The sequence below is a fragment of the Carassius carassius genome, chromosome 27, assembly GCF_963082965.1.
Source record: "Carassius carassius chromosome 27, fCarCar2.1, whole genome shotgun sequence".
Classification (NCBI taxonomy): domain Eukaryota; kingdom Metazoa; phylum Chordata; class Actinopteri; order Cypriniformes; family Cyprinidae; genus Carassius; species Carassius carassius.
In genome coordinates, this window is record NC_081781.1 from 30,845,148 (window position 1) to 30,917,236 (window position 72,089).

A 72,089-nucleotide genomic window follows, 5' to 3' on the forward strand; every position below is an offset into this window, starting at 1 on the left:
AGCATATAATCTGTTTATTAGTACTTATAAAGCACATATCAATGACTTATTCTGCATGTTTTGAATCCCTTATACCTAAACTTAACTATTAAGCAGCTAACTGGGAGTTCACTGAGGCAAAAGTCCTAGTTAGTAGTGAATATGTGTTCTTTAATCTAAAGTGTCACACATATCAACAAGAAACATCTGAAAAACAGCAGCCAATCAAAGGCTCAGTGAAAACACAAGATCCTAGCATGTGCGATGAACAGATCACATTTCAGTCTGTTCTTCATCTGGCCTGTATTTGTTTTACTCTGAGAAATGAGAAAAGCAGAGCAGAAAGAGATTTCTTTGCATGCAAGTTTGAGCAGCTCTCTCCCGTGTTTCATTTTCACCCGTCCAGCTCGTGAATCTAGAGATGTGTTGTCTCTGATAGATGCACCTTCACTCTTTTAGTGTAACTGGTTGTTTCAGGAAACACTGGACCAGTTTCCACAAGAAGGGTTATTTTCTACAAATGGTGCAATAATTATGAAATCATTTGACTGATATTTAATACATTATAGAAAAAAAAATATATACATTTTTAATTAACAGTGCATTTGCCAGAAATGTGTTGTGTAGTTGAGTGCTAAACTGATCATGACAACATAATGTCCCTCCTGTTGAAGAAATAGAGTGTTCCATAGAATTGTGACACACAGAAATTGAAATGGTTTGGAGTGATTCTGCATTCATAAAAGCCTACAATTGTTTGCTCATGTTAGTTCATAGTTACTCATGTTAACAGTTACACAGTCATTTACTTCACTACAACTTTTAAAAATGCTTTAGTAAATAATCATTAAGTCTAAGAAATGCTGTAGAAGTGTTGTTCATTGTTCATCTTAACTGATGAAACTTCATTGTACTGTAGAGTAACACATTTATTTAAGGGATTTACTTTTTTACTAATAGTAAAATTCAAAGAAATGTAGGGTTAAAGTGATTTGTAAATGTATTTGTATTCATTTAATTACATTTGTCAAAAATTGTGTTAAAAAAAATTGCTAACCAGGTAAATGTTAAATAAAAGATAATCCTTAATCTACTTTTTGTAGAATTCCAGCTCTATTTTGTACCCTATTTTTGGGAAGTCCCTATAGACCTCAGTCAGGGTAACGCTGATTTTAATTTTTGACAGGAATGAAAATGAGGCTTTGATGGACTGAAGTACAGTACCTTCAATGGATTGTACTATTGTTTAATGAAATACTGATGAAACTGCTGCCTGACAAAAGCTCTTTAAAACATTTGTTTTGAATTAAGCATCTTTCAGAATCTAGCATCCTTAATGTTCCTGGATCAACATCCCAATCAACCAATCAGAACTGAGGGATAAACTTACAGAAAAGGTCTGTTTTATGCTTACAACAATGGTTAGGTGCTTCTGCACCCTCTGAATTTTGGGATAAAGGTTTAGGTTTAGGGGTAGGGATAGGGTTAGGTCTATGTTTTTGGACACTTGATAAAAACCTCCTTATGCAGTTTCTTGTTTTCTTCCACATTAAATTCAATGTGTCCATAACCTGGCTAAAGGAGTGATGCTTGTAATGCTCTCATAAGCTGTGTGACGCTGCAGCTCACACAGTTTCTCAAGAGCTGAGGTTTCCAAGCAGATAATGTTGATGTATCTCCTCTAAATCTGAACATGCTTCCTCGTGTCTGCGCTCATCTGCTTCACAATATGTGCTGCTATTAAGAATGATGAAGACTCGTAAAGACTTATAATGTAGAAGTAGGTGCATGATGTGTTTGTTCTTTGGTGAAGTCACATGGTCAAACAAAGAGAGGCTGAGTGAGTCTGAACACTAGAGGGCAGTATCACAGCTGCAGCGCTTTCCTTCTGTTCAAATCTGCTGCCATAATTGATAGATAGATAGATAGATAGATAGATAGATAGATAGATAGATAGATAGATAGATAGATGCCTACTGGGTCTTTATCAAAACATTGCTCTGTGTTTGAGTCGCCCAAGATGCCAACTTCTGGCCTAAACAATGCCAGTGTATACAATTTTAAGGATCACATCAAACGCAGCACCTACTCTGACTGTATGTGATTTTAGACAAAAAGTGAAAGACACTCAGGATTCCCATTGCAACACCCTTCAAACCAGCCTAGCACCACAGCTTCAGCACTCTTTAACTGCTCTTTCAACTGATGCTTAAATATTTGCATCAGTATGACTGTCTTCATACTCTTTAAGACCATTATTTATGTTTCAAAAATAGCTATTAACTTTGAAACACACAACACGATGAAACCTATATGAGACAATACGTCCATGTTTGTGTTTTTGTGCACTTTTCCTTCATTGTGTGCTGTGGAGCGTATTCCTCACACTCGAGAACAGCTGGCAGGCGCTCACAGAGACAGATGCTGAACTAATATCTGTGATGGAGCAGGCGTGTTCTGAAGAGTGCTGAGGAACTAAGTAAATAAATAATGGTTTCCAGTCAGTGTACCTCGGCTGAACCTCATATTCCCTTCCCTTCACTCTCAGCTTGGCCTCACTTTTTCAAAGAAGAGGAGGTCATTTAATCTGGACCGTAGAGCACACTGTTGACACACAAGAGGCAAATGGAGCGAACCTCATACCTGCTACACAATGCTGACATCTTAAAGTTTCAGCTTTAGGTTTTCAGTGTTGGGTCACGTTATGCATGCATGCTAATGAACCAAATCTTCCGATACACTTGCATCAGTGCTTTTGTTGAGTGCTGCTGCCTCTCTACTGTTCTGTAGCTGTATAATCACATTAGCAGAAGAATATTTTGGACTGGAAAATCTCTAAACAGGTGTGTCTGAGAACCATTTACGCAACCATTTGATCTCTTACGCCAGGCAGAGATAGAGCGTGCATTATTTTCTGTTTGATCTCATTTATAATTATGAAACAACTGCACTGGAATTCAGCCTCTCAGTATTTTGCTTTATTTCAAAGTAATTTTTCACATCAGCTTGACTGTTAGACGTGAGGTGCCATAATGAATTAACGTTAGGTTGTTAAATTAGTACACATCAGTAAGTCTGAGGTACAAGCTGAGGTTCAGCACTTAGGGGGTTAATGGGTGCTCTGTGCAACAGTCTCAAAATATAACATCATCTCTGAAGGTCTGACTGAAGTTTACTAAATCACATTTCAAAACGTTAAAGTAATTTTTTTTTAAGGAACCCCAACCGGTTAAAGTTTACTTGAAAAAAAATTATAAGTCTCCGTCCCGCGTCATTCTCTATTTCGCTAAAGACATATCTAATGTATATTAATTACGTTACTTATGTTGCCTAGTAACATTTCCGGTGCGTCGGGTTGCGTAATGTTATTAATATTCATGACTCAAGCGTGCTTATTTAACAGCGTCTGCATTTCAGCCAATTAGCAAAGCTTGTTGGGTCAGCGTGACATAACGTCATTAATATTCATAAGCCGACTCTTCCCCGCGCTAGGATTGGTCATTATGACGCCGCGGGGGCGGAGATGTATCGCTCTGGTTATTCTTGTTGTTAGGAGAGTCGAGTGGTAGTTCGTCCGAAGTTACGCTGAGACTTATAATGTCACAATAATGCTGCGCTAAAGATGAGTCGGCAGCAGGACGAGCAGGGCGTCGTGTTAACCGCTTACACCAGCAACAGCGAAGCCTTATCGGCTGTCAGCTGCAGAGAGCAGACGGAGTTCCCCGGAGCGAGGTGAGGATCGCATTAGCGCGTTTCTTTATTACTAAGCGCAGTGTGCACTATTTATTATGGCAACTGAATCCTAGGGCTGTGTTTCGAAACCTATTAAGCTCCCTCACTAGACTGCTTGGCAGTGTTCTTCTCACAGTCTTTCATCATGGACAGATCTTGTCCTTCTGGAGATGCTGTTTATCAGTTTGTGAAGATGATAACCTAATAATGTTGTTTTTTGGGCTGTTTTAGATGTAGTGATGGTTGGATTAGGCTTAATATGTGGTTGGCCAGATGTAGTTACTAGTTCGTCTTTTGGTGATCTTGTAGTATATTCAAGATCGTTTGTTTTAAGTAGGACAGACCGATATATCGGCTAGTACTTGGCTTTATTCCTGCTGCATTTAAACCTTCAACCCTTCAGAAGACTTTAAACATCACTAAACCACCAGATTTGTGTACAGCAGAACATGGGTTTGATGATAGATAACATGGGTCTGATGATGCCGGTATGATACAGTACAACTGAATTATGATAATGTGATGTACAATACAATGATGGCAGATTTTTTATGTTTTTCTAAAGAAGTCTCTTCTGCTCACTAAGGCTGCATTTATTTGATCCAAAGTACAGCAAAAACAATAATATTGTGAACTATTTTTACTATTTAAAATTACTATTTTCTATTTGAATATATTTTAAAATGTAATTTATTTAGTAATTTCAAAGCTGTATTTTCAGCATCATTCCTCCAGTCTTCACGAAATCATTCTAATATGACGATTTACTGCTCGAGAAACATTTATTATTATGCCAGACAGCAGAAAAAAAAAAAAAAAAAAATGTTTTACAGCCTGATACAAAAAGTGGTTTTAGTCTACATAGGTAAATCTGCACTTCATGACAACTGTGAGGGGGTGATTATTTATATATTTTTTATAACACATCTGTTTTAATTATATTTAGCCTTAAAGTTCTGCATAATTAAGGGCGTGGCTACTTTAGTGACAGGTGGATTGCCGCTCTGCTCCAGAGTGTGTAGCGGCTTTAAAAATGGCTTTACAGATTTTTATTTGTCCAGAAAAAAAAATTAATTGTAGGTAGGATGCTGGAAATCTGGCAATTAGATGTTTCAATGAAAATGATTTCAAACTTGATTTTTACTGCTAATTTGAAGTTATTGTACTCTGCCTTTGAACTGACTGCAAAAAGTGAGATGTCACGCAAGGAGCAAAAGGCAAAATCTAGTGATCACTAGCTAGGCCAGGGATCCTCAAATCTTGACCATGAGTTTAGCTCCAACCCTGATCAAACACACCTGAGCATGCGAATCAGTGTCTTCAGGATCATTAGAAAATCACAAGTAGGTGAGTTTGTGATTACAGTATGTGATTGTTTTTTTTGTTTTTTTTTCTTGAGTAACAACCAGACAAAAAGTTAAACGTGAGTGGATACCGTTTGGCAACCAATTTATTTGCAGTGTTCACAAACATTAAAGGATTCAAGACAAACTTATTGTTTTTGCATGAACTGAATACAATAGCCTAACCTATAGGAACGACTTGTGGATTGATGTGAACGCCAGCAGGAATAATGCTGAGAATGATTGAGAATTAAACATCTGCGATGGCGTTCATTGCCATGGATTTTATTGAATTACAAGAAAAGGCAGAAAAATTAAAATCAAATCAATTAAATCAAATAAAAAAAATGTAAATTTAACTGTTAACTGTCAATGATCATATGCTGTCACGTCATTTGAGTCCACACATGTGGAGAAGTGTGCAGCTCTAGACTCATTGCTGGCACTGAGTGATTCATCTGCATTATTAAAAAAAACCCATTAAAGATTATTTACAATTAATTATTGTTGCCAAGTTATCTAGCTGTTGCTTGTTTACAGTGCTTTGTTATGGAGCAGTTTGTTAGATTGCGATCTCTGTAATTTGTTTGTCTAATAAAGTGCTGACAAATATATGAAAGTCATACCGTAATTTAAACACGGCAGACTGTAATGGACAGTAAAATAAAGGCAGAATACTGTTTAAGTCCAGGCTGGCCCAGACGAAGGGCTAAACAGATGCAGAGCACCGTAACGTAATTTGAGCGTTCCAAAACAAAGTCAAAGAGCAGTAACTGATGTTATAGACTACTGTGTTCTGCCTTGGTTTCTCCGGGCTTTTCTTCAAGATGCTTAAACACATGGAGAAGGAGGTCATGAATGTCCCAAAATTATCAGTAACTAGTTTTCAACAAAAACAAAGTTATGGTGTTTTTATACTAACGTTTCAGCTATTAAAATAGTTCAGTTTTGTATGTAATGGCAAAGTGATTATTTTTCGGTTCTTTTTTTTATTTAGTTAATTTAGAAAAATGTTTGGAGCATTTTTTGTTCGTTAAATATAAGTTTTTGTTTTTAAAGTAACGACCAGTAGGTCAGCGGCAGACAGTGAGCCTATGTTTGATCAATTTAGACTTCTCAAATCATCACGACATGCCTAAAATAAAATCTATACATAGAGGCATGTTTAAACATTAAATCTAGATAAATGTGCACTGTATCCAATAGTTTGTGTGGAAAGTGCAAGCCAAAGCATGCTTTGCAGGTCATGGAGGTGCCAGCGCAATCACTTGCATGTTTTTCAGTTGATACATTGTAATTTTTGCTCATAAAGGTAAGAGTAATACATAATTCGTAACTGTGAAGGGTCTACTTTTATTTGTGTGCACTCACAATATCAACAAAACGTTGTGCTTTTATAAAATAAAGAAAACAAACATGATGCGCTTTCTGCCGTCTCGTCTTGAACAGGAGCGCTTCACAAAAATTAACCAAAACTCAGCAAAAACATGCCTCAAAGACATGATTAATATATGTATAGAAAACTTTAAACTACTGCTTAATGAAATAAAACAAAAACTCTTCATTATAATCATAATCCGTAAAGATGCACTTCTCAGTAAAGTGAATATCTCTCTCTCTCTCTCTCTCTCTCTCTCGTCATCCTAACAACAAACCGCTTTACTCATTCTTATACACAGAGTCTTATACTGTCTATCAGCTATGACTATTTTAGTCTTTCAAAGAACAAAAAACAACATTAAATGCAGGCCCTCTAGAGGCGCGAAGCCCTGTGCGGTCGCACTCTTGGCACAGCCCTTACGACAGTACTGATAATAATGATAATACAAGTGTTTTTGAACAGTAGATCAGCATATTAGAATGATTTCTGAAGGATCATGTGACACTGAAGACTGGAGGAATGAAGCAGTCAACTACATTTTACAATATATTCCAATAGAAAGCAGCTATTTTAAATAGTAAAAATATTTCACAATATTACTGCTTTTGCTGTATTGTGGATCAAATAAGTTCAGGCTGGGTGAGCAGAAGAGACTTCTTTAAAAATAAAACCATTAAATCTTAAAGCCAAAGGTTTTTCATTTAAATAATTATGTTCCTCCTAGAGCTGCACGGTTCAATTGAGAATCACAAATTTTTTTTTTTTTGGTCTCAAATAGAGATCACTATTCTTCCATGATTCTGAACTAACAAAATAATATGGGACAAAATATTACTGCTGCAGTCTATTTAAAATAGTTTAATACATTTAAATGAATTATTAAACATTTCAGAATAAATGTATTTAAAATATAAAATATTTAGTACACCATTTTATTTTTATATTAAAATGATGAAAAAGTGGTTTGAAGGAATGATTCAATGACTCAATGATTCAGTGTTTAATTTCTGGATGAATCAGTGTGTTTGAACGAATCTCTTGAATGAATTATTCAATGACTCAATGATTCAGTGTTTCATTTCTGGATGAATCAGTGTGTTTGAACGAATCTCTTGAATGAATGATTCAATGACTCAATGATTCAGTGTTTCATTTCTGGATGAATCAGTGTGTTTGAACGAATCTCTTGAATGAATTATTCAATGACTCAATGATTCAGTGTTTCATTTCTGGATGAATCAGTGTGTTTGAACGAATCTCTTGAATGAATGATTCAATGACAGATACATTTTTAACACTTGACCCATGTCTCCACCTAGTGGCGAAACAATGCAATCGACACAAACATTATTTGAAGCGCCAGTTGCTTTCAAAAGGTGATCTGCTTTATTTTGATTGCTACCATAGACATCATAGACAGCATGTCACTCGTGAAGACGGAGGCTGGCTGTTATTCGTGTCCTCAGATGGAGCGCAGCCGTCTTCCTCGTACAGCTGCTGTGAGCAGAAGTCCCTCATGGATTCTGTCAGCCGGAGCTCAGCGGCTCACGCTGCCTGAGGACAAGCTCTCTGAGTGTGTGTGTGTGTGTCTTTGTTTAAGTGTTTGTGGGTCTGCTCTGCCAACTGGCCTGCTTGCTCAAGCATCTGTGTTTTGTTGGTTGTTTGCAGACAGAACGGTTGTTTAGATTCAGCATGGAAGAAGCATGTTTAAGCGAGACACTTCTATATTTGGATCGAACACTGGACCTTTTGGGTGAATCCCACAAAACAATTGTCTATAGCTATGTCTCCATCACCCTGTTTTTATGCACATTAAAAAAAATGGCATCAGTAACGAGTGATGGAAACACCAAAAAAAACAAAAAAAAAACAATAATGAGAACAAAAAGGGAATTGTGATTTCGTAGGGCCTTAGAACAAAATACTCTTTCATGCCTGCAATACGCTGTGTTTTCTGCCAACTTGGCAACACAGGGTGTCGAAATACTATTGGTTAAACTGGCAGTGGGTGGAGTAAAACAGACCAGAACAAAAACAGACATTCTGACACAAAACACACATTTCTAAGCAGAATAGCTGACTGTAGCATTAATAAATGCACTGTATCATGTTTCTTAAATGTCTGCAAACATATTATAGTGTTTATATGCTTTAACACAGTCAAACAAATTACATACAGCACCTGCAACTGAAAACTAATGCAAAAAACCTGGACAGAATCGCAGAATCCAGGTATAAATATGGAATTTACTGTATAACGTGGCATATCATGACAGAATTTAAAAATGTAGAATAATTTAATCAAAACTAGGTCTTTACACTTAAATCAAATCCCAAAATGGACTAGCATCTGAATACAAAAATAATATTTAAATATGACTTCATGTTCTCTGCACCTCTGTGTAGATTGTTCAAGGAATAAACACGCATTTCTTCCATGTTATAATTTCAATAGTAAATCTCCGAAAAAAAAAAAGTTTTAGTTTTCAATAATTAAAAAATAAATGAAATTAATGTTTTATGCCATTATTTAATAACTAGGAACAATTTTAATACACAACGCAGAAGTTATTTTTATGCATTCAAATATTTAGATATGCTAAAATACAGAATTTGGTAACAATAAAACATATGCTGAGATAGAGTACTAAACATGTCATTTTTGTTAAACCTTTAATACATTGATGTGAAATTGTATACTTTTATGATTTGAATTAATTAGCCATGCTTTTTGATTGATAAAATTAATTTTAAGCATTGAAAGTTAGTCAATAAAAATGAAAACAAAGAAAACAAAAACATGGAATCCAGAAAAATTAAAACAGGAAAAAAAGAAAATGGAAAAAAAACAAAACTTATTTCATAGGGCCCTAACTATGTGAGTGGAGCTGTGTTGCATAGCCAGTGTATACTCATAGAAAACAGCATGTTTTAATTTTAGGACACTGTGTGTTGCTTTGGTGGTGTTGTGTTGATGCTTTAGCATGTGCTTCCCTGGTAAACATCATGAGACTTTCCATCCTGTGTGGCTGTACAGTTGCATAATGAATATTTCATTCAGTGTGCGCTACATGCTTTGTGCTCATTGTGAGATGATGATGTCTCTGATGGGTGCTGGACATACAGCAAGGTCAGACCAATCAAAACCTGACTGTGAAGACATCTCGTGTACACAAGCGTATAACTGTACAAAATCAACAAGTGTTATCAGAGCCTGGCCTTTATCTCTTTTCCATTGTTCACAGCACACAGCTCTTGTGCACCTCCATGTCTGTTTTAGAAAGTTCACCTGAATGTAATAAAAGCTGAGATTACGTGTGATATGTGGACGCTCGTATGAAGTGTTTCATGTAAATTAGAATATATCATAAAAGTGCTGCATGTAGATATCAATTCCGTCATTGAGAATCAGCTTCAAATTCTTCCTGCAGGAAACAACGGTAGGCAGGAAATAGTTTCCACTCACGCCACTGAGCGTGCTGAGACCTGTAAACTCTCAGAAAGATATGAGCTCGTCAACCCAACCGGGTTTGGGCATTTGACGAGAAGATGTGTTTTACTAAGCTAAGCATCAAATAAAAGTTCACACTCAGTATCAGCATGAGACCGCTGTGCTCCTCAGCTCAGATCACGGTCTGACTCAAGCCAAGCCAAAAACAGACTGGCTTCCTGTAGAGGAGTGTGAACTCTAAAATCATCTGTGTCTCCGAGAGACCAGCTGCTGAGTCAGCCAGTGCTAAACTGCTATTAAACTCTAAAAGATGCTGGGTTAAATACAACCTAGCGCTGGGGGAAATATGGACAAACCCAGCAATTGAGTTTGTCCATATTTTACCCAGTGTTGGGTTGTAGAGCCCGACTGATATGTTTGAGTGTCGATACCGATATCGAGTAAAAAAAAAAAAGGCAGCTATCGATATTCTTTGTGTATATTATTCTTGTTCAACGGATCACAAATCTCACGGTTCGGATCATGAGGGTAAGTGATTGAGAAAATGTTAATTTTGGATTGGAGTATCCCTTTAACACAAAATTACATAACAGATGGGAAATTAAAAATGTACCACCAATGTCGTACCAGTTTCATTGCTTTGAATACCAATGTTAAACAGTAATAGTGCATTTTTCACCCACATAATGCATTCAACGATATAAATTCCCTTATAATTTGGGGGGAAAATAAGATACAAATAACACAAATAAGAACATAAAATGAGAAGAAAAAACAAACACATCACTGGGGGAATTCCTGCAATGTCAGATCAAAAGAGCATCTCATGAAAAAAGGGAGCAAAGATCAATTATAACCTCCTTAAGCAATACAGGTTTAAAGTGAAAATAAATTCCATCCTGTACCATCTTCCATCATATTGTGATGAATGTTCAGTTTGACTTTGAAATGCATTGCATTATGCACATTGAATGTGATTCAAAAGCTCACTTTTTAGTCAGATGTTATCAGTTGAACGTGAATGCACTCGTCCTCTCTGTCTGAAACACTACATGGCCTCTCACCGTCTCCACGCAACCACATTCCACAGGTATGCTTTTGGTTGTCATAGCAACAGCCCATACTCCCGCATTGCTTTTGCCCCTCAACTGGACTCCATTGAGTCTAACTGCAGAGCTTCAGTCCGTGCCTGCTGTAGAACACACATTGTGTTAGTGTTTTGTCTGCTGCTCTGCCTCTTTTGTTTGTGTATGTAAAATGAGAAATACGGTGGTGCTTGACCCTTTTGTCCTATTTCTCTTTCTTTATCTGTGGCCGAGGGCACGGGTTTCACTTCTCTTGTAATTTACATTTACATTTACATTCAGTCATTTTGAAGAGACTTTTATGCAAAGCAACTTACAATGGTGAATACATAAAGCGATTCTTCTTATAGAGGCAAACAGACACAGGAAGTGCTTGATATACTAAGTTTCAGGCATTGTCCAAATAAGTACAAGCTAGGGTGAGGGAAGAAATAAATAAAAAGACAAAGTTTTTTTTTTCTTTCTCTTTAATTTAGGATGAAGTCAAGTAGCATCGAAAGAGATGTTTTCAGCTGTCGCTTGAAAATTGTCAGGGATTCAACATTCGGGATCGGGGTGGGAAGATCCTTCCACCAGCCAGGAATGGTGAAGGAGAATGTTCTGGAAAGTGATTTTGAGCCTCTCTGTGATGGTACCACGAGGCGTCGCTCACTAGCAGATCTCAGACTTCTGGAGGGGATGTAGATTCGTAATAGTGAGTGGAAGTAGGTGGCCGCTGAGTCTGTGGCTGTTCTATATGCAAGCATCAGTGTCTTGAACTTGATGCGTGCCGCAACCAGTAGCAAGGAGATATGCAATGCAAACCTGCAAGATCGAGCAGTCTGTGCAATGTGGTCTTTGAAGGTCAGCTGGTCATCAAAGATTACACCAAGATTTCTGACCGAAGTTGATGGGGTACTTGTAGAAGAGCCTAGCTGGATGGAAAAATCATGCTGTAGAGTTGGAGTGCCAGGGAAGACAAGAAGCTCAGTCTTTGCCAGGTTGAGCTGTAAGTGATATTCTTTCATCCATGTCCAGATGTCCACCAGGCAGCCTGAGATCTGTACAGCTACCGTTGGATCATCTGGTTGAAATGAGAGATAGAGCTGTGTGTCATCAGCATAGCAATGGTAGGAGAAGCCATGTGACTGTATGAAGAGTCTCAGTGATGTAGTGTATATGGAGAAGATGAGGGGACCAAGAACTGATCCTTGAGGAACCCCAGTGACCAGCTGATGTGCTTTGGATACCTCCCCTCCCCAAGCCACACTGAAAGACCTGGTTTTCAGAGCCTGTCCTCCAACAAAAAACGACCATATAGGTCGTTTGTGCAAGCACCTTATTATGACCTATATTTGCGTTTTAAAGTTAAGCGCCATCTAGCGGGCGTAAAAATAATGACAGTATCGCGTTGCGTCTGTCGTCATGAAATGAAGTATCACGTCATTACCAATCAAAACGCACGTTTATTTAAATGCAATGTGTGCGCTTTTTACACCGATCTCACAGTATTTCCTACGTATTTTACTAGGTGGCTTATTCGTTCGAATGACCACACCCAACCCCACCCCTAAACCTAACCCTCACAGAAATCATGCTAAATTATGATTTATTGAGCATATACATTTTCGTGCACATCCGTTCCCTGGGATCGAAACCATGATAGCATGATTACCTATCAATGTATAGCGCAATAATCTACCAACTGAGCTACACGAAACGCAAATCAGAGTGCAAATAGAAGAGTACAAAACATTAATATGAAAACGACCTTTTGCCAATAGGGGCGCAATTGTAGTATACGCTCTGATGGGTCGTATTTCAGGGATTTGGACAAACGACCTATACGAGCGTATTGGTTGGAGGACAGGTTGGGTTTTCACTCACTCCAAGAGTGCTCCACCACCACTCCATCACGAGTACAATTCATGCCAATGGCCTGTAATATAACTGCACATTAACAAATAAAATTGAGTAGAAATAATTGAACATTTAAACATTTAAAAACAATATTTATGAGTAATATTAACTGTTTTTATTAATGAGTAAAATTAACTTTTTATTGTCTCTTAACCTTTGTAAAATAGTACTCCACACAACCACCAGTATACATGACATTGGCCTTTATTGTCAATGAGTACAGCAATACAGCACATTTTACACTGTATACAATATTGCCTACATTTAAACTCATTTAACAAACATTTTATAAGTAAAAATTAAATATTTAAAAATTCAGGTAGCCTAATTCAAGTGTAATCAAATCAACCCAATATCCACCGGATCAGCGCTGGTCCTCGTGCCGGAGACGGACTCCCCTCTGCGGGTGAACTTTAAACTTCATACCGCCGTCCTGCGTTTCACTCACAGCCGATAGATACTGCGAGTGACTGACATAACCTGCCAATAAACAAACAGTCACAGTTCTGAGGACATTTTATCATCCAAATGATAATAATTATATTTATCGTATAATGTGTCGAATTACGCCTCTGTATGTTGTTTTGCATTAAATATGATTTAAAGCACAGTAAAGATTTTATATATAAAATAAAACATACACAAACCTGAATTTCACAGAGGAAATGCACCAAATCTGACGCTGAGAAGAGAGCTGTTGTCTGGAGACTGGAGAGTTCAAACTGACTCAGCCAACCGTCGAGTTGTCTTCACGTCAGAGGGTGGGGGAGGGGTGCATTGTTTTAATTGAGTAAACTTACTCAAATTTTAAGAGTGTGTTAAATATATTAATAATATTGATTTGAATTAAGTAATATTTTTGTTTCTTGAAACAGATCAGTTTAATTCAACATTCTCAAATATTTTGATAGAAATTTCACAAATATATTAAGTATATTATAAATAAATAATTTTATTGAAAACAACTTAAATATATCTGTAAATTTTAGATAAAATGAACTGTTGGATTTTACTCAATTATTTTGGTATGTTTAACTCAAACAATCAAGTACACGATATTCAGAGATTTTATTAAGTTAATAAAGTTAAAAATTTCTGTAATATTTACTAAGCCACAGAATTATTTTTTACAGTGTGCTCAATAATCCAAAATATAATCAAAACATATAGGCGTGATACCAGCTAAATTTAATTATTGTACTTAATCGCAGAAAAGTTATTCCCTGCTCTGTAAAGTAAAGTGTGGGAGGAAACTAGTTGACGTTAGCTAGTTAATTAACCTGTTATCTGCCTTGGAAGCAAGCCACATATTATTTGTCTCAAGTGACGGGTGGGTCTGTGTCTTGAACCATGGTTTGTGGTTTTGAAACCATGACTTTTCCAGACCGCGGTATACCTTCAAGCCGGTTATCGTCCCATGTCTAGTTGATGATATGTGAGAGTGTAGGAGAGATGTGTTGGAGGAGGTATGAGGGGATTGGGTCTAGAGGACATGTTGTAGGACGGCTGGAGAGGAGAAGTTTTGATACTTCTGCCTCAGTGAGGGGACAGAAGGAGAAGATGGGAGTTTTAGCAGCCGGTGTGGTTGACTTGAGGTCCTGTGTGTGCGTGGCTGAGAATTGACTACTGATTTTTCTGGTTTTGTCTGTGAAGAATGTGGTGAAATCACCAGCTGTTATAGAAGTGCTGGAGATGGACAGAGGAGAGAATTGTATGTTTTGAAGAGATTACGTGTGTCTGGAGCGCTGTTGATCTTGTTGTGGGAGTATGAACGATTTGGCGGTATGGACTCTGCTGCCCTGAGTTTGGTCTGATGCTCACAGAGATCAACGGATAACCAGGGGTTAGAAGGGAGAAGAGAGAGGACATATATCGTCTAGACAAGAGGTTAAACTAGAGGCTAAAGTGTCAGTTGCTGCATTAACGTCCAGAGATGAGGATACTACAGAGGAAAGATGGGAGGGGGAAAGGGAGCGTAGGTTTGGTCTAAAAGTAACTGGTGGTGGCACACAGGGAGTAACATGTAGTTTAAGTAATGCACTGTGTGCTGTCTGACCTTTAGCATGTCGAGTCCGCTGCGTTCCCCGCGGTTAATAGCTAAACCATCAACCAAGCGTCGTCCACATTTATGACAGAGGAAGGGTTGTTGAAGAAACGCAAGGGGAAAGAGCAGTCCTCTTGTTTCATTTGAGATCATGTGTTTACGGTGACTGTTTTCACATTCAATATTAGCTACTTTTATTTGACCGGCTGCAAATGCAAATTCAACTCAACCAATGTGAAGAAGTCTGATTTGTTAAAGAGCAAATGTTTGACTTGTTCTGGCTGGATGGCGTCTTCTTCTATTTAAAGACTCAATGAAGTTACATTTGGTATTTTGTATATGCTAGTGTACTCCTAAAGGGCACATATTATGACTCTTTTTGAAGATGTGATATAAGTCTCAGATGTCCCCTGTAGGGCTGCAACTAATGATTACTTTAATGATCAGTTAGTTTGCTGATTACTTTTCAGATTAATTGATTAATCAGATTAAAGCCCCTATTTTCTTTATTTTAATTTTACTTGACAAAAACACACTATTCCACATTCTGCCCAATGTCCTTAAAACAAATGTGCCAACTGAATGCTATGAAAACATACAGTGCTTCATTTATTAGACCACCATAAAACAAAACACAAATATTTTAGCAATCGGTCAACAGAAAATAATTCTAAAAATGTTATTGTAATTTTTGGACAAATAACAAACTGAAACAACTAAATAGTATTTATTCACATAATAACAAAATTTTTTATTACAGCTTGCGTGCTTGCTGGCATTGTTTATGTACTTTTTGACTTATTGAGTATCTGAATACAAAAAACACTATAAAGCACTTGACGGGTTTGTTCTGCCTTTCAGAGAAAACAGCAATAAGTTTATTTTAGCATTAAAAATAGCTTACTACTGTTACTAAAAAGCTTACGCATATTGGAGGTCTAACCAATACAGAAAGCTAAAAAAGGATTTTGGTAATTACCAATACTGTTAGTTAAGAGCAGCAGTGGCACAAACCTTACAAAACTGGTTAAAAACCTTTAATGCATTGGAAATAATTTTGTTTTAATACATTTGTTCATCACTGTAGGATCTACAGTGAATATAGTTTAAATCTCTAGATCAAAAACGAAAACAATTACTGTAATGTCTTTATCCTGTAAAAGCGTCTGATATTTATATTCAGACAATCACACGCTGCTGTCCCTGCACAGTTCCTCCTCTCATAAATTACTCACACTGCATGTTGACTTTTAGACCTAAATATAAATATTAAACAACAGATATCCAGCACAGTAAATGCTGAATATCGTCTCCCTCGCCTCTCTGTGTTTCGTCTGGTTAATGCACATGCCGGCGCTCTTTCAGGAAAGATTTCAACTTAACACAGACTGTCAGGATGGGCCTTTATGCAAAAATAGAAAGGCTTGCATGAATTTGTGACATTTACATATAAAGATGTGACCGTTAACTCAAAGTTTGTTGTGCCGGGGATGCACACACGTATCTGTAAAAGCCCTTCACAGCCAAGCCATTACGCGAATGCATCAGCTTAAAATAAAGATTCCTCATGTTTTGGACAACTTGGATCGCGCACTTTTCCTGCAGGAGCTCATTCTGTCTCCTCCAGTATTTGTAGATGCATTTTGTCCATAGAAATGTGTTATTCAGTGCGGTAATTTAATGCGACCGGCTGCAGCTGTATGTGCTCTGTGGGCAGACCCGACTAATCAATAATGAGAATCACGATAATAATTGATTTTGCAGACTAGTTGTTGCAGTCCTAGTCCCGAGAATGTGTTTGTGAAGTTTCAGCTCACAGATCATTTATTAGATCATTTTGAAAATGACTGTTTTAGTGCATGTCTCTTTAAATGCTAATGAGGTGCTGCTCCCCGCCCCCTCTTCCAGAACAGGGCTGTGCCTTACAGCTCGCACCTCCTAAAAACATCTGTTTGGTATTGATTATCATGTATATTGTGCTGAAAACGTGTTTTCAGAGCGAGTCTCTAGTTAACAACTCTCTGATTATCTAGTTAACTCTCTGTTGTACCGATCATCTCGGTACAACCCTCCCTTCTATTCAAGAGCTGTTAAAATCACTCTGGACCCCTCACATCCAGCACACTCCCTCTTTGAACTGTTGCCATCTGGTCGACGCTACAGAGCACTGAGCACCAGAACGACCAGACACAGGAACAGTTTCTTCCCTCAGGCAATCCATCTCATGAACAGCTGATATCTAATGGACAATTGATAATAACTGTGGAACACACTACACTTTATATTTATATATACATACACTTATTTATCTAACACACATACTTAGTGTACACTTACATTTTTTGCACATAATATACATGTACATGCATAACTGCTCATTGTAATATACCTGCCATACATTGTCAATTTGTATATTGTCATTCCTTTCCTACTTATTTGTATTCTTTGTATTTTTTATTCTTTTATTGTGTTTTTTGTTCTGTCGCTGTTGTACCTTCGGAGCTTCTATCACGAAAACTAATTCCTCGTATGTGTGAACATACCTGGCAATAAAGCTCATTCTGATTCTGATTCAAATGATCATCAGTCAGTACTTTTACCTTTAATAATTAAGTACATTTAAAAATGAAAGCTATTTGTACCATTATTCATGTGAAAGTGAAAATAAATACTTTAAGTGGAGTAATATTTTTTTGTCCACCACTGACCACAAATGCACAGTTACAGAAACCGGAGAGTCATTGGCAGCACAGTTCTGCTCGCTCACCATTTTCTCACTGAACTGAAATCTCAGATACAAACTGCTTTGAATGCTCCTGTGTCCAGCAGTGGTGTAGAGAGCTGAGCTCTGAGCGTTTATTCATTGGCTCATCCTGAGAGGGAATAAAGCAGCCCAAACAATCAGCCTGACAATGGCATCTTTATGTCCTCCGAGCACAAAGGCTTATTTTCCACCCTTCCGGACTCGATCCCTCTGCTGGGGTGAGCAGCGGGACTCTTCATACCTGCTGTGTCATGCATCCAGTCAGAAGAACAGCTCAAAGCTCTTGTGTTATATTCTGCACTGTGTAGCATTTCTCCCTGAACTCCACTTACAGTATAACACTAGTCTAGAGCAGGAACAACACAGGAAGTGATGTCATGGAGTATGTACTGACAGTGTTCAGATTCAGAGTGAATATGTGTTTCTCCGGCCTTGTGTCAGGTAACATTTAGTGCTTTTTCTTTATCATCATTTTAAATGTAGATTCAATTTAACGTCTACCTTAAAATGATAGGAAAAATGATAAAAAATAAAAATGGTACATCCACTGTATTTCTTTGCATTGGACATATTGGACACTGTTTGGAGGACAACATTGGGCAAGATGTGGAATAACATTTGAATAAATAATAGAAGAGAATCTTTTATATTTAAACATTTTTACATTTTAATCTATATATATATATATATATGAAAAAATACGTAATTTTTATTCACATTTATTAATTTTCTAAATTATAAAATGTATAATTCTCTTGATTATTGTTAATACTTAGTCTGAGCATTTTTTGATTTTAAATGCATAAATACATACAGAAATGTGTAATTGTTAAATGAATCTCTAGTGCAAACTTTGCTTCATCGAAATTCAGAAATAGGGATAAAAATAAATGTACACAAATATGAAAAAAAATTAATTGAGTTTGTCTCGTAAGAAACATTGTAATAAAGATCTTTAAAAGCATTTGCTATCTTAGTGTTCAGTGTTTAAAATGATGCTGAATATCAGTCATGATCATTACAATCATCATTAAAATAGACTTCCTCCAGACTATAACCAGGCGCTGATGATTCATTGGGTTTGGTGCAGATGGAGAAGTGCTGGTGTTAGAGTGGGTTTGAGACTGCTGGAGCATCTGAATGTGATGTTGATTTGGTCTCTGTGTCCGTGCAGCCGCAGGAGCGGTCAGTACAATGTCCAGCGGGGGAGAGCGGCCGCTGCGGCTCTGGGCTGGAGCTCAGGTAAGGCACCGTACCAGCGCTGCAGCTCCCAGGACTCTCTGGACGAGCAGGCCATGGTGGACTACTTCACAGAGGTGGAGATCATCCAGCGCAGCGGAGACACAGAGACGCAGGAGGACCTGCAGCTGAAGGTGGCTGATGGTAAGAACCGCCGGCTGCACTGCTTTAAAGTGCCCCTGTTATGGGTAATGAAAGGTTTTGGGAATCCCCAACAACAGGCTGACATGCATGCAAGGTCAGAAAACCCTTTCATTGTTTTGTAATCTGCATTTATTTTTACCTTACTTACTCAACGACACCCAAACGATTCAGTTAAAATATACATTTTTCCAAACTTTTCCTTTCCTTCGATTCGGAGATTTTCTGAACGCATTGTGATTCTTTCTCAAGTCGATCCTGAGCTTAGTTTTGAACAGCAGATGGCGCTGCATGCTTTAGAAACAGATGTACTCCATTTGTTTCCAAATCCTTACACACTTGAACCTGAAATAGTCATTCATAAAATTCGAAAGGTTGAAGTGAATTACGTTTACTTTAATCTGGCGTCATAAAAGCATTCTGAGCCGAGGAGAAAGTACAGACTCAGCCGAACACACAAGCGCTCTTCAGCTCTTCTTCATGAGTGTTTGAGTGTGTGGATAAAAACTAGAGTAGAGCGCCATCTGCTGTTACAATCTAAACTCAGAATCCATTCCAGAGAGAAACGCAATGCATTCAGAAGATCTCAGAATCCATCCACGAATCAATTCTGCATCGATTTATCATCACAGCCCTAATGTTTACTGCTCCAAAAGCACCACCTAGTGGCAAAGAATCAATTTGCATTTTGATTCAGACCAATGCGAAAAAACAAAGTAGACAGGAAATATGCTAATGTTTCATGTTGACTTCAAGATGAAACGGCTAAACTTTATTTTGAGAGACAATTACTTAACACGCAGTGCACTTTCAGATTTAAAACGTTACAGGATGTTTTCAAAAATCCATAATAGAGGCACTTTAACTACAATACAAGAGTCAGATACCATCAGACCTGACAGAGCATTAATTATATTAACATTAATTATTAAACTACAAAAGAGTCACACTTCAGTTTGGGGGACCAGTTTTTCCATTAACTAACTATTAACTACAACTTGTGCCTCAGACAAATGTGCTGCTTATTAATAGTTAGTAAGGTAGTACTGGCTCGGATTGAGGGATTTAAAATATGATGCAGAATGAGGCATTGCTATGTGCTTTATAAGTACTAATACACAGAATATTTGCTAGTAATATGCAAGCAACTAGTTCATAGTGAGAATCGGTCCCCAAACTGAGATATAACCTAAGATCGTTATTGGCTGTGTTGAATTATAACTAATTACATGAAGACTATCACATTTAAATGTAAATAATGATTAATCTACACAAAACCCAGTTCAGCTGTAATAATAATGATAATAATAATGCAGCTGAAATAATAAGTGATATTTTAGTATTATTGATATACTGTTATAGTTTTTGTTAATAAATGTATAATAACCATAATATTCACTCAATTAGAAATAAATATGAAAAAATAAATAAATATGAAAAAATATTATGATGAATTTGATGAATGTCTGTACAGTTTTTATTAGTTTTTTTTTTATTATTTAGTTAAATAAATAATATTATTTGAAAGTAATTAATTAAATAAAGTTTCCTTTAAATGATTTGTATGGTTTTAGTTAACAATAGTAACCCTGTTTTAGATGCCTTAAATCATCTCATTTTCCCATCAATCATTTTTACGTCTCTGTATGTGGATTAAACCCTACAGACATATTTATTTATATATTTTTAAAAAAATCAAACGCGGTGAGTCTTTCGTACCATTATTTTAATTACATTATTATCATCAATCTTACATTTCTGTCACACTGCTGAATTAATGAATGAATGACATGATTGACTCACTGAAGTTATACCCCTCACTTCTTTGTGTTCAACCATACTGCTTGACCTGGGTAGCCTTGTGAGGGGTATACTTTTATACCACAATATTTCATTTGTTCTTGATTTCACTTGCGTTGTGGTTCTAGCAGGAAACATAGTGTTAAATATATTCAACATATTTAAGTTTTGAAACCGAACACTTTTGAAAGGCACTGCATGTGGTGCTATGTTTATGTCCCTGCATGTGTAAGAACAATAGGCTGAACTTACAGGAAGAGCCTACAATACCGAGATCAGTCGTGACATCAGCGGGAATTGTTTGCCCCTAAAGGAACAACAAACCGTGACTTCCTTAACTTCTGTGAGTGTCTAAATTGTGAAGTTATCGGAAAAGGAAGATATTTCTGTTGCCTGTCAGCTGGATTAATGCCTTCCTCCTAAAATAACACAGTGGCACATACTGCATATGTCACTGCATCGCTTGTGTGATTAATAAGAGCTTTTAAATCATTCATGAGGAGAATACAATAAAGCCAATGTTGAATCCCAGAGCTGTGTGTCACTGGGCTTATATTACATATGTGACAAAACCAGTCAAAGGGTCAATTTAAAGAATAAATAATATTTCCATTGATGTAAGGTTTATTAGGAGGACAATATTTGTCTGAGATACAACTATTTGAGAATCTGGAATCTGAGGGAGCAAAACAATCTAAATATTAAGAAAATCATCTTTAAAGTTGTTCAAATGAAGTTCTTAGCAATGCATATTACTCATCAAAAATTAGGTTTTGATATATTTATGGTAGAAAATTTACAAAATATCTTCATGGAACATAATCTTTACTAAATATCCTAATGATTTCTGGCATAAAATTAAAGTTGATAATTTTATCCCATACAATGTATTGTTGTCTATTGCCACAAATATCCCTGTGCTACTGATGACTGCTTCTGTGCTGCAGGGACACATGTGTTTGTGTTGTGTTCTGCAGAGGGCGAGCAGGAGGAGGCGTGGCTGATGGAGGCGGGGCTTGCGACACTGTTCGACCAATCAGCTTCAGACGACGAGGACAGCATCGTTCTGCTGTCGACTCTGACACGAACACAAGCGGCCGCCGTGGAGAGACGCGTGGAGACGCTCAAACAGACGCTACGCAAACGCAACAAACCGTACAGTGTCCCGGATGTTCGGGAGATCTTTAAACCATCACCTGCTTCGCAGAATAAAGTACGTGACTGACCTCAGCACATGATTTGATTTGTTTTTCCATCTGTTCTGAGCCACTTCCAGATGCATATCGGCTATCTGGACATCTGACATTTGAACACACATCTGATTCCCATCGGAATTCCAAACATCAGGGGAGAAAAATGTACCCAAAAGATAACTTTTCTTAATCTCACATTATGAGTCAGATGTTGCCTGTTTGCGCTCACACAAAATCTCAGCTTCTTTTGTTGAGGTGGAAACATTCAGGAGCACAGAAGCTGCCCTATAGTTTTATAAATTAATGTTGCATTATATTTTTACATTTACATTTAGTCATTTAGCAGACACTTTTATCCAAAGTGACTTACAAATGAGAACAATAGAAGCAATACCAAACCTGAGGCCATCCTTAAAAATATTCTTGTTTGCCGTAACCCGACCGACCCTGTCAATTTAGGACCGACTCAATTATTATTATTTTTTTGCTTTTAGTCCGACCGACTTGCCGATTGTAAATTTGCGTTAAGACCGACCAATGATTTTTTTTTTATATGGGTGGTGTTGGTGCAGTGGATAAGACGCATGCCTTTGGTGTGAGAGACCCGGGTTCGAATCCACTGTGAGACACCAATGTGTCCCTGAGCAAGACACTTAACCTCTAGTTCCTCCAGAGGCGTGCGACCTCTGACATATATAGCAATTGTAAGTCGCTTTGGATAAAAGCGTCAGCTAAATGCAAATGTAATATAAATTGCCTAGGCCTACATAAAAACGAAGACTACGTTCTTTCCTAAAAAACCCTTGACGTCATCTGTGTTTACAGGATGTCACACTGTGTCCTGTGCGTTCGCTTCGTCTCAGACTCTCACTCACTGTCAGAGTCAACGGCTCACGCTTGGTAATGATGGCTGCAGCTGCAGTAAACTAAATGTTCGTGGTCACTGTTCAAAGTCATACGGGTTCAGGCACCATAATACATCTAAAACATTCATTAAAACAGCTCGACACCGCTTTAACTTGGCACGAAGTTCTGGAAAAACTGTGCCCAGATCTTTTCCCATCCTTCTCCTCTCTAGTCTAAAACCGTGACCGTGTCGACTGTCACTCTGTGTTCGAAAATCTATTGCACGAATCAAGCACGAATCAACCAACACAAGTTTCGAAAACGAAAATAAGAAAATGATTTTAACAACCTTTTCTCGGAGCGCGTCCAGGTTTTTTTTTTGAACAGGCGTCACACAGCAACTGCAGCTTCGGACAAACACGCATAACAGCAAATAATAGTTCTGCACAATGTTTCTCTTTTTACAACAGAAATGTGAATTCTGCTGGTATTCAGACAGTCTCATGCATACAGATACAGATTCGGGCTAGAATCGCCAATGCTTTTTCTGTTGTTGTTGTTCTAATGGTAAACACAGCCATGTTGAAGCCTGCTGTAAATGTTTTGCATTATGGCAGTCCACTCTGCTTATTGTTTTTCGAGAATGTTGCACTCCTGTTCGTCATTTTGCACGTAACTTCAGGCCAATAAATCATCAGAAATATTGGTCTTTACCAATATATTGAATCTTTACATTCCTCCTGCCTGTTGTCCGTGGATTTACCTATATTTCGTGTTATTTGCCGTATAAAACTTTAGACATGCAACATAGATTTTACAATCGATTCAATGAACACTCGTCACTCAAATCAAACAGGATTTTTTTCACAAAAGTGACAACTCAAGAAAGCAAAGTAAACGTTCTCTCATTTGTAGGTTGCATTGATACGTAGCGGTGGATGCAAGTAAAACAGTACCTCATTTTTTTCTCACCTGAAATTCATGCAATAAACATGTTTTTGACAAAGATTTAAATTTGTTTGTGGTCTATATAACCTGCATCAAAATGAGGTTTGCAATGATGCGCCCGAGGGCACGGGTTGAAGACCCAGTCAGTGACGTCACGATATGCTAATTTGTTTAAATTCATACCGACGTCATCACCATCACAAAAATGTACTTTTTTTTTTTTTTTTACACTGAAACTTGAAAAAAAAAAAAAAGACCGACCTACCGACCCTTTTAAAAAAATTTTTTTACTGTTACTGCAAACCAAAATATATTTAAGGGTGGCCTGAGGGTCAGTCATGTCACACATGAATCGTGTCTTAAGAGACAAAACTGGATATGGTCAGAATATCAGAACTGTGCATTAAGCCTTGGAAACACAGTCTCTCTGACATAGTTTGACAGGCTGTTAACAGTGTCACCAAGTACACCGTAGTTCCCTGTTAATAAACATTTCAGCACAGTGTAATGAATAACCCAGAAAATGAAGAAGTGGAGGGTTATTTCCAGTTTGAAGGATGCAATAAATCACAAACATTAACATCATGTATTGTGCCATATTGAGTGGTTTATTAAAGACAGCTGCAAGTTGTGATTTATGTTTGTGCTAGATGCTGCCCTAAATAATCAATACTGTGAAGACTGAAAGCCAGAGACTGGTCAGAACGGAGCTACAGGAACACGACCTGATGCTCATGTTCTCCAGCATCAGCATCATCTGACAGAGACTCACGTGATCAGTGTCACCGGCGTTAGATTATTGACCCAGAACTAGAGCTGAAACAACGAATCGATTAAAATCGATTATTAAAATAGTTGTCAACTAATTTAGTCATCGATTCGTTGCTAAATAACTTTTATTTGCCATAAGCGGCTCATTTCGTGCATATTTCAAATCTGCGGTGACCAAAGTGTGGCAGTAATGGGCCACCGGAGGTTTTACTCAGCCAGTACAGCAGGAGAAGTAGCAAATAGCCAATAGCTGGCCTCGTTTTATGTCACGTGCTTCCCGAACAGCGTCTCTGCAGCATTCAGCAGGATGTGGGAGTACTTTACTTTGAGCCTTCAAAAAAGAAGAGTAACCTGTAAACTCTGCACTACTGAACTGTTTAAGGGGACGTTCACATATCGCGTCTTTTGCGCGCTCAAGTTCATTATTTCCAACACCGCACCGCATCGAGTTAAAAACATCTCAACTTTTCAGAATGCAGCAAGCGCACCGCGGGTCATGTGACAAGAACTAACCAATCAGCTTCATCCTTTCCCGTAACAACGTTAAAAGCTCAGTCAAGATGAAGGAACAGCTGATCATAGTTGTATATGGATTTCCATTTTGAAATAAATTTAGTAGCAGAGCTACTGCAAGCGATTTTTTGAGCTGCAAATCCATTTATCCTTTGCTGAAATTTCCGCGTCTTCAAGGAGAGAGCGCGTCATGGTTGCTTATCAAAGGCAGACGCCTCAGGGGCGCTTCTGCCCGAGCGTTTTGGAAAGGAGGAGAAAGCGGTGCGCCTAGCGTTTTCCACGCGTTTTTAGGCGCGATTTGTGAACGGCCCCTAAGACTTTTATTTGTGCAGATTCTCCAGTACAATGTTGTTTGCAAATGTTTAGTCGTAAAAGCTGATAACATTGCTTTTTAACAGTTAACATTTAAAGCTTTACAAACATGTTCTGTGATCAGTTTGTCGTTTAACAGTTCAAAATTCAGTCGTGCAGCCTAATTATGACTGAATGAGAGAGGTAAATGTAGATATTTGAAATGCACTTTTTTTTCTAAGTATTCACTGCTCTTTTTCACACAGCAGGTTTTTTGTGTGTGTCCTATTTTTTTTTCTGGACAACCTTCTGATGGATTTTACTTTAAATTGTGAGTTCCATTCAGGTTTCATGCCATTGGCACTTTTTTTGAAGGATTGTTTACAATTTCACAGCATAAGCTATAAAGCTGTTTCCCAGTAAATAATAAAATACAACGCACTGCAATTTTATTCTGTTTTATCCTTATTCTTCGTGAAAATATGTTCTGAAAGATTCCTTAATAAGCTTTGTTCAGGATGTTAAACTACTTTAGGAGCTCTAAGGACTGCCATGGTGAAAACATTTGATATCTCCTTGTGAAATTTGCTAGAGTATGGGTCAGTGTTTTGATTGCAGAAGAGTTTGACAAAGGATTACTAACACAATAAAACAACTCCAGGTATATTTTTAATGAGGATATGACAATGCAAAATTATTAAAATCTCTTAAAAATCTATGCTGAAGGATAAAGACCATTTATTAATAATTTACTTGGGGAAAAAATGGAAAAAACTAAAATATAAGTACATAAACCGATTAATCGTAAAAATAATCGACAGATTAATCGATTATCAAAATAATCGTTAGTTGCAGCCCTACCCAGAACAGCACAATCTGAGAGATCTCCAGGAGTTAGTGAGGCCTCAGACGCTTGGATCAGCCATGAAATGATTAACATAACATAACAGCGCATGCTAACAGTTTGTTTCTCTTGTTTTCCATCGCAGGATGAGGCTGGATCCACAGAAAGAAGTGGGAGCAGTAAACAGGAAGTGGAAGGACTGGGTATGTCCCATGAGTTGAAGTGTAATGCAGCAGCTTGTGTTTTATAGCATTCCTGAACATGTAGTGTTTAATATGAAGAAAACACAGAAAACATGCTCTGATGTCCATTGCTTTCCCTTGTAAAAAAAACAGCCTCTACCATTATTTATTTAAAATACTTTTTTCTTTTTTTATACAAAGTATACTTTAAATCCATTACAATATGTGTAGATACCACTTACTGAAATAACATTTTTATTACATTTTTGGAGCATTTCCTTATTGCACAATGCACATTTGTCAATATTAAGCCTAAAATATGTTTTAATATCACTGTTAATAAGGATTGTATGATCTTTGAATAATATCAGTCTTAAAATGCAAATGCACCTGAAGTATACTTGCAATAGTTGCACTTTTATGATCAAATATACTTCAGTAAATCTTAAGTTGGACTTAAGCAGTTCTTCCCCGCAACTGAAGTGCATTAGAACAAAATTAGTTTTTCCAATTTTTAGTATACTACAAGAACTACAACTGCAGCACATACATATGTAAATGTATTTGTAGTATGCTTACCACAAAAGAAATTATTTTTAAAACATTGTAGCATTTTTTTCATTAGCGTTTGTAACTGAAATGAAACATTTATCTTTATATAAAATGTGTCTGTCTTCTGCTTCTGCTGATCTTGACATCCAGGGAAGGGGAATCACGTAACCTTATGTCTAATCATTACGTTATCATACAGTATACGCTGCTGGGTTATCTTGTTTCATGTTTTATACTTTACCCTGGGTTAGTAATCATTCATGGGTTGTCAGGTTTTTCATCTCACACTGTACATTGTGAAACATTGGGTTAATGTTCTTATTTACCTATTTGCAAAGTCAATAACATCAGTTTTACAAGTACAGCATCCACTGGTCTGATGTTTCAGATCTATGGAAAAGTAGTCTGGTGCTCTCAAATTGCCAGAAGCATGTTACAACAAAGACAAAAAAAATAAAAAAATAAAATAAATTGTTATATTTGGTTTCAAATAGTGCTGTCAATCGATTACAATAATTAACTAATAATCAGACTTTTTTTTTTCTCTTCTGAAATTAATTGGGATTAACCCCCACTTAACATTTAACAGTTTTAAATATACTTTTATATTGCTTTAATGTTACATTCAATCTTCAAAGTAATGTAGAAAACATAAAGACAGTATATTTTTAGTATTTGTTTAGTGGCATTTCTTTCCTAATGTTAAACCACTGACTATATATAATGTTGCCTATACTAACATTACAGTATAATTGAGATCTATCAAGTTGAAAATATACAATACAGAAGTAGTAGAAAAGTAGATAATATACACAAATTGGATAAAGGTATCAAACACTACATTCTAAATTAAATATATATGAATCCTTAAAGTTACTGATTGATTTGCTCTTTTTTTTTCTTTTGTTCATTCATCAGAAATCATAGCAGGTGGTTATTCATGTTTTCGGCTGCTATTACTTTAAGAGCTGCCGCTGCTGAACTTGATGCGCATCAGAAAGTTTGATTCGTGCTTTCATATGAAATGATACAGGCTACAGTATGTTGGCTGACAGGAAAGGAAAAGCTGTATGTTTTCTGCACTCGTTTGATGTGGTCATAAAAATGTTCTGCATCTACATAAATGCAATTCTTGTCAAGAAAGAAGAGATCGCAGCAGCAGTTGTGAGTGGGCTGGCCAACCCTAGCTCCGCCCCTGCATTAAACATTTTTAACGTGTTAAATTGGATGTCTATCATGTGTTAACGTGCTAATTTTGACAACACAGTTTTAGTCATATTTTTATTCTTCATTTCATTGTAGGTGTTTCCCATTGCTGTGTGAGTTTTTCTCAGTCACTGAAACTAAACAGAGCATGTGAAAATCTTTCCATCTTAAAGTAGCGCATGAGGCAGTCAGTTAATGATGGGTTGTCTGTTGCACTGCTGTGTTTGGCTCTGCTTTGCTCACAGTGCTGGCTGAGATGCAGTACTGAGCCTCATTCACAGTTACAGCTGTTAGATGTTGCTGGAATCAGGGGTCACCTGTTAAAAGTGGCCCGAGTTAAGGACTCCCGGGTTTAGTACAGAGTGAAAGTCCTCCAGACAGATTGTGCTGCTGGTTTGCAGTTGTAGTCTGTGACTGTGGTTAAGTTATCACTGACTGTCAAGTAATGACTGTGATTGCTGGACTTTGACTAGCCTGATTTAGGTAACTGTTTAATCAGGATGGTGGCGTGCACCAACACAACTGCTCCTGTTGTGCATGAATGTTTCAGAGCGTGAGATGTTGTTGTGTGTGTGTTTTATTGTTTGAGTAGGTAATGGGGCGGGGCCAGACACTCCAGGGGGCGGAGCTGACACAGAGACGGACATTAACCTGGAGGTGTCGTTCTCCGAGCAAGCACTTCTCTACAAAGAAGGGTTAAAGGTTACCCAGCCCCAGAATGAAGCTGACGACAGGTTACCCGTGAGTCAGACATTCACTCATCAGGTTAACACTTGATTGGCTGCTTGAGGATTAAGGAATGTCAATGTGTATATGGTTATGAGTCTCACAGAGACCTTTGATCTGACTCAATTTGTTTAGAGTGCAAAAATGTCAAACGAAAGCTTTAACCCTGAATGACGTGAATGTGGATCCTCAGTCAGATCAGTGTGTGTGTGCTCTTACTGAGTAAACCTGACCTCTGCTGGACAGTATGTGGCACTGCATCCTGTCCTGGTTTTCTGTATTCTATGCATACTTTCCCTTTTCAACATCTGTCACACTTTCGTTGGGGAGCAATTCTCACTATTAACTATTAGCTCTGTGCTATTAAAAACCAGTTTTGTGATTAATAGTAAATCTCCATCAGAGCCGGAGATCACTGACAAGCTACACAATATTGTGAAATGTTTTGCGATTATGAACGCAGTTTTGCATAGCTTGTCAGTGAACTACTACTAATGACAGAACCGGCTTTATTGACGAGATGACAATCACATGACAATCACATGCAGTTAATTGCACAGCCCTAAACTGTTAACTATGCTCTTGCCTCAATAAACTCCTAATTTGCTGCTTATTAATAGTTAGGAAGGTAGTTGTTAAGTTTATGTATTGGGTTGGAGTAAATGATCTGCAGACGTTAATATGTGCTTTATAAGTAATATGCATGTAATATGCATGCTAGTTACTAGTGAGAATTTGAAATCACTATTACTGTTATATACCATTACATTTAGTTCTGCAGTATTATGCTCAGTTTGTGCATCATCCAGCCATGAATGGTTCCTTAAATCATGTGTCTTGTTAAAAGGGTAACCGGACGCCCATTTAAGTAGATATGATTCTTAAGGGTCTTAATAAAAAGTCTATAAAATACTGTAGTCAAAATTTCTCAGTGGTAGTGTAAAACAACACCCTTTTTATCCTGTTGAAAACAGCTCTGCTCACAGCGAGATGTTTCGGTGCATGTCCCTTTAAATGCTAAATTTGGCCCACCAAAACTACATCAGTCTGCCAAGAACTGGAGAACTGCCTGATCTGAGAAAGTGATTGTTATTATTAGGGATTTAAAAGAAAAGCACTAGGTTTTAGGATTTGAATCATTATAGTGTGGTTGTGTAGTGTACACACTCTGCTAACACAAATCTTCGTTCAGACAACTTGTAAAAGTGGATTTTGCATCCCATGACCCCTTTAATCAGTTGCTCCATTTTTTGATGGATGATAAAGCAGCTACAAATTCTGACATTAAAGGAGGGACGGCATAATTAGAGAGCAGAACATCATAGCAGCACTCAGAATACCTCCGCAAACACACAGCTAAAACACAATAAAGCCAACATATAGCATTGTATAAATGCATCCATGCATTTAGTTTTTCTCATTCTGTTTCTCATCTTTCAGGATTTTAAAGTGTCTCAGGATAAGACCGGACAGACAAGAGTAGGCGATCTGTCCTCTGAGGACATGAAGAAGGTTCGCAGGCTGGTTCTGATCGAGATGAGCGCTCTGTTCGACACGTGTGGCATCGAGGTGAAGGCTCATAAAGCTCTCAAGGTCAAAGTGAGAGGTCAGTGCCTCTGAAATGTGTTCAGAATCAGCTGGATCTGGAAATGCTCTCAGACCTTTGAGGTCATGTTTTTCTTGCACACGGTGCTAAACATTTGACATCCTTTTTGTTCACACATGTGCGTGCTGTAGACAAAGCTTCTTATAAAAAGAGCACTTTCATGTCTGATCTTTAAATGGTTTTGATGATGATTAATGCAATTGTGTGTGAACATGTCTGAAACTGTATTGTTTTGTCATCTGTAGAGTCGGGTTTGTTCGGTGTTTCACTCTCTGCGCTGCTGGAACAAGACCAGCGGAGGATCCCGGGAACCAAAGTGCCTCTCATCCTGCAGCACGTAAGAGAGCAGAGACTTAGAAGTGTAACCGAGCAAAACATGATGTTTCACGCAGACCAGAGGCAAATCTACTGAGAGACTGGAAGAGTGTATATTTCCCAGCACCATTATTTTGAGTTTAGTGCAAGAAGTCTGATAGTACAACTGTCCAGACCTTGAAGATGAGCTAGAAAACCCTAGCGGTCACATTTTGGGGTATTTGCTAAAAGTACTAAAATAGTCGTAAACAAACACAACGAAACTTCTTTATAGTAACCTCATAGCAGCACCCTGGCAACCAAACACAACCTCCTTCATTATAAGATGAATATATGTTCTCAGTAAAGCATCAGTCAGCGAGGCAGGATCCTTGTTACAGAAGAATACTGCATCTTACAGTGTCATCCTACATTAAGTACTGAGTAATATGTGTTAACTACATGTACTTACTATGTGTTTAGGATGCTAGGATGAGGGTTTGGCTTAGTTGCATGTTATTATGCATAATTTATTGTTATGTAACGAGGACACCATAAAATGTTATCAATTTTTTTTTAAAAGTAAATACTGTTTAATCACTAAGGATGCGTTAAAGAGTAAAGACATCTTTAGTGTATTTCTCTTTCAAATAGATGCTGTTCTGTTGAGCTTTTGATTCATCAAAGGATCCTGAAAGATAAAATGTGTCAGTTTCCACAGAAATATTGAGCAGCACTACTGTGTTCAACATTGATAATAATCAGAAATGTTTCTTGAGCAGTAAATCATCATATTTTCATGATTTCTGAAGATCATGTGACACGATGAAAATACAGCTTTGAACACTGGAATAAATTACAGTTTAACAGAGATTCACACAGAAAACAGTTTTAAACATTTTTATTGTATTAAAAATGCAGTGCACATAAGTGCAGCTTTGGTGAGACTTCTTTCAAAAGCATAAAAAAATCTTACCAACAGCCAACGTATGAGTAGTAATATACATATTGTAAGTGATCTGCTAATTTAAACTAGCTCCAGAAACACAAAGTAAGCTGTTAAACGTTTGTTTGTTTCCAGTTGATGTCTCATATCGAGGAGCAGGGTTTAGACACGGAGGGTGTGCTGCGGATCCCTGGAGCTGCTACCAGAGTGAAGGTGAGCTGACACCATTAACATCATCACATCACCACCTTACTCTAATGTGTTCCTTGTTTCCCAGGCCGTGTGTCATGAGCTGGAGCACAAGTTTTACGAGGGTGTGTTCCCATGGCAGAGTCTGAAACAGCACGACGCGGCCAGCCTCCTGAAGCTGTTCATCAGAGAGCTGCCCTATCCTCTGCTGACCGTCGAGTACTTCAGCGCCTTCATCTCTGTGCTGAGTGAGTCCCACTCCATCCTCTACACTGAGGCACAATAAATCTCATCTGGTCAGTGAAGCAGGGTTCTGTGATCAGCAGTGAATCTCCATCCGAAGGCCAGAGAAACTCTAAATACGCCCCGCAGAAGAACTCCAGGAAAACCCTATAGCAGTTGCTGAATAAACAGAAGATTTAACTGCTTTCATTGATTCAGCGTGACTAATAAACACAGGACTGCGTAGTGATGGGAGAAACAAACCTTTTCCATGCTTCAAATCAATTGAACCCATAGCTTAGCAAAATGATTAGCTGTTTCGAAGCGCTCGAAACACCACACACTAGTGACGCCTGCTGATCAAAACGTAGGCGTGCATAAAACAGCCCATTGCAAATGTTTTTAGGACATTTACAAAATATCTTCATGGAACATGATCTTTACTAAATATCCTAATGATTTTTGGCATAAGATAGTAATGTATAATTGTGACCCATTCAATGTATTGTCTATTTCTACAAATATCCCTGTGCTACTGATGACTGCTTCTGTGCTGCAGGGACACATATGGTTTTTAAAATATTTTCTATTAATTTGGAGGGCTTGTTTGGTTTGTTTTATGGAGAGCTTGTATGGAGGCCAGTAAGAGACAACAACTTCTCATCCTTTTAATTGCACACAAGTATTGTTAAAATGTCTACAAATTGATGAAACTGATTGATGAAGAGATCATTGCCACCCAACGACAATCCAAAATAATTTCGAAACGTTTCAAAACAGTTATGACGTAATGAAGCCTCATTTAGTTAAATTACGTCACTTGTAATTTGAAATAAGTAGTTCGAAACAAAGGATTGGCAAAGGTTTCAAAGCTTCATGAAGCAGTGCTTTAAAGCACCCATCACTAGGACAAATTCGATTTTTTTGCATAGCTTTCTCTGTGAACTACGGCTCTGTGTAGTAAATGCTGCTCCATCTGTAAGCATGCGATGGAGATTCACAACTAATGACAGAACTGGCCTTACATGTGATAACTCGTGCAGCCCTGTCTGAAAGCGTGTGTGTGTGCTCTGTGTGTCAGTGATTGTTGTGATTGTGTTGCTTCTGATCAGAGCTGCCCACTAAGAAGCAGCAGCTGCAGGCTCTCAATCTGCTGCTGCTCCTGCTGCCCGAACCCAACCGAGACACGCTCAAGGTACCACACACCTCCACTTCACACATCCCTCAGTGTGTGGCACTCACAGCATTGACATCTGACACAACACAGTCAACCAGGTTTCCCTTAAAACCCATCTTTGATCATCAAAGTGACATTTAGACTTTTTTCCCCCTTTAAAACCATTTCTTTATGCCTTAAAAGGTCATGAATGTAATTCTACCCCTTAAACTCATTTCACACACACGGACTCGTGAATATGCATATTAGCCCCTGCCTCTCCTCAATCACTGACCTGCTCCAGTTTCTCTCAGCAGTAAATGCTACAGAATAGCAAGTGGCAATATTGGATTGCCTGCAGGTGGACAGGATGGGTTTGTATCAGTAGAACATGGGTGGTTTTTCTACTGTTTTAAGATATTTATTGCCTGCGATTATATCGTAATTGTCATTTCAGCAATATTTGAGCTGATATCAAGTATGCCACTGAATGTGCAAAAAACAAACATGCATGCAAACAGTCCAAAAGCATTCACTGTGTGATAAAGACTATTAGAATGCAGTTAGAAAGACTCTATTATTCAGTTAGGAAAGCAAAAATATCCCTGTGTTGGTTTTTGTTTATTCATAAGATATGATATTTACATTTAGTAGATGCTTTTATCCAATGAGGACAATGGAATGAGGTACAGCAGTGGTGTAATACCACACAAGCATCAGTGCTGTTTTCCTGAATGCAAATGTGATATTGATTTTAAACAACAGTTCAACAAACAATAAGTAAATATTGTTAAAAAAAATTGTTTCTCTCTCTATGGTCAAAGAAAAAGAGCTGACACTGTAATGTTTCCTTCCCAAATTAATTGTTTTTTAAACAAATCTTTTGATTCAGTGATCCATTCATAAATCACTTTGTTTTTAAGTGAAGAAGCAATTCTGAACGAATCATTTGAATGAATGATTCAGTGAGTCACTCATTAAGACAGGGACTTGTGGTTTTAGTGTAGTATTTATTTATCCATGTCAGGCCTAAACCAGCCAAGATACCAGCACAAAAACACACTAAGCTAAATATTGTTTAATTATCCCTATCTGCGGTGCTGGTTGATGAGGTTTGTCTTTAAGCGTATTAAAAACACCACACAGCTGGATTGTTTCTGTGTCTCAGGCTCTGATGGAGTTCTTCCAGAGAGTGATCGACCATAAGGACAGGAATAAGATGACGCTGAACAATGTTGCAGTGGTGATGGCGCCCAACATCTTCATGTGTAAGGGTTTCCGCAGTAAGATCAGTGAACAGCAGGAGTTTGCTATGGCCACGGGCACGGCTAACATCGTCAGGCTGCTCGTCCGCTACCAGAACCTCCTCTGGACGGTACGACTGTGTTATCCCTCATACTAGAGACTGAATGATGCTCGTCTCTGAGACGCTCTCTGTCCTTAAAGCTTTTGTTGTAACTAACGATTCACTTAACTCACAGTGTAATATGACTGACGATACTGATTTCACCATATATTATTATTATTATTATTTTTTTACAAAATGCAATTTAATGTTTTCTGTGTGAATCTGTGTTAAAGTGTAATGTATTTCTGTGATGCACTGCTGTATTTTCAGCATCATTCCTCCAGTCTTCAGTGTCACATCATCTTCAGAAATCATGACAATATAATGATTTACTGCTCGAGAAACATTTCTGATTATCATCAATGTTGAACACAGTATTTTCAATATTTTTGTGGAAACTGTGATACAGTTTATTTTTCAGGATTCACAGATGAACAGCTTGAACTTAATTTAATGTGTCCTTGATTAATAAAGTAATTAATTTCTGTAATACTTCTATTCATTTTCTGTGAAATCACTACTCTTCTACTGTGATGCTGTAGAAATAGTGACCAACAAAATACCAGAATACCAGAACACATGGTATGTGACGCTGGAACATGGAGATGCTCAGATGAGTCTTGTCTTGTGTCTCAGATTCCCAAGTTCATCCTGAATCAGGTGCGCAAACACAACATGGAGAACCAGCGGAAGATGAACCGAGACAGAGCGGTTAAAAAACTACTGAAGAAGATGGCATACGACCGCGAGAGAGCCTCTCACAAACAAGAGAGCACTGCTGAGGTGAGAGGAGATATGATCAGACATCTAGCACTGCCTCCACTCTGACACCTGGTGGACACACTGTCCTTCATCTGCTCTGCGTGGGACAGAAATCTGTGGACATGCTGAAATATAAGATACAAGGCTGCCAAAGACTGATATTTAGATCAGTTTATGTCAGTATCTGCTGCACCGTTAGAAAGATCTCAGAATTTCATCAAATACTCATCAGCATCTGCATAAAAGTTTGGGTCTCTGAATAAAACTGAGTTGCTTTTATCTTCATATTCTCACTCTATCAGACTATATGAATCATAAAAGCCTGATGGATTGAAGGAAATATTATACTCGTTAATAAACACACAAACAAACCTTTATATATATATATATAAAGGTTATTTATATTTTATTAAAAATGTAGATTTTTCTGATAATTATTTCATATGTCAGGCTTTACGGGGTTAATATCACAGTGAGTGTCGAAGTACTCTTTAGGGAAGCTGCAGGTTTGCTCTGTGTGTGTTTATGGTGTGTTCGGTGTGTGTGTTCAGGCTGAAGGAGGCTTCATAAGGGTCCAGGCTCCTCAGTTCTCGATGGTGTCCATGGCTGTACAGCTGACGGAGGATTTAAAGGCCTCTGATGTTTTGACACGTTTCCTCAGTCAAGAGAGGTGAGCAAACACAAACATGCACGAATGATCAGTCTGCTTTAATAAGCTCATCTTCAGTGAGACCTCTAATGTATATACTGCACATCCACCATTGTAGTCTACTGTTTTAGGAAAAATATCATATTTTGTAGTGGTGCTTGTGAAATATTGTGCTCAGTAAGATCGTGGTGTGTTGTTACAGGACTCTGTCTGTGAAGCGCGAGGATCTGTGTCTCTATGAGATGGGAGGAAACATCAGTGAGTGTCTAATAAGCGTCACATTAATTACAGTCACACAGCCACATAATACACAAGGCATTTCATAACATGAAACTAACCGTACAAACCTTGTGTAGTTAGGATAGGAAAATAAATAGATCTTCATCTCTATTTGATTAGATTAACTGACATGTAAGGAAGGAAAAGCACTTCCCAGATATGTTGTTGTTGATGTAAAAGCCACAAACAGTATTTTGTGTAAAGACTTTATTTGGAATATTTGTGATCCATGCAGCTCATGGTAATATTAATACATTTCAGTTTGATTGTATAGGCATCGAATCATCTTATTAGAATGTATTTTAAACATTCTTAACTTCTTTAAGAAGATTTTTGAGTCTGGTGCAGAAGCAGCGTGCTGTTGTCTGATGTGTGTGTGTTTTTCTAGAGGAGAGATGTCTGGATGAAGAGACGTACATCACAGCTCTCCTGGAGCTCAACCCCAGTGCAGAGTGGGTCATAAAGTCCATCACCCATCCCACCACGCGTCCACCACAAACAGACCAGTGAAGGGAAGCTAGCAGGGTTCAGATTCTAACACGAGCGCTCTGAACGTATTTCACACTCAGCCCGTCCTCTAACACTGCTCAAACCAAACCAACTGCACACCTCCAACACTACACAGATCTGGTTTTCAGAAGATGCTTGGGTAGCAGTCGTATGAACTTGCTTTATAGTAGAAACCAAAGCAGCTTAGTGTCTGTGCTCATTTAGTCTGGTTTGGCACTTTGACTCATTTTAATCGCTTGAGAGGAATAGGTTGTTTGTTAAGAGACTAATTTACCAGTCATGTTTCATCCTAGAAGAAATAAAGAATAAACTGTATTTTGTAGCTTTCGCACTGTAACATTTTCAATCATAATCAAACATTTCAACTCTTCTTACTGTGACACTCAAAAAATTAACTAATCTGGATTTTTTTTTTTTTTCTTTTGTAAATCATTCTCATCACATCCTCAATAATGTTGAAGGAGTGAATATATATTCAGTATATTGTGCTCTTATCATTGCAGTCTTTTTATTAAGGTAATGAGGACCTGGGGATATGCTCGATTATCATGAAAATATATATATATATATATATTAATATGTTGTGTTTGTGTAATATATATATATATAAAATAAACACTTAATAAACAATTAACTTAATATTTTTATTCTTTGGCGGTAAAATATGACCCAGACATGTTCTTTATAGGTTTAATGATATGCACCCAGCCACAAATCTTATTCAAATATAGATTATTATGTATAGTGCATGAAAATATTGTCTCAAACAAGTGAAGTACTGAGGTACACCTTCATTTCACACGTTTCTTCCTTAAACATTTGATTACATGTGAGTGATTTCTTAGTATTTTTGCAAATTTCTGCTTTGTCAGTCACATGACTTCAGTCTTACAGTAGCTCACAGTGCCAATAAAAGTTCACTGCGCTCTATTACTTGTTTAGTCACTCCCAGGGATCTTGGATGTACTTTTTTATGTTGGAGAATATAATGTAAGTCAGATGATATTTTATATCTGGGTTTCATGACTGAAAACAACAGGAATCAAGTTTCTAAGCTCCTAAACACAGACCTCATAAAGTACTTCAATGGAGGGAAACACTTGGCACTTAACTGACCTTGTCTGTTATTTACAATGATGCAGATGTCATTTCAATGAGTAGTTTTGAGCTGTGATTTTTATTTTTTACTGCTACGTCTTTTGCTGATGTCATGCTTTTATTGTGCTGGAAACTGTGAATATGGCAAAAATGACTGTTCCTGTAAGTTTTAATGCTTCTGAAAATAACCACTAAATGTTTTTGTAAATAAATTTTTAATTCCTCATCTCTGTCCACTGTATTGTATTGTATTTATTGATCTGATTGTCAGTAATACTTTGCGGTGTATAGAAGGAGAATCGTTACAGATTTTGGTCTTTACCAAACTGCAGTTTTCCCGAAAGGCCTTTCAAGATAGGCCATATTGAATTTAATGTAGTTATAAACGAGGCTGTGATGAATATACTTATAGTCTTAACAATGCCATGCAATGTAGAAAGATACTAGATCATGTTATTTACACAACTTAAAACTGTTTTGTGGAGTTTTTAGGGAGTTAACAGATGATTATTATTTTTTTCTGAAAGACATTTCGTAAGCTGAACTATTGGTATGATGATAAACAACAGTACAATCCATTGAGCGAACTGTATTTCAGTTCCCTTTCAGTCGGTCACGTTCAACGTTACGGATGGGATCTCGCCTGAGAGCCCAATCACCTTTGAGTGGTACAAAACGAGCCAATGGTACACAAAGTACCTTGGTCTGCGGAATTTACATCGCAAGCTCTGCCCCGTAGAGCGGGTATATAAGGAGCAGCGCGAGCAACTCGCATTCAAGCTTTTGCTTCGGAGACGAGCACATGGCTTGATGCTTTCACCGGAGTGCTACAAGCAAGAGCCACTGGTTTTGGTGTGACGGCGCGATTCAGCGGTTCGTCTGGGTTTCCTGCGACAGCTCTCGCGTTCCCCTGAGCGCTTCAACACCTCTGAAAGAGCTATTTCTTTTCACAAAAGAGTACGGCCGATTTGCATCTTTTTAAAGATGTCATTTCGCCCATGTGTTTCTGGGTGCGGTCGATACATTGCTCCTTATTGCGGGGACATGACCATCTCGGCGTCGAGATCAAGACTCGATTACCTTAAAAGGTATAGAGTCCCCTCTGTCACACCCCGTTCTAGCTCTTCTCGTAAGAGGGCTACTTCGGCTGGTGGACAGGGTGATCTGACGGTTACCGTGTGGGCTTCCCTGACAAGCCAACCTCCTCGGGCCACACCCCCCTCACATACGCCGCAGCCAGTTGAGTTTCCGGATGTGTTTGCTGGACCCTCTCAGGCTGCTGAAATTTCATTCGGGGCACGCGAAGTGGGCCGTATGTCAATCACAACATCACAAGGTGGGCTTGAGTCCTCCTGAGATGAGGATTCGGTTGCGTTGCCTCCCTCGGGAGTGCCAGTATGGAAGCAAAATAATGACTTATGTCTTTGAAACAAAAAAGCATGCTGAATAGCACTAACTGAAAAATAATGCATTGAATTAACAGTTCTTGCATTTTAATGTCTTGAATTTCCAGGGCTTGCATTGTTAGGTCCTGAAATTTTATATAGTTGTTCATTTAAGCTGTGAATATTTCAATTAAAAATATTTCACACACCTTTTCATAATTAAAAAATCAATAATTCATATTCACGTTCCAGAATTCACTTCCAAAATATTAAATCGGTTAAAAATACGATGTATAATATTCAACAGGCAAATTTCGGTCCGTTTTACTTCACTTTCCAAATTCGCTTCCACAAATTCAGTGGTTAAAATTCGGCAGATAATTCGCCCTTTCACATCCGGGAGCTGCAGGAATAGCAGTAGAGCACAGAGGCATGATCTCCATCTACTGTCAGTCGCTCACCAACAGGTGGTGCAAGCGGCTGTTAAATAAGGCCAAAGCAACAGGTGGATTAAGTAATACAGTTACAAAAACTGATCTGCAGAAATTAAGCAAGCGCTAAGTAGAAGTTTTGATTATCGGGGCATGTGGAAAAGCTGATTGTGCGTATGTTTATTTCAACCTCTTTGCTGTTACCAAGTAAGCAGCTATGTTCAGCAGTTCCTTCATCTTAGCTGAGCTTTCAACGTTGTTACGGGAAAGGATGAAGCTGAATGTTTAGTTCTTGTCACATGACCTGTGGTGCGCTTGCGGCATTCTGAAAGTTGAGATGTTTTTAACTCAATGCTGTTCGGACGCGCCTGGAAAAAACGGGCGCGTCGCACCGCGTCGCTTCCATTATGAGCGCGCATACCGCGCACCTACATTACACTACACAAACTCCTCTTCTCGCGTCTGCCCTAGACCCTCGGCACAAACATCTCAGGTTTCTCGATGAAAACATGAGAGAATTAAGAAAAAAAACTTTATTTGAACATTATCACAACATTTTCCTTGATGCAAGTGGTGCGGATGCAGCCGCCGTCACCAACGATGAAGAGGATGCAATAACAACTCGTAGGAAAAGGCTGAGCCAGTACTTCAGCGATGATTACAGAGAGTTCAGCCGAGACGAGTGGGAACAGTTCTTGCTGGAGCCATGTATTCCATGTATTCCACCAGATGAGGATCCCATTCAGTGGTGAAACGAAAACACGAAGCGCTTCACAAAACTTATTCGCTTAGCACACCGTTATTTGTGAGTCCCGACAACGTCTGTGCCGTCAGAGCGCGTTTTCTCCGCGGTCGGCCTTATTGTTAACAGACTAAGGAGCCGACTTTCCTCCGATCATGTTTACATGCCCGTATTTCTTAACAAAAACATTTGAAACAATAGAAAAAAAAGCAAAAAAGATTTGCTGACAGTTTAAAAGTTAAGTGTACAATAGCCTAATTGCTGCAGGCTGCTTTACGTTTTTTCTTTGTTCACTTATTATTATTTTTTTGCTTTTAATCTGTACTTTTATTTGTTTGCACGCATTGTTAAAGGTTTTCAGCTACAAAACACGATGTGTAATGTTCAAGCTTATTGTGTGTAAGCTTGTTCAAAATGACGAAAACAAATGTTGCTGAAAAATGTCTGACTCATTAAACTTAATTTAAATAAACGAATATTCGAATATTCTTTTTTTGTGAGCTCAAATAGTCGAATGTGATATTTGTGGAAAACACCCATCCCTAGTAAGTCAGTTTTGTATCTAGCAATGTACTACAACTGTTGGAACATGACAACCCTTTCCAGGGATCTTTAATATGTAAATAATTGTATACTGTAAATATATGAAGGGAGGTGTTGGCAAAATCTCACCTGTAGAAAATCACTATGAGAAATACAAGATTAAGAATTTGACTGTGTTATTTAGAATTTTAATTAAAACACATTGGACCTTTTAACCCAGTCAGTGGAATTGTCAGACGGTCCCTTGGGTGCGGTAGCACGTCAAAAATTTCTTCAGTTTACATTTTCAGAATATACCTAGATTGTTTTTAACTCATTTTTTTATGTTAATATAAATTGGTTGCATATTGTTAAAACTAATCATGGTATTGATATCTTTGTGTGACTGTCGACTTTATAGACCAGTGGTAATGGAAATCAATTATAAAGAAAATGCAGCGCATTGGATTCTTTTTGATCCCATTTGCTTGCCTGTATATAATTTGCATAATCATCAATAAAATGTATTCTGAGATCTGAGGTCTTATATCACAGTATTATTTGACTGAGAAGCATTACTCGTCATTGGGGAATCCTGGAGTGTGACGTGAGGGGATCCCCAGTATTACAGCACAGCAACTCACAAGCCATGACACAAAGTTATGGAAACTAAACAACCGAAAGCAATATGTGTCTTCCTTAGATGTAATGTTAGTTCTGTAATTCAGCGTTGGGTAAAACACCATTATAATCTCCTTTGAATGGATTGCCATTTTGAAATAAATTTAGTAGCAGAGCTACTGAAAGCGATTTTTTTTGTGCTGCAAATCCATTTATCCTTTGCTGAAATTTCCGCGTCTTCATGGAGAGAGCGCGTCATTGTTGCTTAGCCTCAGGAGCGCTTCTGCCCGAGCACTTTGGAAAAAAGGAGAAAGCGGCGCACATAGCCTTTTCCACGCGTTATTGGGCGCGATATGTGAATGGCCCCTTATTCATTCATTAATTATTTTTTAAATAAATTAAATAAATTATTTTATATATATATAACATGCACTTTTTCTTGTTCCGTAACTTGCGTTCATATCCACATCTGTCTGTATATAGTTTGCATCATCAGTACGATGTGAGTTTGTCTTTAAATCGCTGTCACTGTTAGTGCGCTGAGCCACGTGTTTTCTTTTCTTTAACAGATTTCTGAGGGAAACCGCGTGAAACCTTGAGCGTTCGTTCATATTTTACATCTGCTTAACTGTCTATATAGTTTGCATAATCATCAATAAAATGTATTCTGAGATCTGAGGTCTTATATCACAGTATTATTTGACTGAGAAGCATTACTCGTCATTGGGGAATCCTGGAGTGTGACGTGAGGGGATCCCCAGTATTACAGCACAGCGACTCACAAGCCATGACACAAAGTTAGGCAAACTAAACAACCGAAAGCAATATATGTCTTCCTTAGATGTAATGTTAGTTCTGTAATTCAGCGTTGGGTAAAACACCATAATAATCTCCTTTGAATGCTGCTTACTTGGTAACAGAAAAGAGGTTGAAATAAACATACGCACAATCAGCTTTTCCACATGCCCCGATAATCAAAACTTCTACTTAGCGCTTGCTTAATTTCTGCAGATCAGTTTTTGTAACTGTATTACTTAATCCACCTGTTGCTTTGGCCTTATTTAACAGCCGCTTGCACCACCTGTTGGTGAGCGACTGACAGTAGATAGAGATCATGCCTCTGTGCTCTACTGCTATTCCTGCAGCTCCCGGATGTGAAAGGGCGAATTATCTGCCGAATTTTAACCACTGAATTTGTGGAAGCGATTTTGGAAAGTGAAATAAAATGGACCGAAATTTGCCTGTTGAATATTATACATCGTATTTTTTAACCGATTTAATATTTTGGAAGTGTATTCTGGAACGTGAATATGAATTATTGATTTTTTTATTATGAAAAAGTGTGTGAAATATTTTTAATTGAAATATTCACAGCTTAAACGAACAACTATATTACATTTCAGGACCTAAAGATGCAAGCCCTGGAAATACAAGGCATTAAAATGCAAGAACTGTTAATGCAATGCATTATTTTTTCAGATAGTGCTATTCGGCATGCTTTTTTGTTTCAAAGACATAAGTCATTATTTTACTTCCATATGCCAGCGTTGTCCGAGTCCGATCCCGAGCTGACGGCCGTGCTTTCCCGGGCAGCGGAGAGCATCGGGCTAGAGTGGAATCCTCCGCTCTGTCCCGAGCACTCAAGGCTGGATGATTGGTTCCTGGGGGCTGCTCATGCGGATCGCCAGCACCCCCCTCTGGTTCCTTTCTTCCCGGAAGTGCACCAGGATGTAACCAGTTCATGGAAGGCACCTTTAACTGCCCGAAACCATTCTGGAACTTCCTCCGCCTTCACTGCACTCGATGGCGGGGCGACCAAGGGGTATGCTGGGATTCCCCCGGTGGAGCATTCTGTTGCGATGCAACTGTGTCCGCAGAGCGCCTCCGCTTGGCGTGGTGGTCCCAAGCTGCCCTCCAAGGCCTGTAAGTTCTCATCCACACTTGGGCTTACAGAGCTGCGGGTCAGGCCGCTTCTGCCCTGCATGCCATGGCCTCACTTCAGGTCTATCAGGCCAAGCTGCTCTGCCAGCTGCACGAGTGCAGTGCTGATCCAGGGCTTTTGCAGGAAGCGCACACTGCTACCGACCTCGCTCTCCAGGCGACGAAGGTCACTGCGCGTTCCTTGGGTCAGGTGATGTCCACTTTGGTGGTTCAGGAGCTCCACCTATGGCTGAACCTGGCAGACATGAGGAAGTCTGATTGGGCTCAGCTCCTCAACTCCTCAACTCCCCGGTCTCCCAGGATGGCCTCTTTGGCGACGCGGTAGAGAGCTTTGCCCAGCAGTTCTCTGCCACCCAGAAACAGTCTGAGGCCATCAGACAGATCCTTCCCCGGCGGCTCACTGCTGCTTCCACCCTGTCGCCGGCGCAGCTGCCTCAGCCTGCTCGTCGCCGAGGGCGCCCCCCTGTGGTCTCCTCCACTCCCGCTCGGCCACAGCAGCAGCCTTCACCCCGGCTGCAGGGAGGAGATGGCCGCAGAAGGGCGGCGCAACCCGTCTCTGCCCCTAAGCCTGCCAAACGCCAGGCCAAGCGGTGTTCCTGAGATGGGCGACCTGGAGTTAGAGACGTCAGCTCGTCAGGAGATGGTAGCAGGACCACTCCTTCCCCCGGAGGAGGGCCGGGGGAGAATTCTTTGTTCTCGTTTTCTTTTTGTTCCGCCACTGGCCCTGCGTCCCTGGCCCTTCACTAAAAGAGCTGTTTCCTCTACCTCCGGGTCCCAAGAGGGCACAAACGACAGTTGGCAACTTGCTTCCTCACCGCTCTCGTTCTCATTTCCCCTTGCCAGTTTCCATGCAAAGCCAGCTCGAGAATGCTTTGCTTTCTTATGCACTCTTTGCTACTTGGAGTCAGATGAGTGCCCGCACTCCGCCCCCGCTAAGGGACACTATTGCTCCCATGCCGGGGCTGTCTGCTCCACCCCGCTGCCCCACCGTGGGTACGCCTGTAGTCCCCTTCACCCCGCTGGTTCGGTTTCTGGGAGCCTGGCTAGAGCTCCCCAGGCCTTCCCGCTGGCTCATCCGGAAGCTCAGGCTCAGCTACGCGATTCAGTTCGCCCGGCATCCCCCCAGGTTTCGGGGTGTCCGCGCGACCATGGTGGGCAAAGATGCCGCTGTCATGCCGGTGCAGGTCGCGACCCTACTGGCAAAGGGCACGATAGAGCCGGTCCCTCCAGCCGACATGAAGTCAAGTCAAGTCAAGTCACCTTTATTTATATAGCGCTTTAAACAAAATACATTGCGTCAAAGCAACTGAACAACATTCATTAGCAAAACAGTGTGTCAATAATGCAAAATGACAGTTAAAGGCAGTTCATCATTGAATTCAGTGATGTCATCTATGTTCAGTTTAAATAGTGTCTATCTATTTATTTGCAATCAAGTCAATGATATCGCTGTAGATGAAGTGACCCCAACTAAGCAAGCCAGAGGCGACAGCGGCAAGGAACCGAAACTCCATAGGTGACAGAATGGAGAAAAAAACCTAGGGAGAAACCAGGCTCAGTTGGGGGGCCAGTTCTCCTCTGACCAGACGAAACCAGTAGTTCAATTCCAGGCTGCAGCAAAGTCAGATTGTGCAGACGAATCATCTGTTTCCAGTGGTCTTGTCCTGGTGGTCCTCTGAAACAAGGTCTTTACAGGGGATCTGTATCTGGGGCTCTAGTTGTCCTGGTCTCCGCTGTCTTTCAGGGCAATAGAGGTCCTTTCTAGGTGCTGATCCACCATCTGGTCTGGATACGTACTGGATCCGGGTGACTGCAGTGACATTCTGATCTGGATACAGACTGGATCTGGTGGCTACGGTGACCTCGGAATAAGAGAGAAACAGACAAATATTAGCGTAGATGCCATTCTTCTAATGATGTAGCAAGTACATAGGGTGTTATGGGAAGTGTTTCCGGTTCTGGTTTACCTAATTAATGCAGCCTAAAAATCCTTTAACGGATTTGGATATTAAAAGCATATTAGTATGTTATGTGTAAGCCAGGTTAAAGAGATGGGTCTTTAATCTAGATTTAAACTGCAAGAGTGTGTCTGCCTCCCGAACAATGTTAGGTAGGTTATACCAGAGTTTAGGCGCCAAATAGAAAAAAGGATCTGCCGCCTGCAGTTGATTTTGATATTCTAGGTATTATCAAATTGCCTGAGTTTTGAGAACGTAGCGGACGTAGAGGATTATAATGTAAAAGGAGCTCATTCAAATACTGAGGTGCTAAACCATTCAGGGCTTTAAAAGTAATAAGCAATATTTTAAAATCTATACGATGTTTGATAGGGAGCCAGTGCAGTGTTGACAGGACCGGGCTAATATGGTCATACTTCCTGGTTCTAGTAAGAACTCTTGCTGCTGCATTTTGGACTAGCTGTAGTTTGTTTACTAAGCGTGCAGAACAACCACCCAATAAAGGATTACAATAATCTAACCTTGAGGTCATAAATGCATGGATTAACATTTCTGCATTTGACATTGAGAGCATAGGCCGTAATTTAGATATATTTTTAAGATGGAAAAATGCAGTTTTACAAATGCTAGAAACGTGGCTTTCTAATGAAAGATTGAGATCAAATAGCACACCTAGGTCCCTAACTGATTACGAAGAATTGACAGAGCAACCATCAAGTCTTCATCAGTGTTCTAGGTTATTACAAGCAGAGTTTTTAGGTCCTATAATTAACACCTCTGTTTTTTTCAGAATTTAGCAGTAAGAAATTACTCGTCATCCAGTTTTTTATATCGACTATGCATTCCATTAGTTTTTCAAATTGGTGTGTTTCACCGGGCCGTGAAAAAATATAGAGCTGAGTATCATCAGCATAACAGTGAAAGCTAACACCATGTTTCCTGATGATATCTCCCAAGGGTAACATATAAAGCGTGAAGAGTAGCGGCCCTAGTACTGAGCCTTGAGGTACTCCATACTGCACTTGTGATCGATATGATACATGTTCATTCACTGCTACGAACTGATGGCGGTCATATAAGTACGATTTAAACCATGCTGATGCACTTCCACTGATGCCAACAAAGTGTTCAAGTCTATGCAAAAGAATGTTGTGGTCAATTGTGTCAAATGCAGCACTTAGATCCAATAAAACTAATAGAGAGATTCACCCACGATCAGATGATAAGAGCAGATCATTTGTAACTCTAAGAAGAGCAGTCTCAGTACTATGATACAGTCTAAATCCTGACTGGAAATCCTCACATATACCATTTTTCTCTAAGAAGGAATATAATTGTGAGGATACCACCTTTTCTAGTATCTTGGACAGAAAAGGGAGATTCGAGATTGGTCTATAATTAACTAGTTCTTTGGGGTCAAGTTGTGGTTTTTTGATAAGAGGCTTAATAACAACCAGTTTGAAGGTTTTGGGGACATATCCTAACGACAAGCACCTCTTTTAGGAGCTTAGATGGTATAGGGTCTAACATACATGTTGTTGGTTTAGATGATTTAACAAGTTTATACAATTCTTCCTCTCCTATAGTAGAGAATGAGTGGAACTGTTCCTCAGGGGGTCTATACTGCACTGTCTGATGTGATACTGTAGCTGACGGCTGAATGGTTGCAATTTTATCTCTAATAGTATCGATTTTAGAAGTAAAGTTGTTCATAAAGTCATTACTGCTGTGGTGTTGGGAAATGTCAACACTTGTTGAGGCTTTTCGTTAATTTAGCCACTGTATTGAATAAATACCTGGGGTTATGTTTGTTTTCTTCTAAAAGAGAAGAAAAGTAATCAGATCTAGCAGTTTTTAATGCTTTTCTGTAGGATAGGTTACTTTCCCGCCAAGCAATACGAAATACCTCTAGTTTGGTTTTCCTCCAGCTGCGCTTCATTTTTCGGGCTGCTCTCTCTAGGGTGCGAGTATGCTCATTATACCATGGTGTCAAACTGTTTTCCTTAACCTTCCTTAAGCGTAAAGGAGCAACTTTATTTAAAGTGCTAAAAAAGAGAGAGTCCATAGTTTCTGTTACATCATCAAGTTGTTCTGAGGTTTTGGATATGCTAAGGAATTTGGATACATCAGGAAGATAACTTAAAAAGCAGTCTTTTGTGGTAGAAGTGATGGTTCTTTCATACTTGTAACAAGAAGTAGAATTTACAATTTTGGCTATATGAAGTTTGCACAGAACTAAATAATGATCTGAGATATCATCACTTGGCTGAATAATTTCAACACTATCAACATCAATTCCATGTGACAGTATTAAATCTAGAGTATGATTTCGTGATGTGGTGCAACACCAAATCCACACTGGTGACGCACCCCCAGTAAGAGAAAAGTATCGCACACTACCACCTATGATGTACCAAGAAATGCGTGCCCTGCTAGCTGATATGTTGGACAAGAAGGTTATTCAGCCAAGCTCTAGCGACTGCAACATCATGAGCTCAAGCTGAAGGTAGATAAGTGTCAGCCGTTACGGAGAAAAGTAAGGTTCCTGGGTCATGTGGTCACTGGCGAGGGAGTAAAACCAGACCTGACCAAGGTCACTGCTGTGACTGAATGGCCAGTTCCGACTACAATCAAAGAGGTACGTGCTTTCCTGGGCTTAGCAGGTTATTATCGCCGTTTTATTGCTAATTTTGCAAAGATAGCACGCCCCTTGAATGCCCTCTTAGTTGGGGCCCCCGCAGATAAGAGAAGAGGATCTCGGCAGATCTCTTGGTCTGAGGAGTGTCAACAAGCCTTTGATCATCTAAAAACGGCTTTAACTGAGGCCCCTATCTTGGCTTATGCTAACTTTGCAGAACCTTTTGTGTTATACATGGACGCGAGCAATGCTGGTCTTGGAGCTGTCTTAGCCCAGTTACATAATGGGCGTGAGCGAGTTGTGGCCTATGCCAGCAGGAGTTTGCATCCTAGTGAGAAGAATGATGCCAACTACAGCTCCTTCAAATTGGAATTGCTAGCTTTAAAATGGGCCATAGTAGAAAAATGTAAAGATTTTTGATGGGGGCCAAGGTGATCGTTTATACTGACAATAATCCTGTAGCCCAACTAGCTGCCTTCGACTACCATGTGAAGTATCGTTCTGGTAGGGAAAATGCTAATGGGTTGATGTGATTAATTTAGTGGCTGTGGCAGATGCACATTCGACAGAATGGCAGTCGATGGATGGCTGGGAAGCTAAACAGCTTGAGGACAAGGATTTGGACCAAGTGCGGAGGTATGTGGAAAGTGGGAAGTTTCCAATGGGGCAAGAGTGGCGAAATGCTCCGCTTGGGGTGAAACAGCTGCTGCAACAAAAGGCAAGATTGGTGATGTGGGATGGGGTTTTGTGTCGTCGAATTACTGACTATAACACCCATGAAGCCCGCTTCCAGATTGTCTGCCCTGCTCAACAGCGTAAAGAGGTGTGGGAGAAACATCATGAAGCTGTTGGACATTTGGGAGTAGAAAGGACCATTAGTTGCCTACGTCGACACTTCTTTTGGCCAGGTATGCAGACTCAGGTCCAACAGTACCACTCCTTGTGTCCCGGTTGCCAGGTGAAAAAAGTTGAAGCTGTGTCTAAAACACCCCTGAAGCCTTTTACTGTGTCCTTCACTCTTGAGGTCATTGAGCTGGACTTCCTTTCTTTAGGGAGGCCCCATGACCCATATCAAAACATTTTAGTAATGACGGATATGTTCAGCCGCTATGCTTGGGCTATTCCCACAAGAGATCAGACAGCGAGGACTACCGCTAGGGTCCTGTGGCAATCCGTTGTACAGATCTTTGGGTGTCCGATGAGATTTCATTCGGACCAAGGCCCAAACTTCGAATCCCAGCTGGAGGCCGAACTATGCAGCCTTTATGGTATCTCTAAGAGTAGGACGACTCAATGGCATGTGTGAAATGGCATGTGTGAACGACTCAACCAGACTCTCCTGAGCATGCTGCGGACTTTGGAGGATGAAAAGCAAAGCCACTGGCCTGAACATCTTCCTGCCCTTGTCCAAGCTTACAATGCTACCTTACATAGCTCCACAGGGTATGCACCTTCATGTCTGATGTTTGGACGTCATGTCAGATTGCCTGTGGATGTAGCCCTGGGTGTAGAGAACCAGCATGCCCGATATAGCTGGGACAGTTGGGTGGGTGAACATCACCAATACTTGTTGTATGCCTACTCTTTAGCGGCTAAGTCTATGGGTCAGGCTGCAGAGCAGTATAAAAGGCAATATGACCGCAAGGCCAAGTCACATCCCTTGATTCTCGGGGAACGCGAGTGGCGACGGAATAGGCGAGATGGGGGAAAAGGGAAGCTTTGTAGTAAGTGGGATCCAGAGCCTTATGTAGTGGTAGAACAGTTGAATAAAGAGGGGTTAACGTATCATGTTAAATCTGAGCGTACAGGGAAAAAGAGGGTTCTGCATAGAAATTCTCTTAAACCTTGTATCAATCCACCCCAAGGTGCCCTCGCATTGCATCCTGAGCTGCCAGTACCTTCTGTTTGTGAACCCCAATCCCTAATGTATGTACCATGGGTAGACCCTCTTGTTCCAGATGACCCAGACAATGATGTGGCCCCTAGGAGGTCTGTCCGTTCAAATATGGGGCAGCCCCCAGTGAGATATAGAGACACTTAGACACTTGGATACCTATGGTTAAGGAACGCTAATGTAAAAAGTGAGGGGAAGGGCAGTAGTATATTTCTGGTTGTCAGGGACTGCCAACATTAAAGAGTGGGGGGATGTCATATATGGAGAGATTGTATTTTATTTGTGTTGGGTGCTGTGTTTTCGTGTGTGTATTTGGCACTGATTGTTTTTCCTCTTGATGTGATGTTTTTATTTGATGTGCACTTTATTTTGGTGATTGTTTTATGATCTTTAGAATGTGGGATGACGCCCCCGTATTTTCCTAGTGCCTGGATCAGAACTGATTAGCGGATGGACAGCTGTTGGTAATCGCTATAACAAATCACAGATCATTTAAAAAGGGAAGCGAATTAACTGAAAGCGTGTCTGGTACCCTATGAACTTTGCTTGGTGCTGCTCTGTTCCCCTTGTTCTCTACTGCTGGATGTTAGTTGCGAGTGACTTATTTGTTGACACGATCGTTGTATGGGATTATTGTTTGTTCGTGTCGAAGCCCGAAGTTGTTGACATGCCGGTCCAGTTATCAACTCAGTGGCTACTGTGTCTTCACCTTATCCTCTGCTGCGCTAAGATTGCTGCCGATCCTTGCTGTGCTTCGGAGTCTGCCTTGTCCATCCTGTCCCGGTAGTGGGTGGAGTGCTGTCCAACAGGACTGGGAGTCAGATTCGTCTGCTCCCAGTTTATTGGTGAGTGACGCCCTGTGTTAAATTATGCTGCCTCGTTCTGTCCGAAGTTAAGATCCACGCTTCACCTAAATTGGAGAGTTCCAGTCTGTCTGCCACAGTCATAATTTAGATATAATATAGCTTGTGTATATTCACGAATTGCAGTGATTTGTTGTGTATTGCATGACTGGTAATTTTTATATTGTGGTTTTGTGTTATGCTGTGTTTATTATCTACTGTGGAGGTACTGGCGGTTTCCTTTTTGTTTGTGTGAGTGTCGTGTTGGTGTGGGCGAGTGATTGACAGGTGGCCGCTGCGTAGATGCCACTGCTTGGCGAGAGACGAACTTGTGTTAAGGAATTGCTGAAGGACTGCGGACACCTGCTAAGGACTTCCAGTGGATTTTGAGCGTTATCCTGTTCCGCTTTTAAGCTTGCGTGAGAGTGTGTATGATGTACTCCTTTTCTTTTTTTTTAATTGTAATTAGAGATCGTAATAAATAGATTTTTACATTGAACTGTTGTCTGGGTATATCTGTTGTGTTGCTCCCACCAAACTAAAAGAACTTGCAAATAAAAGATAAGGCTACTTTATTTAGAGTCCCAGCTCTTTAATTGGGTGGCGTAGTCGAGCTACATTTAATTTGGGCCACAGACTCTTATTTTGAAATGTTCTTATTCCCCTTTGTTTCTGTGTTCCTTTGCCCATCTTGTTAGTTTCTATAGTAATTGATTAGCTCCTCCCTCCTCATTATCCGGTCTATATATATAACTCAGTCTCACACCACCATTCACTGCCGAGTATTGTTTAGACCATGTTGTCTTGTCTCGCCTTCGTGGTTTGTTTCGGATTTGTTTCGTATTTCTGGATTTACCCTATGGATTACCCTGTCTGGATATTGTTCACTCCTCGAAGACCCACGCTTGCCCTAGGATTATTCTTGTCTTGCTCTCTATATACCTGTTTCCCATTGCTTCAACCTTGCCTGTTATGACCATGTCTCTGACCAATAAAAGCTTGCACATGGATCCGCACATCTCACGTCTTGTCAGCTCAAACGTTACAGTAGCAAGGGCTTTTTAAATTATATAATAAATAGAAAACAGATAGAATAGAAAAAGAATAGAGCAAGCTAGTGTTAGTTTCTTGCTTTTGTTAACTGTATAATAAATAAAAATAAAACAGATAGATTAGAAAAAAGATTAGAAAAGCAAGTGTTTTTATTAAGAAAACAAGCAGCAAATGAATAGAAAGCAAGTTTTTTAACAAAGAATAGAATTAGAATAGAAAATGCTAGATTAAGGAGGGCCAAATAAAGATGGAAGAGATGTTTTTTTTAAGCAGATTCTTGAAGATGGATAAAAAATTCAGCTGAGAATTAGCATATGGTTTTGCTGATTTGGCGTGTGCTTCTGCTTTTTGACTGTCAGTTTTTCAGAAACTCTGTAAGCAGTAAAAAAACTGTAATGCTACATACAGCATTCCCACCACAACCAGAATATCAGCTTTCTTTGTGCTGGTGGTGTGTTTGGAGTAACAGGCGTCAATCATCAGGAATCCTCTCTGCTTCTCTCTTGTCACACGGATCTACAAACAAAAAGAGAACTAATCAACACTTGCTTGCTTTTACAGTTTTTTTGACTTTACAGTCAAAGGCTGAGAAATAGTATATGGTTTTGCAGATTTGGTGTGTGCTTCTGCTGTTTGAGTGTCAGCTTTCAGAAATTGTGTGACAAGTAAAAATTCTGTGTGCTAGCAGTTGAAAAAAACTGTAATACTCTTACCTTCACACAAAGTTAAAAAGTTTGAGGTCTGAGATTTTTTTTTTATGTTTCTGTAAAAAGTCTCTTTTGCTCACCAAGACCGCATTTATTTGATCAACAATAGTGTTAAATACAGTGAAATATTATTACAATTTAAAACAGTTTTTTTTCCCCTATGTGAATCTGTGTTAAAGTGTAATTTATTTCTGTGATGTGGAGCTGTATTTTCAGCATCATTCCTCCAGTCTTCAGTGTCACATGATCTTCAGAAATCAGAATAATATGATGGTTTTACTGCTCAAGAAACATTTCTGATCATTATCAATGTTGAACACAGTTGTGCTGCACAATATTTTTGTGGAGACTGATGCATTTTATTTTTCAGGATTCACAGATTAATTTAGATTAATATAAATCTTTTGTAACATTATAAATGTCTCTACTGTCACTTTTGATCAATTTAATGAATCCTTGATGAACCAATTGTTCAGTGACAGTATGCTTGATGCTTGTAATGTGCTGGTCAAACATATCTGCTTAAATTATGATTCTGGTCTAATTATGACCCATGCATCTTCTCTATTTTCCAGCTCATCACACAATCAAAACACAGTAATGTATCCAGATTCCAAAAAGCCAAAAGCTTTATTTGAAAAATCTGCTTGCTGTGAAAGGGGTCAAAGGCCAGATGCTCTGACCTTATGCCACTGTCCGTCGTTGATGATGCATGGCACGCTGACCGAGGTGTTGCTGCTGCCCAGATCGTAGTTCAGGTGGGACATTCCCTCCTTCAGCTGGATGGTGGCGAAGTCAGCATGGTTGATCCTGGCCATGTAGAACACCAGCCTACAGGCTGCTTCTGTGCGTATCTCAAACTCCACGATCAGCCTGAGGAGCAGACACACACAGATGAGGAGGAGGATGGAGATGAAGATGATGATGACTGACACTCACCTGTTCTTTACCGTTTTGTCGTCAAACTCAAAGGCCATGTGACTGTTTCTGGACAGACCGAACTGTTTGGCCAGTTCGAGCACGACAGGCTCTGCCTCTGCTGCACACAGCACCTGTGTGATTGGAAAGAGCAGATGTCAATCAAACGCTGCACATTACAGAATTCACATTTTAGTATATAGTAATAAAGCATACAGCACTTAAATAATTTGCTAATTGGCAATTCACAATTTAGCAACTGTAGTCTCTACACTATTAATACATTAATTCCCAAACAGTGAGTTCTTCATCAATTGTCACTGTAATATACACATTATTATCATTTAATTAGCTAATATGTAAACAGATCATATTTCTTTTTCTGAAATATAAATCAGAACTGATGTAGTTCAACAAATGTGATCTTAACAGCTCTACAGATGTGCTTATGTTTACAAATCCATATTTAATCAATTAATATTGAATTCATTAAATTAATCGGCTGATTCTATTGAATTTGTGACAAGAATCTTGTTTTCGAGAACATTTAATGCTGCTGACTCGTTTACTTTAGAGAAAGGAGAGCAAAATTATTTATGTAATGGAAAATTGTACAAATTTTCCTGCCTCTTATTATTTTATTATATTTATTTTTAAAAGTGCTTTAGTTTAGGTTTTAGAATAGGGTTAAGGGATCACAAATATTTCTACAGTTCATGAAAACATTAAAAACGGATTATAAATAGCAAAGGACTGGAAAAAAATGTTTTGAGGAACACTTGCTAATTCATTAGTTAGAGTGAATTCAGTTAGTTAGAGAATTCAGAACTTTATATTTGTACAATATATAGGCTATTAATGTATTAACAATGTAGAGACTATAAACTATGAACTAAAGAGCCTGCAAATTATTCATCAGTTCTTCGTATCTACACTTACAATGTGTTCATGTAAATTCTGACCCACCAAAATGTTTAACTCAAGAAGGCAAAAGCTGTCTCTAATAAGACTCAACAGCAAGCATGAGTTTCAGAAAGGTTTGAGTGCTGTTTTATAAAATACAGACAGTAGATGGAGCCAGAGAACAGCTGATGGAGCTCCTGTAGACATCACTGCACTCACTTCATCAGCATTCTGTGAAACATACTGTGACTCAGAAATCAAAACTTCCTCTAAAAACAAAGCTGCAGAAACAGCACAAGCAGCATAAGCAGATGAAAGGATGGCAGATCTGCAATATTCACACTATTTTGGATGTGTGTGTGTGTGTGTGTGTGTGTGAGCAGGTTAATACCATGGCTTCTTTGACACTGTTGGGTGTGTCTGTGATGGGCGTGGCCTCTGTGAGGGGCGTGGCCTGAGAGCAGGAGAGTGACAGCAGCAGAAAGAGACATCATGAAAGTCAGAAGAGCTCAGGTGAAGCCAGTTATTTGTACAGCATCAAAGTAATAATAAACATGGTTTCCTCCGAATTGTTTCTAAGTGTTCAAAATGATGCAATCAGTCAATGTTATTTTAATTTTGTCACAACCCCATCTTCGACTGATGAAATTGCACAGATGTGTGACTGTCAGAAATAGCTCTTCCCGTTATTTCAGTTCAACATCTGAGCAATGCATGAATTTAAAAGAGACTCGGTTCTGAAAATCTGAATATTGATAGACAGCTTCGGCACTAATACATGGAGGGCGACCATGCATCCTTCTTTTTTCATGGACATTTTTCAGACCTCAAAAAGGAGTTTGATCATGATTTTGGCCTAAAACGTCCACGTTCTGTCTTTCTTATTGATGCACTCTCTACAGTCCTCATTATTATGTGTATGTGTATTTGCATTGCTTTGAACGTCCATGCCTTCGTTCTCACTCCCAACAACTGGATGATTATGTACAATGTCAGACTGCTTTTACATTACATTTTATTTTATTTCAGTTTTACGCAAGTATCTGTTATGTGGGAAAGCACAATTTGGTCACCCTACTGTAAGCGTGTTTTTAACTCATTAGAATTAATGAAGTGAATGAAGCACCTGTGAGAGGCAAACATAATCAATGGGGAAGTCTATAGACAGTGACTGCCCAGGAGACTGATGCTGTTAGCTTTAGCTCTGTCAGCTGAAGAGAAGATCTATGTTAAAAGTAGCATGCAGTGCATGAATCACTTCTGAACATCACAGTGCATCATAGTAAAGTGCGGCACAGTGTTCAATTAAGAACAGGGATACCATGGTCCTTAAACCAGGTACTGGAAGCTTTGGCACTGTGTGCAGGTGCCAAGTCCTGTTGGAAAACGAAATCTGCATCTCCATAAAGTTGGTCAGCAGCAGGAAACATCAAGTGCTCTAAAACTTCCTGGTATACAGCTGTGTTGACCTTTGACCTCAGAAAACACAGTGGACCAACACCAGCAGATGACATGGCACCCCAAACCATCACTGACTGTGGAAACTTTACATTGGACCTCAAGAAACATGGATTGTGTGCCTCTCCTCTCTTCCTCCAGACTCTGGGACCCTGATTTCCAAACGAAATGATAAATTTACTTTCATCAGAGAACATAACTGTGGACCACTCAGCAGCAGTCCAGTCCTTTTTGAAGCGAGACGCTTCTGACGCAGTCTGTTGTTCAAGAGTGGCTTGACACAAGGAATGCGACAGCTGAAACCCATGTCTTGCATACGTCTGTGTGTAGTGGTTCTTGAAGCACTGACTCCAGCTGCAGTCCACTCTTTGTGAATCTCCCCCACATTTTTGAATGGGTTTTGTTTGACAATCCTCTCCAGAGTGCGGTTATCCTTATTGCTTGTACACTTTTTTACTATCACATCTTTTCCTTCCCTCTGCCTCTCTATTAATGTGCTTGGACACAGAGCTCTGTGAACAGCCAGCCTCTTTTGCAATGACCTTTTGTGTCTTGTCCTCCTTGTGCAAGGTGTCAATGTTCATCTTTTGGCCAACTGTCAAGTCAGCAGTCTTCCCCATGATTGTGTACCCTACAGAATTAGATTGAAATACCATTTAAAGGCCTTTGCAGGTGTTTTGAGTCAGAGGCGGATCTACACTCAAAAAATTATTTGTTGGACTTACATAAAAAAAGAGTGTCATGTGGTTCAACGCAAGTGTGTTGAGTAGTTTCTACAAGTAACAATATAGTTGAGTGGAGAAAATAAATTCTGGTAAAGTTACTGCATTTTAGTTATATGTATATTTTACTTAGTAATGTTATGTTACAATTATGAACTTTCATTATGTAAGGTGAGCACGTTTTTTTTTATTGATTTTATTCACTTTAAGTTTTTGCTCTACAAGTGTAAAACAAATAATCAAGCATATTTTTTTAAACAAAATTAATTTATTTTCTTTGTAAAGTTTTGCAATATACAACTGCTAAAAACTGTAAAACAACTTCAATTAAGCAACATGCCCTAAAATACTGCTAAACTCAATTTCTGATATTTCAGATCTTTAGAATCAACAGTAAAAGTAACATTAAAACTGGCCTCTATTTTTGTAAACAACCACAAACAGTTAAATAACAGTTTGTTAAAAAAAAAAAAAAAAAAAAACCTTTGTCAATAGTAAACATTCTTACAATGTTACAACTGCCTTTAAATGCTGTAATAAAATTTAACTTAGAAAAATAAAAGTAAAGTTCTTCAAGACAAGCAGCCTATCACAAAATGCTACAGTGTTCAATCTTTGATATGTCAAATCATTTAAGCCATTGGTAAAGAACATTTTAAAAATGGCCTCTATTTTTGTAAACAACCACAAACAGCTTAAATAACAGTTTGTTTCATAATAAAGAAAAAACACAGTAAAAGAACATTTGTCAATAGTAAACATTCTTACAATGTGCAACTTCCTTGAAATATTGCAATAAAAATTTAACTTCGAAAAATAAAATGAAAGTTTGTTCAAGTCAGGTAGCATGTCAAAAAATGCTACAGTGCTAAATTTGTAAAATCGTTTGAGGCATTGTTAAAGAAAACATTATAATCGGCCTCTATTTTTGTAAACAACCGCAAACAGCTTAAATAACGGAGTTTGTTTCAAAAAGACAGAAAAGAAACAAAATAATAATAAAAAAAAACTATAAGAATGTTTACTATTGACAAAAATGTTATTATTTTACTATTTGCAACTGCCTTCAAATATTGTAATAAAAATGTAACTTCAAAAAATAAAAGGAAAGTTTGTTCAAGACAGGCAGTATGTCACAAAATGCTACAGTGCTCAATTTTTGATATTTCAAATTGTTTGAAGCATTGGTAAAGAAAATATCGAAACTGGCCTCTAATTTTTGTAAACAACCACAAACAATTTTTACTTCAGTTTTAACGACTTCACAGTTCTTACAAACAATAAACAATCTGCTCAAGTAAGGCAGCATGCCTTAAAAAGCTGCAGAACTCCATTTCAAATTTTGGTGCCATCAACAAAGATAACATTAAAACTGGTCCCTAATTTTAAAACCAGATACAATGTAAGTCACATCTCTTCACAAAAAAAATAAAAAATAAAAAAAATCTTCATTCTGGACAAATGAAAGAAATATCAAGATGTACCGATTCAACCAACAAGTTTGTTCTTGAGAACCTGTATTTTGTGTGACAGTTTCTGTGCATCAAGTCCCAGCAACACTTTCTGGAAAAACTCAAAAGTGTACTTCAGGTCTTAAGGGTAACTGAGATTCAAGCTGTATATGACTCCCAAAAGAAGAGCACAAGCCTTGGTGACATCGCCAAGATTCTGAAGAACTTTCACTCCCTCAACAATCAGTCCAACATCCAATGGTGGGTCACAGGCTTCTGCATCTTCAGGTCTGATGATGTAAATTCCAATTACAGTATTAGCCATGTCTCTCTCGGAATTCTCAAAGTCTGTGTCCTACAAAACACAAAAACAGTAACACTTTGTCACTTTAATTGCATCAAAAATGCAGGTTGTAAATCTAACATCACTTAGTAATACATCTAGAAAAAAAACAAATAATCTGAGAATTCTGTATCAACTCACCATTCTTTAATGTTTCACATCACTGACTTGCAGTGACTTAAAAGACTACTCTACTGTGTTTGTTAGAGTTGTCAAAAGTACAGGCTTAATAGGTTTAAATAAAAAAATGTGATGAAACCAGCATTTTTCGCAAGAAAATCACTACCGCTTATTGGCCATAGTGTTCATGTGCTCAACAGATATGACTGTGATGCTCTTCACCAAGCGCTCGCACAGATTAACACAACAGAGTTTAAAAGCCGATCTATCAGCAGATCAGTCAGTGGTTCCTTAATATATCTGCTGAGACACGGCTTTCAAACACTACCATGTGTGAGCGTAATCTGTGTAAGCACTCGTTGAAGAATTTCAAGCAAAGATCATTGTAGCCAATCACAGTTATCTGTCAAGCATGTGAACACTATGGCCAATGAGAATCTGCTCAACAGCGCTAACTTCTCACAGGAAATGCTGGTATCACAATTTTTTAATTTCAATACTGACTGGTACCGAAGTCGGCACTTTTGACAACCCCAAGTTAAATATATTTTGTGTATATAGATTTCTTGATTATATTAGGTGGAGTTTACCCATATATGACCCCTGTATTATATTGTCTAGTGATTGGGGGGGTGGTACTCTAAATATTTACAAAAGACTGCCTGAGAACACTTACTGCATACTCCTTCATGAGGTTTTCATAGTCTTCATTAAGATACACAGAAAGTGCTCTTAGAATGCAAGCTCTCCGAGTTGAGATAGTATCATTCTGTAGAAGAGTAGAGACATTACGTATAGACAATGGCAAAATACTGTACTAAAGTGGACATTATTTACAAGCAATATAAATTCAAATAACTAACCTCGTAGATGGTAGCCATCAGTTTCCAAATTTTACATCCTGCAATTCCTCCTTTTCTCCGGTAGATGCTGGCCAGCTTGCTTGTGTAACCATCCAGTTTTGACATAAATGTTTGAATTAGTAGGACAGTAGTGATTCGAGTGAACTCAGCAGCAATCTGCAGATTTAAGACATGTAAGATTACAGTAAGGATAGCTTTCATGTTTAAAACATTTTTTAGGGTCATTCATTGACATCTGAAGTCAAAAGCATTTAGGCTAACTCTGCATGGACATGAATGACTAGAGCACAATTTGACATAAGGGAAAGTAATTACCATTCGTTTCACCACTTAAAAATAAATAGTTATACCATCATATTTACCTCATGTTCACAAAACAGAGCTGGCCATCTGCTTTTGAAGTCAACAATGAAGGGCATCTCTTCAATCACTTCATGTATTCTGTAGACAAAAGTTTTTTTCATTTTGTGTTTAATAATTTGATGGTTGTCCCTTTTCTGGACCTCAGACAGCAATGCCAGTCGCTCTTCTTCTAGGCTTTGTTTGTTCTCTCCAGCTGGATAATCAGGGTAGAAATTGACTTCAGCCTTCTTCGGCTTTTTGACTTGGTTTGGACTTGTATTTTCACCATGTTTGTGTTTTAAAGAATTTATCTTTACTTCAGAACAGCCAGCTGCTCGTAGTGTATGCCGATAATTCACCATCTACCACTGTAGACTGATTTTCCAGCCATAGAACCCACCAACTGATCCCTTTTCCTGTAGGAATGGATGCTTTGTAATCAGCACTTTCGCAATCTCTTCATATTCTTCAATCCTAGGGTACACTTTGTACTTCACTACTTCTGGAGCCAAGGATTTCAGAATTTCTGATTTTAGTTTAGGCTTTGAGTCTATGTTAAGTGAAGTACCATCTTTCAAGAACTCTTCATGGGCTTTCTGCAGTTCCAGCTCTACCTCATAGGGAAACTTAGGGATCAGAAAGTTAGTTGGCCAGGTTTCACTCCTCAGCTTTGTGGATGAAGACAGCTCAGAAGCTGAGGCTGAAGCAACATCAGACGTTGTTGGCGAAACTGACAGGCAAGATGGTGACGGAGATGAAGTTGATGAGCTTATCTGTGTCCGCAGAAGAAAGAGATCAGACATGGGAAGGGAAGGGAAGGGAAGGGAAGTCGTGGCCTAATGGTTAGAGAGTCGGACTCCCAATCGAAAGGTTGTGAGTTCGAGTCCCGGGCCGGCAGGAATTGTGGGTGGGGGGAGTGCATGTACAGTTCTCTCTCCACCTTCAATACCACGACTTAGGTGCCCTTGAGCAAGGCATCGAACCCCCAACTGCTCCCCGGGCGCCGCAGCATAAATGGCTGCCCACTGCTCCGGGTGTGTGCTCACAGTGTGTGTGTGTGTGTTCACTGCTCTGTGTGTGTGCATTTCGGATGGGTTAAATGCAGAGCACAAATTCTGAGTATGGGTCACCGTACTTGGCTGAATGTCACTTCACTTTCACTTTCATCATATGCACTATGTGCTACCACTTTGACTGTTCCTTTGTCCTGGAGATCCACAGTTGAGTTAAGATTCAAGAAACCATCAAAGTCAGTATCAAGATACTGCAGCCTGAAATCCCATGTGACACCACATTATTTCCTAATCTCAAATTTAAACTCTTCAATAGATTTGGGTATTCCAGAGGGCAGCGTCAATTTCAATGAATTACTATCTCCTAGAACAATTTTGAATTTTGCTGGCTCATTCATTTTCTGTTTGATCAATCACTCTGAAAGAGAAAAAAGAAAACTGGTCAAGCAGCATGTATGTACCTTTTCAAGCTAACCATACGGATAGCACAAACTTTATAATCACAGAGAGGATAAGGGTCTGCCAATTCACCCAGCGCTATAAACGAAACATCCCTTGGATGTGGTTCCAATTCAAAGGATCGATAGTGTTCATTGTACAAGGAACCTAACTTTCTTGCTATAAAAGCAATTCCATCTTTCAAAACACAAATCTGCACAATTTCTGCAAAATCAGGCAGCCCACTGATTGTTCCATGCACAATGATCATGCCCTTTTTGTACTTTATGCCATCAGACAATACTGTCTGAGCTAAATTAACAGAAGTGTTCAGGTATCTTTGTTTAAAAGTGTAAGCAACAAATGCGTGGAACCTCTACAGACAATTCATCACACCGGCCTGACTGCATAAATTGACCAACCATGAGCTGATGTTTCCTGGCCAAAGTCTTGGTGATATTTTTGAAACAGTTAGTGTGCCTAGCTACTTGTTTAAAAAACTGTGCTTGGCTTCGAATCTCATTGTCCAGAATGAGATAGGTGGACCAAAGAGACGGATCATCGCTGCATAATGTTCCAGAAAGTGATGTTTTGGCAAAAGCTTTCTTTCTGGAAAAAGTACTTGGAACAGATTGCGGTGTTCAGCTATTTTGCTCTCCAAGTATGCAACAGACTCTGTAGTATGCACAGGACACACAACAAGTTCAACAATGTGTTTCAGAAGAAGAATGAGTTCCCAAACAGGTTCATCCTGAGGTATAAGTTTTCCAACAATTAATGGTATTAGCCGCAGCAAACACCAATTCTCATGTGCATTTCCCCCAATAGTTATTTTCCTTGAAAAAGTGAGTGGAAGCACATGAGGGCGATTGGTTTTATCTCCCCACTTGAATGGGAATTCCTGAATCAGCTTATTAAGTTGATCAAAGGTGAAATATTTCTTCTTTGTAAATATTTCAAAGCATCCAGCCAACTCAACAGGCAATATACCTTCTAGGAGATCATGGGCCACATCTGGCGGAAAACCTGCAGTAACTTTAAAGTATGAGAGGCTCTCAGATAAAGGACAAGAATTTTTTACACCACAACATGCTTCTCCTTTCTTACATGTATCTGCTACATGTACACCATGCTGCTCTTCAGATCTGAGAGGAAAGGCACCATCTCTGACCTCCTTTGACTGAATATCTGTGCGTGTAGCAGTGCAAAACCTACAAAAATATTCCCCTGAAAAATTCTCAACAAAACCTGCTAATGCGTGTGCACCAAGATTGTCCGCAACCACATACTGCACTGTGCCTCTGATAAATGTTTTCAAGTGACTGACAAACACACCCTGTTGCTCTAAAGTGATGAGATCGTTCACAAGAGGCTCAAAAATCTTTCTATAGCCATAGTTCTTCACATCATCACTTTTACATAACAGAGCGAGATGAATTGAGGACAACGATGAACTAAAGCCTGGTGGTAAGTTCCCTAATATCCAATAAACTGCACAGATCTTATGCTTTTTGCGTGACGTTCCTAATGCATTACACAGCTCAAAGTCATCTATGTACAGACACAAGGAGAGTCTGAGCTCAGTCCCTGAGGGAAACTTATTATCTTTGAAGTGCTGACCATCTTTGAAAGATCTGTAAGACCCATCATTTATGATTTGCTGCCCTGTATGAGCATCAACAACTTTATCAAGTATGTCTTTCTGATTAAGCAGCTGTTGTAATGATTTCAGGATGGGTATGTATTGGAAAGATCTATTTTTTTCAGACTGAAGAATCATTTCAAAATTATTTCATTATTTCAACATTTTCCCTGTAATATTTCATGCGCCTGAAAGCCGTGGCTAAAGGTCCATCTTTTGAAGTAGCTTTCAACAGAGGATTGGATGATGACAAAGAACTGATAAGCTCTTTTATGACCAGCTGATCTACATGAAGATTATGTTTCTGAAAGGTATCAAGAATAACTTGTCGATACTGATCCTGATGCAGAACTGATCAAGTACTGCAAATCTGTGATAAGTTCATCAATAGCATTACTAGGAACATGAAAATAATTTTCAAGTTTTAGCAAAATGGATGCAAATTTTAGCTCTATGATCTTGGACAAATCTTGCCCTTCTGTGACCATTTCCACACTATCGGAAACATCTAAATTCTCCTCTTTAGCTGGCAATGAATTTTCACTGAATTCCTGAGTACCACTTTCTCTAACGACCCCTGTTTTGAAGTCCTGAAGAGAATAAGGATTGTGCTTCCTATTCTTATGGGACTTAAATGTGCCATACACATTTGTCTGAAAAGAACAGTGCTCAAACATACAAGGCACAGTCTCACTGTTTTTAAGGGGGTTATGGATGTGACTAAAATACTCTCGTTCTGACGCTATATCGAAGCAAGAACACACATGGCAATTGAACGTGGCTACACTTGCAGGTGACCCAGTGTTCTCCTTTGCATGGTTACGATTGAGATGGCTGTGTAGCGCATTCCAGGTTTTAAATCTACAGGGACACTCGGAATAAGTGCAGGGAAAACGATTACCGCAACAATAATGTCCATGCACTAATCTATAGTGTTTCAACAACTGTGATCTAGTCGAGACATTTATTTTGCAGTCCTTGCACTGCCACATGCTTGCCTTGAGAAACACGACTTAGTATAACGCTTCACGCTTTCGTCTGTCTTCCGTTCTGTTCCGTTGCTCCGCCTCCAAGTGAGGAGCTACGGTATCCGCAAAGATCTAATTTTATGGGGTTTTGCGTTTTATTCAAAAACGTTAAGTTGGCCAGTCAAACCCTTATTAAGTAAAGTCTACAGTACTAAATTTTTGTAGAAATAACATAGTTAACTTGTGTTAATTTAGTTACTTTTATGTTTTATGTACTGTGAACAAGGGTGAGTGTAGTAAAACTAACAATAATTAAAGTTCATTTTTTTGAGTGTACGGGGTGACAAAGGGTGGCAGCTGCCACCCCTGGGATACAGTCTTGCCACCCCATTTATAAATCAGATAATATTTCTTAAGTATATTTTATGTTCATAGCCTACACGTTGAAGGCCAAGGAGACCCACACCAAACTTCTGTCAAATAGAAATCCCTGATTTAGAATCCCCTCCCCCTCACAGTCACAATGTTTTCACACATCACCAGCATGGCAGTGACCCCCACAAAATTTCACCAGTCAGTGGCAGCAGGCAGCCTGGGCAGTGCATCTGTCTGCAGTACTGTCACGGTGACTGGTCTGTGTTTCCCTGGGTGACCACTAGTGGCCTCACTTCCCCATAGGCACTTCACCGCAGGCACTACATTTCCCACATAGCTTTGTCCCTTCATCACAGTTAATTGCACACCTGTTATTGCACTCAGCTGTCTCCACTTCCTTCGTTATCCTGTCTATAAATACCAGTCTTTCTCTTTCTGTTTTCATGGAGTCCTTATTTTCCGTCACCTGGTTTTCTCGCGTTCCCTTGTGTTCTCTAGTTTCTAGTTTCCTGTTTGTTTTGTTTCTGGACTGATTTAATGGTTATGACCTCCTGCCTATTTGGATAATGATTTTTGGATTACCCATTAAACACACTGCTCTTGGATCTCTCGTCTCCTGTGATCTATCGTTACAAGTATGCAGTGTCTCGGAGAAGAGAGGTTGATAAGCAGTTAGCAGTGAGTTTAGAGGTAAGTTTGACACCAAGTTGAAAAAGTCCATAAGCAGACTCAGACTCAAAGTTAACTCTGCAACAACCACATTGTTACGTTATTTACATCCGCAATACTTTGTTGTCTCATCGAATTTTTCTATGATTGTCAGGTCAGATAAGGGGTCTAACGTTAGTCTAGCTCTTTGTGTGTGTTTAAACTACTGCTTTCACAACATTGGCATGCATCCACTTTCCCAGCATCTATGACTATCCAATTTTGAAAAATGGTCGACATGCCAAATTAAACTGAGATATCTAAGCGGTGTCATAAGCTGGTGATGCACAAGCACTGCACATTTGACTCACATGGACACCTGTTATCAACAACGTGACCGTTTTCTCTCTGGTTGACCACGCATTTTGCATACATGACTGAAATTCTACTCAATCACAACAAGTAAAAGTAGCCCACTATTTTCAAACCCTACTCAGACTAGGCTACTAGTCTAGACATTTGAAGCTGATGTCAGCACATCACATGCTTAGTGCATGAGATGTAATTGCTTAGATTCCAGTTAAATATTTCATTGGGTTTGCTGGTAGATGAACCAAAAGAAAGCTGAGGCCAACACAGCATCTGATGCATGATTAACCACATTTTTCTTAGTAGCTTATGCAATGTGAAATGTAAATGTTTAAATCTCCTGGGGATCATACCCCCAAACCCCCAAGAATTGCTTTTTCACAAAGTAAAATTTAAGTATAGACTACACAGATTGTTGATAGTGATTACACAGAGAAAAGGTCCACAATTCACAAATTAAAACCCACACCATCCAAAAACCCAGCTACATCTCTGATTTGACTCCCACTCAAATAGAGAGCAAAACACATTCATTGAAAACCGTAGCATTTTAAATTATGAATAATGTCCATGGCCCCGTTCAAGAAACCTCATGCCACCCCTTTGCCATCCCAGGAAAAAATCTCTAGATCTAGTTTTGAGTTAATTAGCTGATTAGAGTGTGGCATGTGGCAGCAGGTGTCTTCAATATTGAACCTTTTCACAATATTCTAATTTTCTGAGATACTGATTTTGGGATTTTCCTTAGTTGTCAGTTATAATCATCAAAATTAAAAGTGTGTAATGAATGAATATAATATACAAGTTTCACTTTTTGAATGGAATAAGTGAAATAAATCAACTTTTTGATAATATTCTAATTATATAACCAGCACCTGCACATGTGAGCAGAGTGTTGTCACGTCTCAGAACGTTTTGGTTCACAGTAAATGCACTTCACATCAGCTTCACCTCTGCAGGCGCTGCACGTCTGAGTTGCTTATAATGTGCATTTTGGTTTGCAGTATGCGCTAACCATTGTCAGACGTACAGTACAGACCAAAGGTTTGGACACACCTTCTCATTCAAAGAGTTTTCTTTATTTTCATGACTATGAAAATTGTAGAGTCACACTGAAGGCATCAAGGGCTATTTGACCAAGAAGGAGAGTAATGGGGTGCTGCGCCAGATGACCTGGCCTCCACAGTCACCGGACCTGAACCCAATCGAGATGGTTTAGGACTGAGCTGGACCGCAGACAGGAGGCAAAAGGGCCAACAAGTGCTAAGCATCTCCCGGGGAACTCCTTCAAGACTGTTGGAAGACCATTTCAGGTGACTACCTCTTGAAGCTCATCAAGAGAATGCCAAGAGTGTGCAAAGCAGTAATCAAAGCAAAAGGTGGCTACTTTGAAGAACCTATAATATGACATATTTTCAGTTGTTTCACACTTTTCTTTTGAATTTATGTATATAATTTCATATAGAATTCCACGTGTTAATTCATAGTTTTGATGCATTCAGTGTGACTACAATTTTCATAGTCATGAAAATAAAGAAAACTCTTTGAATGAGAAGGTGTGTCCAAACTTTTGGTCTGTACTGTAAATATTGGTATTCCATCTTTACATTTTTGATTTACATTACTAGAGAATAAAAATATTCATAAAATATATGACAATATTTTTATTTGATACCGGTGCCATTTCAATACTTTTAAAACGATACAGGTGCCTAAAAGTGCCTGAACCGATCCTTCTATAAAAATAAATAAATAAAATTTAAAAAAGCCTGAAAAGGATAACATTAATTATATATATATATATATATATATATATATATAATGCCTATTTTGTGCGTACACAACGTTTATAAATGAGACGCCTGGTATTGCGTGACTTCTAGTTGTGTGTTCCAAGTTGTCTTTTGTTTTCTGAAGCAAATTAAAATAACATGGCTTGGCAAACAATATTTTCGTGTTCTTCTTGCATTCCAAATAAATTACGTGTGGAAAAAACGCTCTCTGTTCTCTGCGGTGCCTCTTCCTAGCAACAAATAGCAGCCTTTTCAAACACTGTAGCAAAGTTCGTTGGTTGGAAGGAAGAGGACAAAGGGGTCGGCGGGACTGCTGACAGTTTTATTATAAAATAAAAAGAACTCAAAAGTTACAAACACCCAAACGGTGACTCTTATTCTGACAGCGCTAGTTCCGGGTTACTCTTTCCGGTTTCTGTTTTCGTTTCCGGCCTGGGTCAGCAGTCCGTCTCTCTCTCCCTTGCTTCCGATTCTCCTGGCGTTTTAAACTCTCTCCACGCCAATTACTAGAACAAGAAACAGGTGATGATAATTTCTGCCCAAACCACTCACTTACCGCTAGTCTCCTGATTCTCTCTCCCGCTGCAGACTTCGCTAAACCACGCCCCCCCTGCCACATACCCCCACCGCCCGACTCAGGCCGGGGAGCCATCCGGCCTGCAGCCCCACCCCATTTCTGGAGAGGAAGTCGGCCACCGCCATCTGAACACACGGCCTGTGGATCACCCTGAACTTAAAAGGCTGAAGAGCTAGATACCAACGAGTGATCCGCGCGTTGGTATCCTTCATGCGGTGGAGCCACTGCAGCGGGGCGTGGTCCGAACAGAGGGTGAACTCCCGCCCCAGGAGATAATAGCGGAGGGTGAGGACGGCCCATCTGATGGCCAGGCACTCTTTCTCAATGGTGCTGTACTTAGCCTCTCTCTTCGAGAGCTTCCGGCTAATGTACAGCACCGGCCGTTCCTCCCCCTCTATCTCCTGGGACAGGACTGCTCCCAGCCCCCTGTCCGACGCGTCTGTCTGCAACAGAAAAGGGAGAGAAAAATCAGGAGAGTGTAACAACGGCCCGCCACACAGGGCAGCCTTGACTTGAGTAAAGGCCTGCTGGCACGGCTCCGTCCACTGGACCGTATCTGGCACCTCCTTTTTAGTAAGGTCAGTCAAAGGGCTGGTGAGGTCCGAATAATTAGGAATAAACCGTCTATAATATCCCGCCAGCCCCAAGAACTGCCTTACCTCCTTCTTGGTCTTGGGACGTGGGCAGGTCGCAATAGCGGCTGTCTTATCAATTTGGGGACGCACCTGCCCATGCCCCAAGTGGAAGCCCAGATACCTTACTTCCACCCGCCCAATCACACACTTCTTTGGGTTGGCCGTGAGCCCTGCTCCCCTCAGCGACCTCAGGACAGCCCTCAGATGCTGCATATGCCGCTGCCAATCATTACTAAATATAATGATATCATCTAGGTAGGCAGCCGCATACGCAGCATGGGGCCGCAGAATCCTGTCCATGAGGCGCTGAAAGGTAGCTGGGGCCCCGAACAAGCCAAACGGAAGGGTAACAAATTGGTGTAATCCGAACGGCATTGTGAAAGCGGTCTTTTCTCTGGACAATGGAGACAAGGGGATCTGCCAATAGCCCTTTGTTAAGTCCAGTGTCGAATAAAAGCGAGCCGCACCCAGCCGATTAAGCAACTCGTCAACCCGCGGCATTGGATACGCGTCGAATTTCGACACAGCATTCACCTTGCGGTAATCTACACAGAAACGGACTGAGCCGTCCGTTTTCGGAACTAAAACTATTGGGCTCGCCCAGTTACTATTAGATTCTTCTATTACCCCCATGTCAAGCATAGCGCCTAATTCAGCCTGAACTACTTTTTTCTTGTGCTCAGGTAAACGATACGGCCGGCTGCGAACTACCACGCCCGGCTCGGTCTCGATATGGTGCTGAATCAGGTTAGTAAGGCCCGGTAGGGGTGAGAAGACATCGGCAAACTCTGCCTGCAATTTCGTTAAATCAGGGAGTTGGGACGGCAAGAGGTGATCTTCCCCTGGAGCCAGGGCGAGGGATGGTGGTTTGATATTCGCCTCTGGCCCGAGATCATCCTCTCCGCCAATCACCGTTGCCAACATCACTGATTCCGCCTCATTCCATTTTTTAAGAAGATTGAGGTGGTAGATCTGACGGGACCCGTTCCTATCGGACCATATTACCTCATAATCGAGATCTCCGACCTGTCATGTGACCTCAAACGGTCCCTGCCACTTAGCCATTAATTTGGAGCTCGACGTTGGGAGTAATACAAGTACTTTCTCTCCCGGTGCAAATTTGCGTAACCTAGTTCCCCTGTTATACAGCTGGCTCTGGCGGTCCTGGGCTTGTAACAAACTCTCTCTTGATAGCCGCCCCAATGTGTGGAGTTTTGTACATGCTGAATTTCGTTTTTGCCCTGAGATGGTCCCTCCTCCCAAGTTTCTCTCAGTACGTCGAGCACCCCCGGGGCTGGCGTCCATAGAGAAGTTTGAAGGGGGAAAACCCCGTGGAGGCTTGCGGGACCTCTCGCACAGCGAATAACAAGGGCTCTAGCCACCTATCCCAATTTTTGGCGTCTTCGTGAACGAACTTACGGATCATGGATTTAAGTGAGCGATTAAATCGTTCGACCAGGCCGTCAGTTTGTGGGTGATAGACGCTAGTTCGAATCGACTTAATGCCCAACAATCCGTACAGTTCGCGTAGCGTACGTGACATAAACGCAGTGCCTTGATCGGTGAGGATTTCTTTTGGAACCCCCACCCGGGAGATAAGACGAAACAGGGCATCCGCAACACTTTTAGCAGAAATGTTGCGGAGGGCCACTGCTTCCGGATATCGTGTTGCATAATCAACTATGACTAATGCAAAGCGATTTCCTCGTGCCGATCGCTCTAATGGCCCGATGAGGTCCATACCAATTATCTCGAAGGGGACCTGCATTAAGGGAAGAGGGCGCAAAGGCGCTTTTGGGGCAGCCGGTGGGTTTACCAACTGACATTCCGGACAAGACGCGCACCACCTGCGCACGTTGTCATGAATGCCCGGCCAAAAGAAACGGGCCATGAGGCAATTTAGTGTTGCTGCCTGTCCCAAATGGCCCGCCATAGGATTAGAATGAGCCGCATGGAAAAGCATTTCCCTGCGGCCCTTTGGAATTAACAATTGGGTTGTATTCAATTTTGTCCGAGCGTCTTGGGTCACTTGATACAACCGGTCTCTTAAAATGGCAAAATACGGATAGGAGAGCGGAAGGGCAGGTTGGAGAGACTGGCCATCAATGGCGCGGACCTGTTGAAATGCATGTTTTAGGGTCTCATCCTGAGACTGCTCCAGAGGAAAGTCATCACGCTCCGAGAGAATCAGTCTCCCGATTTCGTTCGGTTCCCCTGAAGCAGAACCCAGCGGTCCTGGCTCAGTTTCCCCCACCTGTACCCGCGCGGTCTCCTTCCCTTGGACTCGCGAAGTAGCCTGGGTCAGACCCGCCCCTCCCCGAGTTAGAGACTCGAGAGTGTTAGTAGGTGGGGGTGCACCGACCCCTAGGCACGCCACCATGTGGTCCTCCGCCAGGTGGATGGCCGAGTCCAGCGACGTGGGGCGGTGGCACTGGACCCACTCGGCCGTCTTCTTGGGAAGCCGCGCGATGAACTGCTCCAGCACCACCAGGTCGATGACATGCTCCACGTCGCTTCCCTCGGCTAATAGCCACTTGCGGCAGGAGTCCCGGAGCTGTTGGGCCATCGCAAAGGGTCGACCGGTTTCGCCCAAGTCCAGGGACCGGAACCGCTGGCGGTGTTGTTCGGGCGACCGGCCGACCAGCTGGATGACGGCCCTCTTTAGGTCATCGAAGACCAGGAGGTTCGCCACCGGAAGTTGCTGAGCAGCCACCTGGGCCTCTCCAGAGAACAGGGGAATGAGGCGCACCGGCCACTGCTCTCAGGGCCACCCGCAGGCCTCCGCTGATTTTTCAAATAGCTCCTGGAAGGCCTCCGGATCGTCCTGGGGCCCCATCTTGTGCATCGGCAGGTGCATGGGTGCGGCCGGCGGCCTCGGCGCGAACCTCCCGATCAATCCAGCTCCGGAACCTCTCGCGGTCCTCCTGCTGGGCCTGGACAATGGCCTGAAAACGTCTCTCCTGGTCGGTCCTCAGGTCCAGCAGGGCCTGGTGTTGTTCGCGGTGAAGGACCGCGAGGGAGGCGATGATATCCGCAAGCGGCGTGGCGGCCGGACTTTGCATGGCGGCGGCGACGGTCCTACTTCCTCCCGGGTTTCGGCACCAGTGTAGCAAAGTTTGTTGGTTGGAAGGAAGAGGACAAAGGGGTCGGCGGGACTGCTGACAGTTTTATTATAAAATAAAAAGAACTCAAAAGTTACAAACACCCAAACGGTGACTCTTATTCTGACAGTTTCCGTTTTCGTTTCCGGCCTGGGTCAGCAGTCCGTCTCTCTCTCCCTTGCTTCCGATTCTCCTGGCGTTTTAAACTCTCTCCACGCCAATTACTAGAACAAGAAACAGGTGATGATAATTTCTGCCCAAACCACTCACTTACCGCTCGTCTCCTGATTCTCTCTCCCGCTGCAGACTTCGCTAAACCACGCCCCCCCGCCACAAACACAAATAGCTTTTTTGGGTGTTAAATAATGGCACATATGCCAGTAATTTGACGAGCGCTGAACGAATGGAATACTCTCCTCCCATAAATTTGAAAGGGGAATTCTTAGAAATACATATTCCATAAGGTCCTTTTCAGCGCTAATTCTTCACTGCACATCTTTAGTAAATCCTGACAGTACTATTTTAATGACAAAAGAGGGTTTGCGCTGGCGAAAGCTGGTAGTAAATCTGGCCCTAAGTGTTCACATGCAAGCATGAATGGTACAGGAGAAATGACGCTAAGAGTACATTGTGTCCCAACATTTTCAACAAACACAAAAGTCTAGACTTACCCAAAACCAGCAGAGC

General features: G+C 39.9%; 1 protein-coding gene across 1 annotated transcript; it reads left to right on the forward strand.

Moving 5' to 3' along the window:
- Positions 1-3,601: 3,601 nt before the first annotated feature.
- Positions 3,602-36,428, forward strand: LOC132107165 (rho GTPase-activating protein 18-like). Its single transcript, XM_059513410.1, has 14 exons — positions 3,602-3,711; positions 18,853-19,061; positions 21,836-22,071; positions 26,410-26,467; positions 28,797-28,945; positions 30,371-30,536; positions 30,782-30,873; positions 31,912-31,989; positions 32,054-32,213; positions 33,300-33,382; positions 34,512-34,718; positions 35,328-35,474; positions 36,005-36,123; positions 36,305-36,428. Exons 1-14 carry the CDS (start codon positions 3,602-3,604, stop codon positions 36,426-36,428), a joined length of 1,938 nt encoding a protein of 645 aa, XP_059369393.1.
- The last annotated feature ends 35,661 nt before the right edge of the window (positions 36,429-72,089 follow it).

Bases quoted from the DNA above. Each gene is read 5' to 3' on its own strand.
- LOC132107165 (XM_059513410.1), top strand. From the start codon at position 3,602: ATGAGTCGGCAGCAGGACGAGCAGGGCGTCGTGTTAACCGCTTACACC. The intron at 34,719-35,327 runs GTACGACTGTGT...CTTGTGTCTCAG, and splicing joins ACCAGAACCTCCTCTGGACG to ATTCCCAAGTTCATCCTGAA. The intron at 35,475-36,004 runs GTGAGAGGAGAT...GTGTGTGTTCAG, and splicing joins AACAAGAGAGCACTGCTGAG to GCTGAAGGAGGCTTCATAAG.